Source organism: Solanum dulcamara, chromosome 1 (assembly GCF_947179165.1).
Source record: "Solanum dulcamara chromosome 1, daSolDulc1.2, whole genome shotgun sequence".
NCBI classification, from domain to species: Eukaryota; Viridiplantae; Streptophyta; class Magnoliopsida; order Solanales; family Solanaceae; genus Solanum; species Solanum dulcamara.
In genome coordinates this window covers 79,351,048-79,423,136 of record NC_077237.1, presented here as the reverse complement: position 1 = coordinate 79,423,136, position 72,089 = coordinate 79,351,048, and the positions used below count along the sequence as shown (strand labels likewise).

At 34.7% G+C, this 72,089-nt stretch overlaps 2 protein-coding genes across 2 annotated transcripts; one reads left to right on the top strand and one right to left on the bottom strand.

Annotated features, from left to right (window-relative positions):
- The first annotated feature begins 38,338 nt into the window (after positions 1-38,338).
- Positions 38,339-40,794, top strand: LOC129875215 (probable aquaporin PIP-type pTOM75). The gene is made up of 4 exons (XM_055950695.1): positions 38,339-38,841; positions 39,475-39,770; positions 40,293-40,433; positions 40,528-40,794. The coding sequence occupies exons 1-4, from the start codon at positions 38,511-38,513 to the stop codon at positions 40,624-40,626; spliced, it is 867 nt and encodes a 288-aa protein (XP_055806670.1). The 5' UTR covers positions 38,339-38,510; the 3' UTR covers positions 40,627-40,794.
- A 13,194-nt stretch (positions 40,795-53,988) lies between these two features.
- LOC129875125 (uncharacterized) lies at positions 53,989-60,756 on the bottom strand. Its single transcript, XM_055950593.1, has 9 exons — positions 60,671-60,756; positions 60,367-60,478; positions 60,246-60,267; positions 56,566-56,622; positions 56,414-56,495; positions 55,108-55,203; positions 54,896-55,020; positions 54,748-54,766; positions 53,989-54,519 (listed from the first exon to the last, which is right to left on the bottom strand). Exons 2-9 carry the CDS (start codon positions 60,464-60,466, stop codon positions 54,274-54,276), a joined length of 747 nt encoding a protein of 248 aa, XP_055806568.1. The 5' UTR covers positions 60,467-60,478; positions 60,671-60,756; the 3' UTR covers positions 53,989-54,273.
- Positions 60,757-72,089: the final 11,333 nt, after the last annotated feature.

The window sequence follows — 72,089 nt, the reverse complement described above, 5'->3', positions numbered from 1 at the left end:
ACCTTGTCATGGGTAAGGGACACAATTTAACTTATGAATCCATTTAATAGGCCTTCCCAGATCCAAGTGAGGAATCGCCCAAATCAACAGTAAGATCCTATCTACACTGAGGGTGTAGGTCATGAAGTTTGAGTTATATTAACTCGTATGAAAATTGGTTCTTAACACTACTCCCAAAACAATGCAATAATGCTCATACTAGTAATATTGTATGTGATGAGTCAATGCTCAAAAATACTTCTGTGAAGCTATACTAAACTTTACTTTAACTGAATGAACTTCTCTTCTAAAACTGATACGCTATGCTTTCTTTTAGAATTTACCATGTTCTTTTCAAAATCAAGTAATGCACTTGGAACACTCAAGTTCTCTTAAAACTCTTTTTTTACTAATAGCTTTGAAATACTTTTACTCTAACTGAAAATAATGCATACTATATAGCAATGTAAAACCTTCAACATCTCAAATAGAGTTCATGTGAAAAATAAGCATGAACAATAATCAAGAACTAGAATAATAAGTTTAATGATAGAGATTCAAATTCAATAACAAAGAATAATAGAAAATCAAAATTTAAGAAAAGGATTGGGTTAAAACCCTAGGTTAAACTTTTAATGATTGAATCTAGATGTAGGTTATGAAGACGCACTTAGTCCACCTCTATGCGTAACCTTATATACCTAGAAGAACAATGTTCTTGAAGAATACTCTTGAAACCCTAGCTTTTCTACTCTTGAAACCTCACTCTAAGTCTTGAGAGTGATTATAAGATGAAAAAGGTCGAATGACACCGATAAGGAACTTAATTATATCGCAAAACATCAAGGCTTGGACTTGAAAAAGGTTGAAAAAGATGGAATATCCTTTATTAAAAGTTGACTGGGACAGTTTATGGGTCGATCTATGAACCATAGAAACTTCTACGGGGTCGTAGAAGACCTCTCATAAAAAGTTTCTGTGACCTTGGGGTCTCTAAATATTGGGTCTACGGGACCTCCTACGGTCTGTAGATCCTTCTACGAGTCATACACCCTACTCATAAAAAAGGTACCGAGGAGGGGTTCTCTAAAGTTAGGTCTACGGGACCTTCTACAGTCTGTAGGCCCTTCTATGGATCGTATAACAGCTCAACCTGAACACTTGAAATTTTCAAGTCTTAGGACTTGATCTACGGATCAGGTCTACAGCCCGTAAAAGCTTCTAGGTCCATAACTTGGTCCGTAGATCTCAAAACCTTAGGATGGATTTTGAGGTCTTACTCTACGAGTCCATCTATGGTCCGTGGAAACTTCTACGGTCCGTAGATGGCATCCATAAAAGTCAGACTTCATCAAAAATGAATTCTTCTCTGGGCTTTCTGGACTGATCTGAGTTAGAATATTTTGGGGTGTTACAACTTTCTTGTCTTATTCTATCATTAGAGGAATAATCAGATCTTCAAGAGTAATCTCTTTTCTCTTGTGCTTCAAATAACTTTTGAAGTCTCTCCATAAGGAGGCAGTTTCTGAATAAATGATACTAGTTAAAATGCCTCATTTATGACCATACGTACAATGGATAATATAAATTCCATAATCCATTCAACAATTTTAATAATGAAACTATTGGGTTTGATGGACTTGAGACATGAAAGTCTTGTTGTCAATTATCATAAAGTCCAAAATATTTGCAGCCACAAACTTCTTCAAACCTCCATCTTCAATTTTATATTTCTTCTCAAGAGTATACCATATAGTTCTATAGAGGTTTTACAAACACTGAATATATTGTATTATTGTCATGCCCCGGGAGGGTACCCTAGACGTAACCGACACCCGAAGGCCATTTCTGACCTCCGAGCGAACCACCTGGTTCAGTCACACATTCATTCAATCACATTCTCTTAGCGGAAACTCAATTAATGAAATACTATTCACAATATGGGGGACGAAGGCCAAACGTTCATCAACTCAACAAACAAATATAATAAAACTCCTCAAAATAACCGTTCAACCTCCCCACACTCCAGTCTATGAAGCCTCTATCAAAGTCTAAGAGGTGTTAATGACAAGTCCATGGCTACCAATAATCAAAATAAAGGGAATGACAACACACTATACAAGAAAGCTCAACATCCTTTGGAAACTAGGAGGACTCACCAAACTATCTGGGAGTGTATGTGGATCTTCAACGGAGCGCCAGTTGATGATCTCTAGTACCTGTCGCTGCATCATAAGACGATGCATTCCAAATGGCGTCAGTACATAGAATGTACGAGTATGTAAAATGGCCGGAGGAAACAAACATCAAGAAAACATCAATATCAACTCAGGATCTCAACTCACATATATATGTACATAACAACTCACTCAAGGGTCCTAAGTCTAACAAGGAATGAATTAGACCGGACCGAATCTCATGCCACTCAACTCAACTGACTCGGAGTACTATCAAAACCTAAATGGGAGTTTCTCTTATCCGACAACCATCACTTATGAGCCAGTGAAAGTACAACAAACCGACGTTATTGCCGCGTCCGTTCATACTTTGTCAGGGTATGAATGAATCAACCAATCATGGATCCAATCCAACCAAGTCCTATAATGTCAGGACAAATATCTCGAGGAAACATTCGACTTTAACGGTTCAATCCCCCCTACGTTTGGCGACGTAGTTATTGGGTTCGAGTATGGACTATACTCTTGTCCGATTCGGTGCTCGATACTCCTCCCAAGACTCAATACTCATAAAACTCTATCCAATCAACTTAATCAAATCACATCGATAAGTCTCATTACAACCTTTTCAACTCATCAACTCTATCATGATCAAATCTCTTTCAATCATACTATCCGATCAATCTCAATCATATCTTTCAAAAGAAATTTAAAAGCGCATTTATAGCAACATATAGATATAACCAATCATTTACTCTATCCATTTGAGAAATCCTTGAGACTCATCAAAACTCAAGAATTTAATTCACACTTTAAAATAGGCAACACTTCTTAAGAAAATAACATCTTTTATCATAATCCACATAGTTAAGAAGGTCAATAAGACGTATTTAACAACTCATCTTCATCAACTCATACTCACATAAAGGCTCATTTTAGGAACTTCTTGGCTCAACAACATCAACACATATAGAGTCAAATAAATAGGGGACAAAGCTCATACAACATGACCATCCCAAGAAAACTCCATTTTTTTTTCATGAACATCTAACCTCAAAGCAAGAGTAGGGCACATGGGTGGACTCAACCCATGTTTTAGATAGCCTTACATACCTTAGAATATACTCTTGAAGAAATCTTGTGGTTGGGTCTTCAATGGAGGACTCAAATCTTGAAGTTCTTGGAACTCTGCTTGTTGGAAATGGAGAAGAAGAAGAAGAAGAAGAGAGAGAGAGAGATAGGTTTCTAGGGCTTTTAAAGAGAGTGAGGGATTGAAAATGATCCCAAAATGTGTTAGGGCTGATACATATATAATTTGGGGGAATTCCCAAATTACCCCTTCTCAAAAGTCCTGAAAATAGGCAAAAATGCACCTGACGCGATAGTCGCGCCATTGCAGCGCCAGGCCAATTACGCCTAAAAACCTGCACATCGGTTAGTGGCGCGTCGCGCCAAGGACCAAACTACTGAGGCACATTCTTGGCGCGATAGTGGCGCATCGCGCCCTTACGGCGCCAAGGCCAATATTTTCTGGGGTTCTGGAAATTGGCTTGAAAACCCTGCACACCTTATAGTGGCGCGTCGCGCCAGAGCCCAAACTACTGAGGCATATTTCTGGCACGATAGTGGCGCGTCGCGCCACTGCGGCGCCAAGCCTAGTTTTCCAGCAACTGAAACCCAGGCTTGGAAATCCCTATCGTGCTAGTTCATCTTAGGATCGTCATATCTTTTCACTCCGAACTCCAAAATTTACGTTCTTGGTGGCGTTGGAAAGAAGACTCGACGACCTTTAATTTGATAGATCGTGGACCACCCATATTGATGTCTTTCAAAAGATAGGGTCGTTAAAAGTCGATCCCTTATACGAACTCATCCTAAAACTTAGCCACGATGGATCTTTTCGGACTTAGCTTGGTCCTAGGGGTCCTCCATGACCCCACATCGCCTCCAACACCCTTCATTTTCTCAGGGACTCATCTTAACTCAAGCGCATACTTCGAAATAAATACGATTGACCCTACACGTGTACAAGAAAGGTCCGAATCTTAGGGAAAAATTTTGAGGGGTGTTACAATTATCCATCTTCCAATTCATTGAGCATGTATTCTTGCAAGGAAAATCAGAGTGTTTCTATGCCTCAATTACAATAAACTTTTCGTCTTTAGGAGTGCCTTCTTCTAACACAGGAACATCTTCATTTAAGAACCATTACAGATTGAGGGTGGTCAGATAGAAAAATATCTTCTGCTGCAACTGTTTGAAGTTAATATCGATGAACATTTTTGCCTTTTCGGCAGTAGCCATTGCTGTAGTAATTGGTGTTTGACTTGATGAAGCAATGTTTGTTGCATCAGAGGCAACACCATTCACAACGAAAAAATATTTTGTTGTTTTGCATCAGAAGTCATTTTTGTTTTCCTCTTAAAGAACAGAAACAACTTTTAGTAAACCGGTGAAGTTTTCATATTCTTCAAATTGAATACAAATTAAATGACTGAATTTATTCAGTGAACTTTTTATGTTCTTCAAAACGAATATAAAAAAATAAATTTACTCGATGAAGTTTTTATATTCTTCGAACCGAGTAACAGATTGAGTAGAGAGTATGAAACTTTAGTCTCAATAAAGGAGCAGAAAATCAAAAGATTTTAACCTCCAATCCAACCTAGAACACAGAAATAAAGAAATAATAATTTGAATTTTTTAAGCTTGTTATTTACTGTGTTCAGAAAAGTAAACCAACAATATTTTTAACATGGAATGAAAAATATTTGAGGTCACAGAATTCATTGTGTGTCCTTAAGGAATTTAATTCACTGGTTGTACCCGAGGTTGTGGATTATTTCCATTTAGGATATAATGGATATACCTGTTAAAGAAGATGCGGCACTTCAAACTTCATCAACTTCAGCAAACTCAAAAATCAGCAACGAAATCACACAAACACTCGACTTTATTTGTAAGAAAATGCATGTAGAAGAAGAAAATTTGATTTAGAGCAGACTCATATGTTCCGAATATGAGAAAATGTTTGTTCAGAAGGAACAAGTGCTTAAGCCTTAAGCCGTAGCCAGAGCCGAGCAACGACAGCATGAGGGAGCACTTTCTTCTTAACCCTTTAAGAGCTAAAGAAAGTGTTTCCTAATATTAAGATAAAAATTTTCTTCTATTCTACCAATGAGGAAGAAATGACATTTCATTGTCCCTTCATTGAGTTCTCCACATTTTCCAATTCACACCTTACTTAACCCAAATAACAAATAAGAAAATAAAGCGTGTAACTTACAAACACTTGGCTAGAGTAAACACTTGAAATAATGCGACAAATGGTAAAGGTCTAGAAGCTGCATACAGAATTGAAGAACATGACAGGTACAACATTGGCATCATAAATGCAGCAAGACCTGTCTGAAACCTACGTTAAGATATCTTTCATTGGTCGTTTAGTCACTTTTCATTTATACAAATCATAAGAGGTCAAGCTATTCCCCACCCCCTTAATTTCCTGTATGTTCCTTATTTTTCCTCTTTTAAGTGATTATAAATTTGTTCAAATTAGTATTTCTATGTTTCATTTTTTCCAGCCCAATCCATGTGACTGAAAAGGATGAGGTGACAAAACTAATTTGCCGAGAGTAAAATGAAATGAAGAGAAATAATGTGACAAATTCGTAAATAAAATTTCTTTTTTCTATTTCCATCTAACAAAGCATCGTATTCATCTTCAAAAATTGAGTATAGTACAATATGATCAAAATGGGTGTCTAAGACTAAGTGGTGAACATTAGAAGAAATTCAAGCATTAACGACATTAACATTACTACTTTTTGTATGACATTAATATTACTATAAAAGTGGAAACGATATATTATTATTGTATAGATTAGTTATCTAAGATATGATAGGTAAAGTGTTTATATAAGCTAAATGTCGATCAATCAGATGATATATATTTATATATATATATATATATATATATATATTGTAATTTGTTGTCTCTTAACAATATTTAGGATAAGAGAAATTGTTCTTGTACGTATCAAAGACATATAGAGAATGACATCGACCACGTACTTAAAAAGAACTTGTCTTACTGAGTTTAATGAGATGAGTTTTAAAATATACGTACACAAACAATAATTGGACTTGCAATTTTTTTTTAAAAAAAAAAAATTCAGATTAATACAACATAATCTTAGAATAAAGTAAATCCTAAACACCATGCATTTCTATAGTAAAAATCATTCTTGATGTGAAGGGCAAACTGAAGCTCGGCACATAGGACAATCATTTTTCCTCAGCAACCACTGTTTGATGCAGCCTGCGTGATATTCATGTCTGCACCGAAGTGTCCCTATGGTCTCTTCATGCTCATATTCCGCCAAACATATGGCACAAATCTCCATGGATTCTTTGTCAGCTACTTCTTCAATTTTTATGGGATTATTTACCCCGTCTTTAGGTGCAACAACATGATGAATTCTTGTTTTAACATACCTCATTATAACATTCTCCTCTTGACGACTATGTGAAGTCCTTCCTCTTGTCACCAAAAAGGGGTCGATTGTTGACTGAGAATAATCTGGCAGATATCTCCAATCTTGCGAGGATAGACCTTCTAGATTGTCTACTATATGAATTGCCCTTATGAGCAAATCTATGGAATCAAGATCACTCATGTTAGTTATAACATCATCAGAAGAATGAGTCACTCATTGTTCAATAACACTATTCTTTTGATTTCTTGTAAGGAATACAAGCAACAGAAACAATGTATAATAAGTTTGAGCGACATTGAACTATATATAAAGATGGCCTATCATTGTTCATAGTTCATTTGGAAAGATAATAAATTGCATTCCAAATTTGTTTTGGAATCAAATTTATTGACAATATGGAATATACATAGAAATGGCCTACCATATTTCCTAGTTCATTTGGAAACTTAATTAGTTGTATTCTTAATTTGTGGACGAATCAAAATTTAATAACAATATTGTATAGGCCTACCATATTTCCTAGTTCATTTGGAAATTTAATAAGTTTTATTCCTAATTTACTTTGGAATCGGATTTATTGATATGGTTGTTATTAACTTACCTAAATGAGTTTAATTCTTATAATTAAAATATTTCATTTGGGAAACTAAATGCATTAGAAAGTAAAAGGAAATATAGTAAAAGTTAAGTTACTTATATAATTTATATTTAGATCACCAGAAAATTAATCATATTCATCATAGATATGTGGTTCTTTTGTCATGAGAAAATCAAAGAAAATGATAATTAGTGAATTAGTTTATAATATAAGTTGTCAATTTAGAGCTTGTTTGACCAAATTTTTAAAAGAATCTATGGGTATGATATACTCCTAAATTTTACGATTTAGAGTTGATACATTTCTCGTTATAAAAGTTGTCCAATTCAAATAATAATAAGCCAATAGATCTATCTATAAGTGAAATATTTAAAACTCAAATTAGTCGTTAAATAAAAGAAGTCAAAAGAATCACATGTGAGAAGGATAAAATATAACCTTAAACTTTGCTAGAAAGATCATATATACCGCTACATAGATTTTTTTAAACTAAAAAATCAAAAAAAACTGATTTTTTTTTCATTTTTGTAAGATGAAAAGGGTATATGTGAGGCACTTTATAACGATAGGGTTATATGTGGGCCACCTTTGTAGGAGTATGTGTGAGCGACTTTTATAATGGATATCTCAGCTCTAAATTGCAAAGTTGAGGAGTATATCAGACCACTTTCTATGTTCTTAATGTAAGGTATTTGCCCTAATTTTCTTACCATAATTGTGTTTTCCTTTTCCCAAAAGAAAAATATAAAGTTTTCATATTTGACTAGCATTTATCTTGTAGGAAAGGTTTATGACTTTATAAATAGAAGTTTATTCCTTATAACTTGGCAGCATCCACAATATAGTCCTAAGAGGTTTAAGAGTTTTGTTTAGGGGAAATTTGTGAGACACAAATATTATGTTATCACTTGTGTGTATCTCTTTTTATTCTGAGTGAATATGTAAGATTATGTATGTCGATCTTTTGTATTCTCTTTTATATAGTGGGTTGTTTTTCTCGTGTGGATTAGGTCGATTAATCAAACCACACTAGATATTTGTGTCTCTTTTGATCTCTCTTCTTATTTAGCGTCTTTTGAGGTTTGAGTTTCTAGATAGTTTTGCATGATATTTGATTATTTCAAGCCTAACAAGTGATATCAGAGTGAGGGTAAAAATAGGTGTTTATATTGGCAGTTTTAATTCTGGCCGCAACCTATTTGACGATAACGAAAAATTGTTTGCTGAAATTTATTAGAGTGTTACTCTGTATGGAGACATAGATTTAATGGATTCCTAAGAAAATTGGGATTTACAGGCAGGATTTATGAGCCATAGAAGGAACTAAACAGTAGATGCCACCCGTAAATCAAACTTCAGAGATTGAAATTTTGGTCTGAGTTTTACGGGTTAGAATTACGGTCATGAATGCATCTATGGGTCATACTTTTGACTCGTAGATCAAAACCCTAAAACTCAAAATTTAGTCTAATTTCTTCGACCTATTTATGAGTCGTTGAATCTTTTACGGATTGTAAGTAGAGATCGTAGAATAAACTTAAGAGGATTGATTTTAAGCCAAATTTTCACGAACCCAATTATGAATTATAAATCCGTCTATGGGTTGTATTGTATGCTCGTAGATCAAACTTTAGAAACTACATTTTTTTAAAAAAATGAGTTTCACGAGAGGGATCTACAATCCATAAATCAAACTACGGCCCATAAATAGCCCTCGTGGAAACTGTCGAACAACTTTTAAGTTGGTGTTCTTTCTGGTCTTTTTCCACTATTCCTAAGACTAAGTCATGATGTTTTAGCATTCTAAAAAGGGTTTATCACGCCTAAAACTTAGTTTTCATAACTCTTTCTACATTCTTAACTCTCTCAAACTCAGAAACAACCATAAGCAAGGCAAAAGCTAAGGCTTAGACGCATCTAAACAAGTTCTTCCTTCTAGCTTCAATCTCTCACGTATGTAAGGCTTCAATGAGAGTATATGTTCACTCTCACGCCTAAATTATTGTTTCTATATGAATTTTATTAAGATTGTTAGATGCCATGTTAGGGTTTTTATGAAATTTATGATCTTTCCTCATTAACTCATGTTCTTTATTGTTCCACTTTAGTTTATAAACCCTATTAAACTAATTTAGCATTATTCCTATGGTCATTTAAACCTTTATGACTTTTAAGCATGAAATTAGCATGCTACAAATTTCACTTTAAATATAGGCTAATTGAGATATGATATTTTAGCATGGTCTCACATTTGATCCAGATAGATAATTTTCAAAATCTATGAGCATCAATGTGTATGTATGTTATTTTGGTAGAACTATTTAGCACAGAGAGGACACGAGTCTAGAAAACCCAAGTCTCATAACTACATGCCACTGTAGGACTTGAGTACACCGCTAGTCAGTCAATTCCTTTAGCCCTTTAAGTCTTAGAGAGTGGATCCACATTATATAGATAGATTCTATATCCTGGCAAGGTATAAGGCATCCCTTCCTATTAGAATTATAGGTTGGACATCATGAGCTCACATGATATATGTCGTTAAAAGAAACACCCCATTATATGCACTTTTTATGTTATGTTCTTAACATTCATGGTACATTTTCAGACATGTCATCCTATGTATATACGTTTCTCATTGACTATCAAATTAGACTTATCTTTACATATTTGAAAGTAGTTTCTCAAATGATATTTATGTACTGAATTCAGAATGCCCTTTTTGTTCTCACTATGTCTAACGACCTTCTCCCATAATTAGAGATAGGTCAATGGGAAAGAATTTTAGGCCAGAAAACTTCGGGTAGTAACTTTAAAAATTTTGAGCCTAGGTCATACTTGGACAAATTCTGAGTCAGGTGAAGTTTAAGGTGATCACGTGAATGATGGTCTGTCAAATTTATAATTTAATTGGACAAGCTGATAGCCAAGATGATACGAAAAAATTACAACTTCGCAGAATCGCATTCAGGCGAGTAAAACTTCTGGATTCAAAGTTGGCGTGAAGGGTATATTTTAATACGTCTTTGAAAGGGGTGTGTTGTGAAATGGAGGATTAGAGCACAAACTCTAAGATCAATGTTCCAACATATCCCACTAGAGAGGGGCTGCCAGAGCAGGATCTGTCCTGCCAGAGTGGGATATATCCCACCATAGCGGGAGAGTCTCAACTAAAATCGTGAAAATGGCCAAAAATGGTCTTTTATGTAAAAATCAATTTTTAAAATCCCAAAAAGTGACCTAGGGCGATTTCCATTGATTTTTCACGTATTTCCACGCTTAAGGTAAGATTTTTACTCCTTAGATTCATACTTTGATTCTTAGAAACTAGAAGTATGGGTGATAATCATTGGGGGAGGCATTTGAACTTAAAATCTATGGTGGAAAAAAGCCCTAGGGTAAGATTAGGATCATGGGTTGGCCTAAGGAATGAAATTATATTATAATTCTTGATAGTTAGGCCATTGTATTGATCCTTGATATGTATTTAATATTTTCTAGACCAAAAATGAGAAGAACGAACCCGGAAAAAAAAGGCTCTTGCATTGTAAGGTTTTGAAGCTTGAATTTGAGGAAGATGATGGTCTAGTTTTTCGTATGTGTTTCATATGCTTGTTAAATTACTTCATGATATGTATGTGTGTATATAAATAAGAAAACATGCTAGATTTTTTGTAAAATGATCACTTGTTGGCCTGTTAGTGTGATGAACTTATTCTTGTTGGTATACATGTTGTAAACATTGAATGTTCTTGTGATTGTGATATCTTGGGATCGAGTGTCACATTCCGACACGTATTTGGATCGGATATCATATTTCAACATAAATTTAATTATTTATAGGTCCCTTGAGAAGACACTTGTGTGAAATTGTAGCATGTGAAAGACATTGAGCTATGATATTGAGATGTGGTTGCTCTTTCTTTTAGTTGAGTACAGGTCATATTCATCCGATTGTGGAGAGACCTCGGTTGGACGATTAGAAGTTTGTTCAAAGTCCAAGGGTGAGTTATTCTACTATGCTGCCATAGACTTTTCCATTAATCTTGGTCCTTCTTTCGAGACTCAGATGTTCAGACAATATTTTGATTTATTTACTAGTTTCTATTTGGAGTTGTACTCCTGTTCTAGACTTGTTAGTTTAGAGTTTTGGTACGATGACTTTCCATTCCTAGGGGTGTTTGATTCCGCATATTTGAGGTTATAACTAGTTAGTTTTCAGAGTTTATGGAAGCTCAGCACTTATCTTTGATTTAAACCTGTTTTTGTACTTTTTAGATTGTGTATATATTGTGATTATTATTGTTGGACTGTTAGAATGGTTCTTCTACTGGAGTAAGTATTGTGGGTGCCAATCACGGCGGGCTGAGGTCGTGACAATATTGGTATCAAAGCCTAGGTTTGTTGATCTCATCATACTAAAATGAGTCTAGTAGAGTCTTGCAGAACGGTAAAGACGTTTGTACTTTTCTTCGAGAGGCTACAGGATTTTAGAAAAAGTTTCACTATCTTCCTTCCCTTATGTTATTACTTGATTCCAATTGGTATCTGGTGATTCAAATTGGTATTTAATCGCTTTCACTTTCTTATGCACAGATGGGTAACACATATTACAACAGTGTCAGGCCGGTAGCTCCAATTAAGATCGAAGAAAAGCCAGTCATTTGAGGGTGTGGAGAGGGAGAGGCAGGTGAGGCCTCTCTAGGTCCCCAGAATGAGTTTGGGATGGAGGTAGAAGCTAGAGAGGCAGGAGTAGGCACAACAAAAGAAGGGTACCCAAATTGAGATTATTAGTATCCCCTCTCTGGATCCAATCTTGGCCCAGCAAATCATGGCATTCCTAAGTGGGCAAGAAGGTACTAGAGCCATCCCCACCATGCCCGCAACACCAGCTCCTGTTGACCGTTCGTTTGCTATGTAGATTAGTTAATAGATGAAGTGGTAGGCACAGATGCGTTCATCAGGCCACTAATGGGTCCTTTGATGACCGGTACTGAGCATGACATGCTCACCAAATTCCTCAAACTCAAACATCCAGTTTTCCAGGGTACTGGAAATAAGGATGCCTATGAGTTTATTTTGGATTTCTATGAGAGGCTACATAATCTGGGTATAGTGTATCAGCATGGAGTGAAGTTTGTTACTTTCTAGCTGTAGAGAGAGGCCAAGCAGTGGTAGAGGGCCTATATAGAGTGTTGTTTTCCTGTGTTGCCCACACTTACTTGAGCTCAGTTCCATGCTCTATTTTTAGAGAAGTATGTGCCCTGCACCCTGAGGGACAGAAAGAAGGATGAATTTATAGCCCTTGAATAGGAAGGGTTATTAATGGTTGCTTATGATACCAAATTTCATGCACTGTCTAGGTACACTACTCAGTTGGTCACTATTGAGGAGAAGAAGATCAGGGTGTTTGTGAAGGGGTTGGACCCCGAGTTGCAGATACTTTTTGTTCACATGACTTCGTCCGGCAGGAGTTTCAACGAAGTCACAGACTTTGTTAAGAAAGTCAAAGGTATGAGAAAGGATGGACAGGCTAAGGTTTTTTCTAAAAGGCCCAAGGGAGCAGATAACTTCTAGGTATCCTATTCTAGAGGGTCAGGCAGACAGGTGATTGTTGCCCAACCAATTTAGTCAGCAATGCCCGCTTCCACTGGCAGTTTTTTAGGTATTCCATAACCGCATCAGGTCCATGAGGGCCAAGGAGCATCATTCCCAGGTAGCCGCTCGTCGTTTAATCGCAACTATTTTAATTACAAAAAGTCAAGCCATATACGTAGGGATTTCCCTCATCCCCGCATGACAGTTTCAGCACCTCAGCAGGCCCGAGCAGTGGTCTCAGTAGCTGGAAGGAATAGAGGCAGAGGATGTCCACAAAGTAGGCAATCTGAGGCAGTAGTAGTGAAGGTTAAGGAACAGTCTATCCAGACAGGGAGATGGCCCTTCAGGATGATCGGGCTCAGTTTTATGCATTCCCACGTAAGACCGAGGTAGAGGCATCTGACGAAGTTATCACAGGTACTATTTTTGTCTGTGACTGGATGGCTACTATTTTATTTGATCTGGGTTCTACTTATTCCTATGTGTCTGTAAGATATGTCTTGGGTTTTGATGCATTGTGTGATATATTAGATGCCCCTATTCATGTTTCTACCCTTGTTAGAGAGTTAGTCATAGTCACTCATGTGTATCATTCTTGTTCTATTGTGTATATGGGATACCATACTTAGATTGACTTAGTGATCCTAGACATGACAGATTTTGATGTGATCTTAGGCATGATTTGATTGTCCCCCTACTTTTTTGTACTTAATTATAATGCAAAGACTGTGGCTCTAGAGATCTTAGAGAGGGAAAGGTTTGAGTGGGAAGGGGTGTACAAGCCTAAGCCAGCTAAGGTCATATCTTTTCTTCATGCTAGAAAAATGGTGGGGCAGGGTTGTTTGGCCTTATTTGGCCCATATCAGAAATATGGAGGTATAGTCCCCTTCTATTGAGTTTATTCTAGTAGTGTGTGAATTTTTGGAGGTTTTCCCTTCAGACTTGCCTAGTATGCCCTCCTGAGCGAGACATCGACTTCTGTATTGATTTAGAGTCGATTACTCATCTAATTTTCATTCCTCCCTACCATATGTCTCCGTCGGAGTTGAGAGAGATTAAGGCTCAAATTCAGGAGCTTTTTGACAAAGGGTTCATTCTTCCTAGTGCTTCTCCTTGGGGTTCTCCGATGTTGTTTGTCAAGAAAAAGGATGATAGCATGAGAATATGCATTGAATACAAACAGTTGAATAAGGTCACTATTAGAAATAAATATCCTTTACCTTGTATTGATGACATATTTGACTAACTACAATATGCTTCAATCTTCTCAAAGATTGATCTTAGGTATGGATATCATCAGTTAAAAATTAGACTTGAGGATGTGCCCCAAAATAGCTTTTAAGACCATGCATGGGCACTATGATTTTTTAGTAATGTTATTTGGGTTGTCCAATGCACCTGCAGCTTTCATGAGTTTAATGAATGGGGAGTCCAAACCGTTCCTGAATTTGTTTATGATAGTATTTATAGATGATATATTGGTGTATTCAAAAAATGAACAGGAACATGCAGATCATCTTTGAATTGTGTTGGGAGTTTTAGGAAGACAAAAGTTATATGCGAAATTATCTAAATGTGAATTTTGGCTGCCTTCAGTTTCCTTTTTAGGCCATGTTGTTTCAAAAAAAAGGATAATAATGGAACCATAAAAGATAGAGGTAGTTAATAATTGGGCTAGGCCTAATTCTGTGACAAAGGTTGAAAGTTTTGTGGGACTGACTAGTTACTATCACCGGTTCGTGAAAGACTTTACTTCTATTGCTACTCACTTGAATAAGTTGACTAAAAAGAAAGTACCATTCGAGTGGACTGAAAAGTGTGAAGAGAGTTTCCAAAAGCTCAAAACCCTCATGACCACAGCACCAGTTTTGACCCTATCGATCAAAGGTAAAGATTTTATAATTTATTGTGATACTTCATATTCTGATTTGGGTGTTGTGTTGATGCAGGGAAAGAATGTTATACCATATATTTCGCGATAATTGAAGGTGCATGAGAGGAACTATCTGATTTATGACTTGGAGTTGGCAGCAGTAGTTTTTGCACTAAATATCTAGAGACATTATTTGTACGGTGTCAATTTAAGGTTTTTACTAATCATCGCAGCTTATAGCAAGTGTTCACCCAGAAGGACTTGAATTTGAGACAACAAAGGTGGATGGAGTTGCTTAAGGACTGTGAGGTCACAATCCAGTACCATCCAGGCAAGGCTAATGTGGTAGCAGATGCATTGAGTCAGAAGCCAATGAGCATGGGCAGCTTAGCTTGTTTGGGGGGCCCTAAGCGGCCCCTCGCTAGAGAAATTCAGGCCTTGGAGGCCAGATTCATAAGGCTAGGCATATCAGAAAAAGGTGGGATGATAGCTGGAGTTGATCTAAGGCCCACTTTCATAGAAGAGATCAAGATCAAGCAGTTTGAGGATGTATACTTAAATGAAATTAGAGGAAAGGTGTTGATGGGAAAGTCTCCAGACTCAACACTAGATACTGGAGGGGTGCTCTATTTTAAGAGGAGGATTTGTGTTCCCTGGTTAGATATACTAACTATTGCGATTATTGTTATTGGGCTTATAAAATGGTTCTCCCACTGGAGTAAGTATTGTGGGTGCCAATCATGGTGGGTTAGGGTCGTGACACTATGATACGACTTATGATACCTTATCTCATTATTTATCACTATTTTCCCTTGTTACATTTATGTTTAATGTACCTTGTATACTCAATATAATTCACATACTAACCACAGACTTTTCTCTGTGCTGATGTCTTTATGATGTAGATTCCCGCATTTGTTCTCAGACTCGTGGTTATTAAGGTTGCAGCACTTTCAGTCAATAGTTGGTGAGCCATCCTTATTTGGGGACTTCATGGATTTAGTTTGTTAGACTTTCTTTTGTTTGGTCATTAGATTTTGAGATAGATGGGAACCATCTTCTGGCAGACTTATTTCTTTTATTCTAGACAGAAAAGGCCTATTTCAGACATTAGTATTTAATTCATAGATTGTCTTTTGTTTCTCCATTCGAATTGATGTCAAACCATTATTTCATTTTCTTGTGTTTTCATCTTCCTCTTCAGTTTTCATATGATATGCTTTGATATGTTATGTCAAGGGTTAGCTTGAGATCACTCGTGGTTCTAAGTATCGTATCTCGACTAGGGTGTAGACTCAGATCGTAACAAACTTAGTATTAGAGTATTAGGTTCAAATGTTCTAGGATATCTGAAAAGCCACATCCAGTAGATTCATTTTTATAAGTGTGAAGTGTGCCACCCCTATAAAGAAGAGGATACATGATGTTTAAGAAATAATTTCCTTCTTTCGTAGTCTTATTCGTACAATAGAGTTTAACTCTATTTATGTCCTGTAATTTGTGCTTATATGTATTTCAAATCATGCCTCTAAGAAGAAATATCAGTCGTCCGATGCAAACTAGGAGTAGAGAAAATCCCATTAGGTGGAATGAAAAGCCTTAGGAGCCACCTCAAGTTTATGTTAGCAGGTCATGCAGTTCATCAGGGTGTTCCAGACACTTCTAGAATTCTTGAATTTCTTAGGACGAATCCACCTGAGTTCATAGGGATGATACTTAATGAGGATTCAGAAAGCTTCGTGGTGAGGTTCATAAAATATTTTATGTAATGTATGTTGGTGATGTGGAGAGTGTCGAGCTAGCTTCTTACCTGCTTAAGGATTTTGCAAGGATATGGTATGATCAGTGGAAGAAGACTAGGGGTGAGAATGCACCACTCCTAAGTTGAGTTGTTTTTTAAGATACTTTCATGGGGCATTTCTTTCCTCGAGAGCTAAGGGAAGCAAAGGTAAGAGAGTTCTTAAGCCTGAAGCAAAATTCTTTGAGCACTATACACATAATTAACTCATTATGCTCCGAAGATGGTAGATGATATGAGGAGCAGGATGAGCTTATTTTTATCAGGGCTCTCTTACCTATTGAGCAAAGAACGTAAAGCAGCAATGTTGATTAGGGATATGGACATAGATAAACTAATGATCCATGTACATCAGGTTGAGGAGGATAAGTTGAAGGATAGGGGAGAGTTTCAAAATAAGAAAGCTAAGACCTCAAACCATGAGTCCAGCTAGCAGAGAATCAAAAATGGGAATCGATCATCCTTTCAGCAAAGGTCAACTGGACCAGCCCCATCTTCAACTAGTGTACCCACACCGGATCTAGGAATGATCACGGGGTGGGGGGAGGAAGTTTAGCTCTCAATCTCAGGAAAACATTGCCAAAAGGTACACACCTTATCCTAGTGCAGCAAGTATGACAAAAATCATCTTGGTGAATGTCTTTATGGTAAGGATGGGTCTTATAAGTGTGGTTAAGTAAGTCACATACTTAAGTATTACCCCTCAGCAAGATAGGGAAATGGAGGTAACACAACTCAGCCTACTACATCATCATCTTCATCAGGTCAAAACTTTCAAAAAGACACTGCTTCCGATGAAAACAGTAGTCAGAACAACTTTTACGCCTTTTTTTCTCATCAGGACCAAGATGTCATGACCAACCAATCGATCCATGTGGGTACCCGCTCTAACACCTAAGCAAGAGAACCCTTAATTCCCAAATGATTAAATCATACGGCAGATTAAATAATCATAAAATAATACTGAAAAGATCATGCAATGACCAATTACTAAGTTAGAATAAAACTAAGATTTAAATTTTAGAAATAATTAAGACTCCCATGGGATCTAGTCTAAATAGGTACAAGAGCTTCTAAGGATACAGTGTATAAAATAAAGTAATGACATAACTCCAACCACAAAGAAGGGAGAGTAGAAACTGTTGGAGAATCATCTTCGTCTTTACCTATTGAACATCACTGAACCTACAATCATATTATGCCAAGTGGCACAACAGGAGTAGGATCAGTACAAATAATACATACTGATAAGCATCATCTATCAACTCGATACCCACCACATAATATAAAGAAACCAACCAGAAGAAGACATGTTAAAATAGATACCCTTAGCCAACCTTTATACACATACTCTGACCATCGTATTTTCCTAAATAACCACAGTATGTATCATGATATCAACCTTCTATTTGGTTCGCTGCCAACTCTAATACAGATCAAGGTCAAGCCCTTCTATCACACATAGAAGAATTTTTAACTACACATCACCCCCAATTCCATCTAACCCACTTACTACATGCATACAAGTTCTCACTACAATAATACGTCCCTTGACCACATAGAATATCATACCAAGGCTCACTAACCACTCTGAACTGAACTCTCTTCACAAGGCATAACCTAGTCACTTCATCACCATATCGATAATTCTGTTTCTTACTTTCACACCCCTCAAGCTTGGGATATAGGAAACATTTAACCACCACAAGATAGTAACAAATAAACACCACCACTATACAGAAATTGGTAACATTCAGGCTTACAGTTCTTTTATATCAATTATTACACACAATAGGCATGGTTAGATACAGTTGTGTCAATTATGAATACAACAGTCATCACACATGTAATTATTAATTCACAAATAGTCAATCAACAATGGTTCTCTCATAGAACCCATACCCAAACTATTAACGTGCTGGCGTGACACCTATTCCAATAATTAGTATGTCAGTGTGACACCTATTCTAATATACCAGCGTGGTATTTGATTCAATATATACCGATGTGGTACCTAATCTAATATACACTGACGTAGTATCCAATATAATATATATTAACCTAGTACCCAATCCAACAACCACAATTACAATCAATATTGAATAGTTCACGCACTTGCACAATCAAGTAATAGGTTCACTACATGCAATTGATAATGAATAGTCATCTCGTTAGGTTCATTCTATCTTTCCTTATTCGCGTACAAGCAGGTACTACTAATGATGCAGTTAACAGGCATACATAACACGTATGGAAAAATTAAATCATCACCTACATCTAAGTCTCTGGATAAGTCCATTAACATAACACACACCAACCCTTATGACAAGAACAACACTTACAACCATTCAAATTCCCTGCCAAAGGCCTAAATATGAAATATCACATCAATTTGCATTATATTAAGCGATGGAAACAAGTTTATAACTACTCAATTAAGAAAACCTAGCCTACCTGGGCAGCAAGAAGTTGTTGAAGAATAATTACTCCGCTCCTGACTTGCTGACAGTGGAAACGATGGAAGTAGGTCTAAAATTCATCGGTTGTAACCTTTCTCATGCTAGAAATATCTTTCTCCCTCCCTTCCAAGCCTAGAGCATCTTTTTTAAGGTTTTCAGAGTGACCCTCATCTATTTTAGCACTTAAGGGAAGGAGGAGAAAATAAAAATTTGTGTCTTTTAATTCTATCCCTAATGATCCCACTATGGAAGCGCTGCTGTGGTGGGATTATTTCCTCTATGGCGGGATGGCACAGACCCAATTAACTTAGATCACAAATTTTTTGCCCTGCCTAAATAACAACAGTTTGAATCATTACAATACATACCAATTTACCCTTTATTCATCATCAAATGATAAACAGAGGAGTAGGAGCAAGTAGATTGGAGTTCCTTGAAACTAACTAAATGACTCATCATTGACTAATAAATGAACACTTACCCCGAGGCTTCTCCAAACTAACACTATCACTCTCATAATGTTATCTCATTTTCACAATATTCATTTAAAATTCAAGCTTAGGGTCTAATACTAAAACCGTACATCACACACTTCTCGCATACTATACTAACTCACAACGACTAGATAAAATTAAGAAACAATGACCCACTAAGACCTCATGACAAGTAACCAATCTTTATCTCCTATTCTACCTAGTTACAGTTTATTATCAGATTCCCTTTCACAACCTAAGTACTAGTTACCCATTCACTATACATCATTGCCTAATTAGTTCCATAACCCTATGAATATCATGGGCTTTCCCTTCAAAACCATATTTGTCACGATCCAAGCCTAGGGCCTAGACATGACACGATGAATGAGAAACCCAAAGATACTTCAAACAAACCTCTTAGCATTCATTTAGCCTTTCATAGGTATTAATAATCAATAACAAGGAGAAACAAGGAAAAACTGGGACTATGGAGAGAACTCATAAATAAGTACCATACTAGTCAAGGATCATCATACATATGTCCAATAATACCTCTAGTCTTAGACTTGGCAGGGTCTAAGACATGTCTCTAGCTCATCCTCAAATAAAATGACAATGAAGTACCATAATAGATGTTTAAAGGTCTCAACATAGCATAAGCTAGATAGGAAAAAAAGGTATTGTTCTTGAAATATGGGAACTCACAAAAAATAGTCGTCAAGCAATCCCAACTATCTATGTGGAGGAGAACGAGGAGGAGCACCGTTCCCTACATGGTTATAACATGTAGGCAAAAGAGTATGCATAGTACTTTGAATGTACTAAGTATGTAGGCATGCAATACAATGGAAAGCATTTAGGACATTTATAAAGTAAAAAACATAAATAAGTGCATGCATGAGTAATCAAGTAGATAGCATTTAAATCATAAATATGTGAAAAGATTACTATAACCGATAATAAGACCATGTGAGCTATAACAAGGAATCCAACCAACCCCCTACATTGGAAAGGGGAGGCTACTTTCCAAGGTAGAATTCTATCAATATTCATTTCTTTAATATTTTATGGCCATTTGTGAATCCACTAGCCTAGGCTACAAGAGCTCTTATGTTGGCACATAGTTAATGAAATAGGAGGTTGCTACTAAGATACTCTTAGCGAACCGAACCTCAAGCCCCATTCGGTGCTAGTCAAATCCCACAGAATAGTATATCATAGTAACATAAGCATACATATAGTTTGAAACTTCAAATCATCATTCGATAGAATAGCTCCTTAAAACCTTTGGTGATTCGAATATGCAAGAATTGTCCTTTATTGCATATAGAATCCATTAGCTTAGGTGAGAAAACTTTCCACCAAAATGCCCTTACTTAAAACAGGAAATATTTGCAAAATTTTAGCCTGTTAGGGAGCAGTGGAGCGATATGGAGGCGCTCCCCCATAGGTCATTTTTGTGCGAAGTTCAATTTTTTCTTGATTTGAGCTTGACTTGATTTCTAGCAAATTTGCACTACCAGGGAACAGGGAACAGAGGCGCGACGTGCCTAGGTCGGGGAAATTCTTGAAAAAATCATTTTGTGAAATACGAGTTTGAAAAATCCTCCAAAGCCATTTTCCCCTATTTTACCTTATTATAACACATTCTAACCTTCCAAACACCCGGGACCTTACAATAAGCCTAGCGTATATTTATCACCTCATAAGTACTCTCTCCTTCTGTTCAACATCTATACTTGATCTTTACTAACTCAATAACACACCAACATAAACTCCTTTCTGGTTCAAGCATACTTTAATTCATCCTAACCAATAACTATTCCTCTATCTTCTATCATGAAATCAACCCAAAATTATTACTCCTTAGCCAACAAATAAGGGAATATCACCTCATTAATGACTTATTGGATACATAACTGCTATAACATATTTTACTCAATAACTATCCCCACTCCTTGGGTTACCACACTTCTAAATGCATACTTCTAATTTGGGCACTTCTACCACTATTGGCTTATAAAGTTACAAATCACACTATCTATCGGGTGACAATACTACCCCAGTGTTCTAAAACATACTTCCCTCTTAAAGGGTATAATATGGAAAAAAAGGTTTTAGAGATTATAATCTGAGAGCACATCTTGCTTTAGTTCAAACATATGATTCATATGAAAAAGGATGCATTATTTTGATTTAATAGACTTAAGCACACTAATCGACTCATCTCAAGCTTTGTGCAGTCTTTTTACTTTTAAAAGACTTTATATGAGAGTAACTCATCAACAACGATATGAGATTTACTATTTCAACCACCTTAAGTATAAGGGGTAGTCGAATGGATTTGAGAAGCTCACAACTCTATTGCATGATCTAGAGTATGAAGAATGTGAAAAAATCCCTTAAATATCATGTAGCCTCCTAATTATAAGTGTGGTGCATGATAAGCCCATAAGCAAGACTCTACCAGATATGACTTTATAGACACCCTAAGATACTTGAACTCTATACTTTGATATCAAATTTATTACACCCCAAGCCTATACCTTGGATGTGGATAGCACTCAAAAGCTATTGTTTGCCCCAAGCGAACCCTTGGCTTGGCTGACTACTAAATAGAAAACTAAATAATAATAATAATAATAATAATAATAATAATAATAATGTTAAAACTTCTGAATACAAAAGATTGAACTGACTCATTAATTTTGACTATCTATGAGGCATCTACTAAACTGAGATAGGTGTCGAGACAAGACCCGCGTCTACCTAACTATTATAATAACAATGACTAAAAATCAAGTAAGCTGAACTAACTAAATTAGAGCCCTCTGAAAGCAAAGAGGTCTCACCAACTGTTGATAGGAAAAGATCTTACTGAAGTGTTTGAAATCATACGTACCTAAATTTGCATCATAAAATAATGCATCGCTAAATGGTGCCAGTACATGCAATGTACAGTATGTAATAAAGTTGAATGAAAATACTGAACTGAATACTCAAGTTGAAGAGAATATTAAAAATAACTTGACTGAAATGAAGTATACAAGTGTAATGAAAACCTCAAAGCCTTATAACTAAAGTAATATAATAAATGCAATTCTTAAAATAATAACTTTTCTTTTCTTGAGGAGTTTCTTTACTGAAAACTATCACTATGAGTCTCGTGATGATACAACATCTTTCCAAGTCGCCAAAAGCCATTTTATACCTTGTCAGGATATAGGAAAAAACTTCAACTTATGGATCAATCTTATGAGCCTTCTCAAAGGTAATGAGGATATGCCCGACTTTTGGTATGATCCTAGCCTACACTGGCTATATAGTTTATGGGACTTAAGTTGTTTGAACTCTTTCCAAATTCGATGCTCAAGACTACTTCCAAAATATTTAATTGAATGCTCATACTATAACTGTGAGTAAACACTCAAAATGCTTCTTTTAGCTTTCTTTGAAACTTAAACTCATACTAGTCAAACTTCTTTCTCAAACTCATTTTCAAAATAAAAGAAATGTGAAATTCTTTAATTCAAACAATTCTAAAAAACATGTACAAAATCAGTAATGCAACTTCATGACTTAAATAATGCACTTGGAACACTTGTGTTCTCTGAAAACTTCTTCTTTTACTCTTGGCTTTGAAAATACTCTTTCTTTCAAATCTGAAAATTAATGCATAGTGACAGTAATGGAAACAACTCAATCAGGGTTCATGTGGAAATAAGCATGAACAACAACTGAAGAATTCAAATCATAAGGGTATGCACTATCTAAACAAATATACATATAACTCAATGAAGGAAATTATAACTCATTCAAAAACTCAACACAATTGAGTTAAAACTCAAGATTGAACTACTTTTGATGGAATTAAGATGTAGGGCGCGAGGATGAACTCAGTAAAACGCTATGGTTAGACTTACACACCTAGAAGAGCGAAGTTCTTGAAGAAGCTTTGAAGAAGACGCTTGAAACCCTAGCTTTTCTCCTCTTGAATCTTGCTCTAAGACTTGGGAAAGTTTTTTAGGGTAATGAGGTCGAATAGTAATTCTTAGGACCTTAATTAGGTGCAAAACCATCGGAGTTTAGGCTTAGAAAGGATGAAAAAGACCAAACTAACCTTTATTTAAACACTGTCAAAGTCATCTACGAGGCCATTTATGAAATTCGAGGTTCTGGACTTCATTATACGGGCCCAAACTATGGCCTGTAGGTGCTCCTACGAACCATAGTTGGGTCCATAGGAATTGAACCAAAAAATGACTTTCAGACCTTCAGGACTTTTTCCATGAGTGAACTATATGGGTTGTACCTCAACCTACGACTCATTAGTTAGGTCTGTAGCTACTGACCTAAAAATTCCGATCTGGCAGTCTCTAGTAAAATGGTCGTAACTTTTTACTCTAAATTTCAAATAAGGTAAACTTAGTGGTTTGGAAAGAAGATTCATAAAAGTTTAATTTGATAGGTTATAGGCCACCTAATTCATTATGTGCTGAGATATGATCGTTTGAAATTGACTCTTGTATTTTCTTATGCAAAAACTAAGGATCATTGAACTCGAGTAAGTACTAGAAGTTTTTTATGACCTTAATTCACGTCACATACATTTTAAATACTTAAGAATTGATCCTAATACATATATACAACTAAAATTATCAGCTTCGAGCTTATACTCATATGAAAAATGACTCGAGTCTTAGCTTAGAAATTTTTGGGGTGTTACAGTTCTACTTGAGGATCAAATCAACCTGCTAGAAGTGGCCATTAATATATTTCAAACTATTATATCTAGCTTTAACTAAATGACTTTAATTTAACTCATTTATCAAACATGGTGAGACGGAGATCATCTTATTCTCACATATTTATTGAGTTTTTTTTTAGTTTGAAATGATACATATTTTATGTGGAAGCTTCATGAAAATTGTTCTACATTATGAGCTCGTCATTTAGGTATAGTTTTCTTCGTGAATTATGCGGCGTAGCTCTGTGGACATTTCCGCAGCGGAGGTTTGGCTACGTATTGAGTTCATAAAAGTATTGTGTGTGTAGCAAGATAAGAACCATCTTTTATTGATTTATAGCTACCATAGTGTCACGGACTTAGACTTCCACTAAGACTTCCGTGCGGCACTTGACAACTTACTCACGAATCTTTCACGATCTTGTAAGCTCAAGTAAGCCTATAAGACTAGATCGCTAAGGGAATACTAGATTGCAAGAAAGACAAGAGAGTTTTTATGAAAAAGGCTTTCGTATTGCTTTGGAAGAATGCTTGATTGCTTGATGGTTTTCTACAAATGAATGCCCCTCTATTTATACTACTCCTAAGGGGCTCAAGTGTAAATAAAAATTGCTATACAAGTCCCTCCATATTTACAAAGAAGTCCCTCTCTAGAATTCTCTACACACTCTAGAGAATTCTAAGTCTTTCAAGACTTCTCTACAAGTTTCTATAAGGATCTAGAGTCTTCCACTAACCTCTCCAAGACTCTAGATTCTTCTACCTTCTTCAAGATCAAGTGGTGGGTCATAACACTCTCCTCCACCTAATGTGGCGACGACTGCGGCGCACTGCTGCTGCAAGAACTCCCAGATTTTGTCCATGAACTGCCACAGGTCTTCATATCTCTCCCAGGTGGCCTCCTCCGGAGATTGTCCCTTCCAATGGACTAAGAACATAGCAGTGGCCTGTTGTCCCTATTTTCGCTTGGCTTGGTAGTCCACAATAGCCTTGATGTCTCGATCATGGGAGGCGGTGATTGTGAGTGGCACCCGACTTGATTCTCCTCGGCTAGGATCATCCTTGTCCTCATGGTACGGCTTGAGGACGCTGGCATGGAAGACTGGATGAACCTTAATATGCGGTGGTAGCTCCAACCTGTAAGAGATCTTGCCAACCTTGGCAACGATCCTGAATGGGCCCTCATACTTTCGCACCAAATTTTGATGCATGCCTCGCAATGCCTTGAATTGCCTGGGGTTGAACTTGACCAAGACCATGTCTCCAACTTGGTAATCCATGGGACGATGCTTGCGGTCGGCAAACTTCTTCATCTTCTTCGCTGCCTTGTCTAAATAAGACTTGGCAGTGTCGAGCTGCTCCTCAAATCCCTTGGCCATGTGATAGGCCCCCAAACTCTTGCCCTCGAACGCGGCCGGTAGTGAATGTGGAGTTTATGGTTGTTGGCCTGTGGCTAGCTCAAATGGTGTTCGCCTTGTGGCCTCACTCCGCTGTAGGTTGTAAGAGAATTAGGCTACGTCCAGTAGTCTCGCCCAATCTCTCTGATGTGAACTCACAAAGTGCCTCATGTAGCACTCCAGTAAGGCATTGACTCGCTCCGTCTGGCCGTCTGTCTGCGGGTGGAAACTAATGGAGAAATGTAATTTCGTGCCAAGAATTTTGAACAATTCTCTCCAAAAGTTCCCGGTGAAGCGTGGGTCTCTGTCGCTGATGATATGTCTTGGCAATCCTCAATACTTCACCACATTCTTGAAGAATAGCCTGGCAGCCTCCTTAGCAGTGCAACCTGTCGTGGCGGGCATGAAGCTGGCATACTGGGAAAACCTGTCCACCACGACCATAATCGTTCCGTACCCGTCGAACTTCGGTAAGCATATGATGAAGTCCATGGTCACGCTCTCCCATGGACGCTCTGCTACAGGCAGGGGCTCCAAGAGTCCTCCTGGTTGACGCTGCTCTACTTTGTCTTGCTGGCATACAAGACAAGTCTGCACATAGCATTCAATATCGTCCCGCATATGTGGCCAGTAGTAAATCGCCTCAATCAATGCCCTCGTGCGACGCTGCCCTGGGTGTCCGGCCCACAAGGTGTCATGGCTTTCCTTCATGATCCATCGCCTGATAGTTCCGAATTTCGGCACATAGACCCTTCGTCCGGCGGTAAGAAGGAGTCCATCTTCTACCCAGAAGCGCCTCATCTTGCCTTGGGTGGATAACTCCATAAGTTGCTTTGCCTCTGGATCATGCTGCAGACCATCCTTGATTGCATCCTGGATGTCACAATATGCTATGGTGATGGCTGCTAGTTCGAACTTCCTGCTAAGAGCATCGGCCACAACATTGCCTTTGCCCGGCTTGTACTCCAGTTCGTATTCAAATTCGGCCAAGAAATCTTGCCACCTAGCTTGTTTCGGGGTGAGTTTCTTCTGCGACTGGAAGTAGCTAGTGGCCACGTTATCGGTCTTGACTAAGAATTTGGAGCCAAGTAAGTAGTGTCTCCATGTGCGTAGGCAATGGACGATGGCTGTCATCTCCTTTTCCTGTACAGTGTACCGCCGTTCTGTCTCATTCAGCTTGCAGCTCTCGAAGGCGATAGGGTGCCTCTCTTGCATCAATACTTCTCCAATGGCATAATCAGAGGCGTCCGTATGCACTTCGAATGTCTTGGAGAAGTCAAGCAATGCTAGGACCGGCTCCTCTGTCACTGCAACCTTGAGGTCTTCAAAGGACTCCTTGCACTCCTCGCTCCAAACCCACGGCTTATTCTTCTTCAATAGCTCAGTAAGTGGAGTGGCTTTAGCGGAGTAGGCGCTTATGAACCTGCGGTAATAGTTAACAAGTCCAAGAAAAGATCTAAGTTCGGTTACCTTTGTGGGCGTCTCCCACTCTTTGATGGCCCGAAATTTTGCTTTGTCCATCCGTAGCTCTCCCTGGCTGATAACATGTCCCAAGAAGTGCACCTCATGTTGGGCGAACTCGCACTTCTCCCGCTTGATGAAAAGCTCATTCTCGTGCAAGACTTGGAATACTTTCTTTAGATGCTCCACGTGCTCATCCAAGGTGTTGCTATAGATGACTATGTCATCCAAGTAGACTACCACGAACTGATCTAAGTAGGGGTGGAAGATTTTGTTCATTAATGTGCAAAAGGTAGCGGGTGCGTTGGTTAGGCCAAAGGGCATCACCAACCACTCATAAGCTCCGTACCTCGTTACACATCTGGTCTTCGGTTCATCTCCCTCTGCTATGCGTACCTGGTAGTAGCCTTTCCTTAAATCCACCTTGGTGAAGTACTTGGCTTGTCCAAGTCTATCAAACAAGTCGGCAATGAGCGAGATGGGATACTTGTTCTTCACGGTCACCTTATTGAGCGCCCGATAGTCTATGCATAGGCGCAACGAGCCATCCTTCTTCTTCTGAAACAATATCGGCGCGCCATAAGGTGCCTTGGATGGACGGATATAACCGGCCTCGAGGAGCTCCTTTAACTGCTTCCTCAGCTCCTCTAACTCGGGTGGAGCCATGCGGTATGGTGGGTATGCGGTCGGCCTTGCTCCTGGTTCCAGCTCAATCCTGTGGTCTACCTCGCGCCTTGGAGGTAGGTGTCTTGGCAACTCTTCGGGCATCATGTCTTTGTTTTCTTCAAGCACCTTCTCTATGCAAGGTGGTAATGTCTCCTTAGCACCATCGCCTTCATCCAAGCTCGCAATGGTGGCTACGAACGTCGGCTCCCCTTTCTTTAGGCCCTTCACAAGCTACATGGCCGACAGGTGGGCTTGTCCTTCCTTCTTTGGCATCTTGACTAGAGGTACCATGCAGGGTCCCTCTCGCTCCATCACCAAGAGTTGTTGGAGGTAGGGATCTATCATCGTGTGGTACCATTGGAAGAACTCCTGTCCAAGGATGATATCAAAGATATCTAAGGGGGCGACAGTGAAGCTTGTCTTACCTTGCCACTTGCCTAACGTGATGTCCACTCCATGAGCGACTCCGTACACGGGAGTCAATGGTGCGTTGACCGTTTTCAGGTGGGTGTTGCTTGGCCCATAACTTAGCCCCAACCTTGCTGCCGCCGTCTTGGTCATGATGTTGGCTTCTGCTCCAGAATCCACCATGGCACGAGCTGGTCGTCCGTTGATGGATATGTCAACATATTGGGCAGAGTAGTCTCCTGCCTTCTCAGCTTGCTTCACGATGGCTCCACATAGCCCGATCATGCCTAGCTGAGTCATGTCCGAACCCTGCCCTTGGTCCACCTCCTTGTCCTTTTGCTCCCGCAGAATGGCACCAAGGTTCTTCATCTCCGGACACCTAGCATAGCCGTGAGGACCTCCGCATATGTAGCAGCCGCTGCTCTTCGTAGTCTGCTCCTTTCTCTCGGCATAGCTTTGTCGCCCGAACCTTCTGCCGTCGGACTTGCTGGAATCATGGCTCTTGGGTAGAGGATGTTGCTCTTTGCCTTTGCCACAATCTCTCCCACCTTTGTCATGACTACTCTTTATTTCTTTGCCCTTGCTTCTGTCATGCCTGTCATGCTTAAAGTCCGTCAAGGCTTCGGCTTGGGTGATGGCCTCATCGATGGTGCTGACTTGACAGCGCTCCAACTCCGTCTTGGCCCAACTCTGCAGCCCATCCATGAAGTGGAAGAGCATATCTTTATCTGTAAGGTTGGGGATTTGAAGCGTAAGGGTAGTGAACTCCTTCACATAGGCACGTATGCTACCCGTATGCTTCAGCTCCCGAAACTTGCGTTTGGCCTCATAGATGACATTGTTGGGGAAGAAGGCCTTCTTGAACTCATCCCGGAACTGCTCCCAGGTGTTGATGGTGCATAGAACCTTCCCGATCTCGGACTCTTTGCGCTTCCACCATAACATGGCCATCTCCGAGAGGTATAGCACGGCCGTGTTGATCCTCGTCTTGTCGCTCTTCACTTTGTTACACTTGAAGTAATTCTCCAAGTGCCAAAGGAAGTTCTCAACCTCTTGTGCATCATGGGCACCTTTGAACATTGGTGGCTTGGGAGCCTCAATCTTGGCCTCCCGGTCCGCACTGGACGTCATGCATCTCCCAGCATCTATGTCTCCTTTGAGTGCTGCCATCTCGGCCTTCATGGTCTCCACCGTGCTTAGCGCGTCCATGAGCAAACACTCCAAGGAAGTGATCACCTCCTTCATCTCGTACTCGGCAGCCTTGCGCACCTCCAACTCCTTCCGGATGTTGTCATTCTCCTCAAGGGTGAACTTCTCTAGAGACTTGAACTTGTCGTCGACCTTGTTCAAGCGCTTGCCTAATATCTTCACTGCTTGCCGGGCAGCATCCACCCTTGCAATCCACTCCATGCTGGGTGTGACGTCCACGGGCTCTTCGCCTCGCTCATCGTCACTCACCTCAGTGGCCGAGGGTGAGTAGGATGTTAGGGCCTCGCTTGGTGTAGGCTCAAGCGACACCTCCTCATTTCTCTTAGAGTTTTTCTTTCCCTTGCGGTGCTTCCTTCCAACATCTTGCTTGACGTTGGTGGCGGTAGTGGCGTTGATGTCTCCCTCACTTGCCATATCCCTTAGTAGAACCTTGCTCTAATACCACGTTGTCACGGACTTAGACTTCCACTAAGACTTCCGTGCGGCACTTGACAACTTACTCACGAATTTTTCACGATCTTGTAAGCTCAAGTAAGCCTATAAGACTAGATCGCTAAGGGAATGCTAGATTGCAAGAAAGACAAGAGAGTTTTTATGAAGAAGGCTTTCGTATTGCTTTGGAAGAATGCTTGATTGCTTGATGGTTTTCTATAAATGAATGCCCCCTCTATTTATACTACTCCTAAGGGGCTCAAGTGTAAATAAAAATTGCTATACAAGTCCCTCCATATTTATAAAGAAGTCCCTCTCTAGAATTCTCTACACACTCTAGAGAATTCTAAGTCTTTCAAGACTTCTCTACAAGTTTCTATAAGGATCTAGAGTCTTCCACTAACCTCTCCAAGACTCTAGATTCTTCTACCTTCTTCAAGATCAAGTGGCGGGTCATAACATTAGGCCCGAATAGTAATTTACAATAGAAATATGTATTTATTATAGGATTGTCATAGTAATTCTTGTTCTTATTTATTAATGAGATTATGTCATGTTGTAGTGTCACAGTGTGTGGGTCGAAGTAAGATTACGGTGTGAATTCAGCGGGAAAAGGTATGTTAACACTATTCCCTTCTTTCAGTAAGTTTTCTTAAAGCTTAGAAAAAAATATGGCTAGATGTTGTACCCAAGATACTCGCAGTTTTATTCGATTGTGTTAGTTGTTGTGGTTGATATAGACATCCCTCATTGGGATTTGTACTCTATTATTAGAGATCATGTATTTAGGTAAGGCGTACGGATTATTCTTATAGATCGCTTATAGCAATATTTCTTGCCTTGGTCTATCTGATTGTTTGTTTGTTGTTGCCCTCGAGGCTATTGTGGTTTGTCTCAGGGATTTGACTTGGGCCTTTGGGGATATATGCATATTGCCTAAGGGACTATTGAGACATATATGTCTTTACTAGTTATACATATCGCCTATAGGACTACATTAATATCTAAGGGGCTATTGGAATATAGTGATTGCCTTTGGGCTAAATATAGATTGCTAAGGGCCTATTAGGATATATAGAATGCCTAATGGGCTATTAGATAATAACGATTACCTTCATGGCTATAACAGAGTATTAGGAGGGGATATTAAGATGTAATAATTGTGTATGACTAGTAATAGTGGTTAGATTAAATTGTGTTTATCGAGCTTATGAGGGTCCTAGGTTGGTATTGTTTGTTGTTTGTGCCTATCGAGCTTGTGGGGGTGGGGGGGAGGAAGTAGGTTGTTGTTTGATTAGTGTTTGTTTGCTAGATACGGGAAGTTCAGTACGCTCAGCTTATTCTTGACTCCCTTACTGGATTACTTTCACTATAATATGATACATGTTCAGTTATTCTATTGCCTTTCATACTATGTGCATTATTTCCTAACTAACTCCCCATTGCCTGGGGTACTGCATTCTTGCTTGTAGGTCCAGGTCTCTTCGATAGTGTAGCCGAATTTCAGCAAATTGGTCAGCTCCACTTCTTCCGAAGTTTCCAGATCCAGAGGTTTGTTAGTCTTATGTTATGTATAGTTGATGGATAGGTCGGGGCCCTGTCCCGACCAAGTCTATTACTTTTACAAGTCATACTTTGGATTGTATAGATGTGCGTTGTCGACTTTGCTAGCCTTGTTGTTTTGCCCTATTAGCACAGCGGCCTGTTGGCCTTGATCTACTTGAATATGTTTCTAGGTATTATGATGGCCTCGACGGCCCCCATAGCTTTACTCGATTATAGACAGCATGGTAGCCAATATCCACACAGATTTTAGTTTCTGTTCTATATAAATTGCAACATGAGATTGGTCTATATTCAGTAACTCTTAACAAGATTTGATTCATTTGAATCATAGTGATGACTGTACAGCTTATAGGCCCATACAATCTCCCAGAAGCAAAGAATTCCAAAACAACTTCAATAATATCATCTTGCATCATTGTCCAAGCCTTCACAACCAAGAGCTTTCAAGTCTCCAATATATCCTTATAAACAGAAGACAAACTTTCCTCAATAGACAATTCTCTTCCACCCCCTATGAAAATTTAAATTGTAAGAACATTTAACCTCGGGAACGAATTTGAGCTCACAGTCTATTTCCTTGTAAAAAAATGAAGTTATTCTTTATTGTGGACTTGAATTGCTACTAGTGTAAAAATTTCATTCTTAGGCTAAAACTAAAAGATTTCTTTTTCTTTTGCATAAGCATTAGGTATTCGAATTTCATGTGGCATAAGGCTTATTAAAGGGATCAATTTCTCTATTTTCAGGTTTCGAACCCCAAACTTCCGATGAAGACCATTTGGTGGTTAAAATTGAGCTAAGTGGGATTTGGCCATGTTTCATTGTGAAATTTGAAACAAAAATGGTTTTTTGTTTTTAAAGCGAAAAAAAAAAGATATTTAAAAATTAAAATTTTGTTTTTCCATTAATATAAAGTGGAGTTGTTTTTGACTTTTTGTGAGTAATTTGGAGAGAAAAATATATTAAAAAAATTGTTTGTTTTTCAAATTCTTGAAAAATCTATTTAATTTCAGATTTTTTTGGTCAAATGTACGTTCCGGAGTTCAACTCCGGAAAAAAAAAGTAAAATAATTTCGTGATCAAACTCCTCCTAACTTATATATACCTTTATGCAGGGAACTTTAATTTTATGTTGTGTGGACAAAGGGAGAAATCATTGTGTCCACATGTTCACTAAGAGGCATACTTAGATAATGTCCTAATCTGGCTAATATATGTGATTAATCATCAATATTCTGGTATCACCCAACTATATTATGCTTTGCAAAATTTTCAAATATTGCACATATATAGAGGATATATATATATGCCAGTTTTTTAGCCATCTAGTATTCAGAAATAAAAAATTTAGCTACTTATAATACAATTAATTTAATTTCATACTGAATAAACTTATTAATTAAAGAGATTAAAACGCTTTCTTTCAAAAAATTCTTCATTTTTAATCTCGAAGTTATATATGATGTTGAGGATAGAACTGGTACAATGAGGTGTTGTTTTTCCTTTTACGATATAGTCGGTGGATATATCATTTGTTTAGTTTTGATGGCTTAGCAATCAAATAGAGCCAAATATTATTGAAGTAATTATAAGAGGATATATATAAGTACCTGTCATGAGTCATGATGAGAATGTAACAAAATTATTAGCACCTATATATTTTTATCAATTTTGACAAAACTTGAAGTCACAAACATGTATTTTATTTAGTGATTAAGACGTGTAATGTTATTTATTAATCACTTACCCTAAGTTGGCCCTTTAATAATATGCGTATATGTAATAGATGCTCCTAATCCCTTATCTTCAACAATAATTAATAACATCTTCTAAATAAAATTTAGATTGGTGTGTTTTTGCTTCCTTCTTTTAATGTTAATTATTATTTGAAAAATGGTTGTGGTATTCTCCCTCCATCACTCAATTGAAAAAAATAAACTAACACTAATTTTATTTGTGCAACATTAACAAATGGGTCGATTTGTTAAGGCGGCTCAGCTGACCATTAGCCTATACTAACAAAGCATAGGCCATGATTTTAATTTGTGACATTAGCCTATACTAACAAAATGGATAAGATTTGGACGGCTAAGTAATACCAACTATTATTCCCTGCTGTTCTTTTTTACTTATCATGTTTAACTTGGAAAATTTTTAAAATATACAATTATTTAATTTATATTACAAAAATATAACTCAATACCTATATTATCTTTAGTCCAAAACAAAATTTGGTATGCAATATTATATATCAATATACAACAATATATAAAACTTTCATATATTTTTTTTTATAAAAATATTTAAAAACATTATATACAATATTATACACCTAATATAAAATATTATATAAAATTATAAGAGATATTTATACACCATTTAGTTTGCCTTCATTTTACTAAATGTCAATAGTACTTTATAATACGTAGCTCCAATAATAAAGATAAAACAATGACTTAATATGTAAATTTCTCCAAAATCAGGGGTCATTACTAATCACTCACTTATATATACATACGTATGAAACCATTTAATTTTTGCATACTTCTTAAAAGTTTTATCTCAATTTATTACGATTATTGTTTTCACCAAATGAGAATCAAACTTACATAAATACAAGATGATAATGAACTACTACTCAATTCTCTTTTCATATATATCCTAATCTCTTAAACAAATCGATAAATTTAACAGTATATCACAACCTTAAATGAATTACACTGGATATTACAATTTGCAGTAAATAACAATTAACAAATTAATAAGAAAATGATTGAAGATTTTATATTATTATTTACCTATGTATTGAGAATTTGAGACTACATTTTTTATAATAGGGAGATCATTTCTTTCACTTGTTCCAATTTTCTTTTTGTCTTTTTTGTTTGATATAATTTCTTAGTCAGGGTTAAACAAGAAAAATTAAAGCCGAAAGTTTTACAATAAAACAACATTTGAAGGTTACGTTATGAGTGGGGCTTGGAGATACACAATATAGCATGTGAGTAGGGCTAAAAGCCAATCAATCATGTCACGAGTATGAGTTGTATAGACCATGATTGGATATTCCTCTTTTTCTTTCTAATACTATTCAAGCTCTTTGCTGGAAATTCTAAATAAAGCTAGCAAACAAAGACAAATTTGTACAATTTGGTCCACATTAATTGTCACAAATGTTAGGCTAGTGGAACATGATCTTTTTCCTTTTGTTCTTTGTGTGGAGTTCTCTTGAAAATTCATTAGACTTTAGATATGGTAATTAGTCATAATATAGGATAATGATAGAGCAATATTTTTTTTTAAACCGCTCCAAAGGAGTTCCCGTCATTTTTCTCCTTTCATAAATCGAACTCACAACCTTAGCTTTTTGATAAGAGGCTACATAAATGGATGAAAATTTCGAATAGAATTGATTTGAAGTCAGAAGTCCTATTCTTCACAATTAAATAAGCATTTTTGCAAAGTTCACCTTTCCGTGGTCAAAACAAGACTTACGGATAACAATCAGACTTTATCAGGGACAAGGACAAGACTATAGAGCCTAATTTAAAAAATCGAGCTTGCTTTCTTCCTTCTTGTGTATGTGTTATAGCTCATAGCTCTAAGCCCCAATTCCTTGGTGAAAAGATCGTGTTGTCGCCTTTAAATCATCGAAAAAAGAAAAAAAAAAGAACCACTCGAAAGAGATCATACAATAATGGCTCATAACCAAAAAACATAACAACAATATCTCCTAACTACAAAAAAATAGCTCCCATTAAAGTAAGTGGCCAACTGAACAATTCCTACGTCTTATCTAGAGCAATATGTTTTTTTTGTGTGTGGGAATGATAGGAATTAGTAATTTTGTAGTATAACCACTTGTGCAAAATGAATAAAACACACCTTAAAGAATTTCTCACCAGGAATAACTGTTTAATTAGTAAATGACCCACATTTTATTTTCTTGTAATTTTTGAACTTCTTAGATCATGGTTTAATTAAAAGATTTTTTTTGAGCAAATTGAAAATCTTATAAAAAAAATATTAGATGACAATCAAAAATTTGTGAATTATTGCTAATGTTAGACGATAATTTCATGTTTCAATTATAAAACTGAATAGCATATGAACAAACATTAAATTCGAATATAATATTATCTTTATAGAATAATTTTTCAAGAACTATACTTGTACAACTTATAAAAATAAGAACAATATCTAAACGGTAGCATGAAAAGAGTTATTTGTGTAAATCATCTCAGACAGGTGATGTGTAAGTTCTCCAAACGAGTTAACATGTGGGATTCTAGCTAAGCCAATTTTTCCTCATTTATTTGCACTTGCTAAAGCTTCTAATTTTAATTATTAAATTCGTTTGTTTTTAAGTTTGAATTTAAATTATTAAATACACTTATTTTTTTATATTACAATCACTTACTGAATAATTATTCAAAAAAATTATGTTATTAGGATATTTATTCAAAAAATTATATAAAAATGATAGTTCGACGAATTGCATTCATTCATCACTATAGTCATCATTCAGTGTCACGTAAAATGAGAAGAAAGGAGTATTCTTATAGTCTATTTGGATTGACTTATTTTTAAGCAGTTTATAAGTTGAAAAGTGCTTATAAGTTAAAAAAAAAGTAGGTGCAGACCAACTATAAGTTCATCCAAATAAACTCAACTATTTATTGAAACTTATTTTAAGCACAAAATAACTTTAAGTTGATCAATTAAATACTAAAAAAAAAATTAAAAATAGCTTATAAATTAATTCAACCGATTTCTTAATTTTCTCGGCGACATGTACAATGGCTTAACTGCTCCAAAAGGTTGGGCCCCAAAGTTGAATCATGATGAGCTCTATGCTAAATCTAGCCATAGAGTGTTGGCCATGTAATGTTGTCAAATAAAAAAAAAGTATCACTTTTCTCAACGGTCACATGAAAGAAACGGCTATTTTTTTCTCCAGCCACTTGGGTGATTGTGTGCTAGGGCTGTGGCTGTGATTTCCCCACTTATTAGAGAAAAAATTATAAAATAAAATAGAAGGTTAGGGGCTTAATTAAGTACTATGAGCTTTATTTAGCTTTGCTTAGATAAGCCCACCGCCCATAATCCCCACCCACTATAATAAGATTCTTTTTTGATGTTTTTGTTTTGTAGTGGTTTGTCTAAATATTATTAGTGGCTAGAAATGCTTTATTCCTGTGTTGATAAGATGTTAATAATTAGCATTTGATAAAATAGTGAAGTTATGCTCAAACCAATATGTACCTCATTTCATGTTGTTTGCAAATTTGCAAAAAAATATTAGCTACCAAAATTAAATTGGCAAAACTAATTTCTTAATTTTGCTATGATTATTAATAATTGTGGTGATAATTATTTAATATATCTACAAAACTATTGTTACGATAGAATTTCGTAGCTAATCATAAACTATGGCCACGTGATAAAAGTTATCATAACAATATTACCCTTTTAGCCGGAATAGATTATTTAAAACAACATTTTATAGCTACAGAGAAGTAAATCATTTATGTTTAATAGTTCCGTTCTTTTAATTAACGGAATAAGAAATTTTTAAAATGTTTATATTATAATTATAGTACTATTTTTATACTAAAACTCTATAGTGTATAACAATTCGAGAAAATATGTAATAAAAAGGAATATACAATGTATAACCAAACCCATTATATCAAAATATTTATCAGCAAAGATACAAATAAATATATCATGATCTAGGTTCATGGCATGTATTGTCGTCTACGTTAGGCCTATGCCCGTATGGGTTATCTTTACATCGAGCTCCAAAAGTGTATGTACCATGTGAACTTGAGTTATGCCTTATAAAACTCTTTACTTTTCTCTTTCATTTCGATATGGAATTTGCTAAGATATTATGTGCACCCCATATTCAAAAGTTTGTCAACCTAAAAGTTGGTCATTCATGCTTGATTCACCCTCATCAGACCATCTTCATCAGATTGCCCTCTGTCAAGAGCGTCACATACGCTCCTTTTTAGAATTCAGCATCCTCACTGAGGCTTGCCCCACTAGCGATACACATTCTTTCAAATCATATTTCTTACGACCTAAGTCCATGACACATATTGTCTGCTTTGGACCTAGATCCATACTGATTTACCTCTCATCTAGGCCCATCGAGCCTAATAAGTGTGTATATCATTATTACTTGAGTTATGCCTTATAGAACTCACTTTCCTTTTCATCTTATCTTTAAAAATCTACCAGCTTAAAAACTTGTCAATCCTGCTTAATATGCCCTCTATTAAGGACGTCAAAAAATAATTTCATCATTATTTAATCTCTTTATTGAGATTCATACATTATAACTTTGATTTTAGTATAACTTGTTACAAATCAAACACCCCTTATGATTTTTTAATTAGTGTTGGAATAGTTTTTACTTTGCCTATACACCCTCTTAGAAAATATTGTAATAAAAAGAAATCATTTTATTATGGCAATACAAATTTCAAAGTTTTGCTTAGCTGCCCTTTGTTGCAACTATTTGAAGATTAGGTGAATAAGTTGGCCCCGACCAGCAAATCAAATGGAGGAGTATCTGCTTTTCAAGAAATAAAGTATGTGACACTCTGTAGAAGATAAGGACAACTAATTAAACCATAGAAAAATCTAACATCCCTAACCTCCATTATTATTACTTATTTTGTATAATCATGGTGTTCGAATTAATTTTTACATATCTCCATTAATTTCATCAAAGATCTATCAACTCTTATTAACATGTAGTTAAATAATTTTGTCCATTAAAATTATGACAAATAAAAAAAAAATCATTTAACCTTTTTATCTTTATAAAAATTTAAATCAAAAATCTTATATTTTCAACTCATTTTATCAACCATTCCATAATCACAGCCTTCTTTTCTTTCTTTACCAAAGACAATACTTCCATTCTGTAGACTTCATAATTTGCCATTAACAAATTAATTAACCCAATAATTTATACAACTAAGTGAAAGAAAAAAGAACTTTGTAGCATATTTTATAGTTGTAAATGATGACTTCGCCACTATAAAGTAAGACAAACCCTATCCTTGTCCAGCACCTAACTTCCTTTTTTGGATTCCATTAAGCACTCAATAATACAGAGAGAGAGAGAGAAAAAAGTGAGTGAGGAAAAAAATGGCAGAGAACAAAGAAGAAGATGTTAATCTTGGAGCAAACAAGTACAGAGAGACTCAGCCATTAGGCACAGCTGCTCAAACAGACAAGGATTACAAGGAGCCACCACCAGCTCCTCTGTTTGAACCAGGGGAATTGTCATCATGGTCCTTTTACAGGGCTGGAATTGCAGAGTTCATGGCAACTTTCTTGTTCTTGTACATAACAATCTTAACTGTTATGGGTCTTAAAAGGTCTGATAGTTTGTGTTCTTCTGTGGGTATTCAAGGAATTGCTTGGGCTTTTGGTGGTATGATCTTTGCTTTGGTTTACTGTACTGCTGGTATCTCAGGTTTGTTACAACTACTACTAAGTTTTTTTCTCAAATCTTTTTTTTTTGCTAATAATACTATAAAGTTGTAATCTTTTTTTGTTTATTGCCACTAATTTTCATTGTTAGCTTATTTGGTAACTATTTTTATGGATCTACTACAATACCCACAAAATCATTTGTGTTAATTTGTTTGTCCTGTTGTTTGACTACAACAACAACAAACTCGGTGTAATCCCATGGAGTCTGAAGATGTTAAGATGCATGCAGTTACCCTTACCTCATAGAGGTTGTTTTCGATTGATCCTCGACTACCCTTTTCCTTATCCGGGCTTGAGGCTGTCCATATGAGCAAGCTCACACAGGCAGAGTTAAATTTTGAAATTTAAAGAAAAGTTTTGAATCATGTGGTGTTAAACTAAAGACTTGTGTAACTGTTGATGAGTCTCTCTAGTAACTTTAATTTATTAAGGTACCCAAATGCCTATGAATCTTAAGGTAAAAGTTTCTAAATACGGAAAGTGACATTCTTTTATAAAAAGATTGAAACAATGAGTATGATTTTTTAACATGTATTCTTGTTCTTGAAATTTTGTATGTGCAACCTTTGGTTATTTTTCTTTAAAACTGAGTCCCTATTTTGTACTGAAACAGGAGGACACATTAACCCAGCTGTGACATTTGGTCTGTTCTTGGCAAGGAAGTTGTCCTTAACAAGGGCAGTGTTCTATATAGTGATGCAGTGCCTTGGTGCCATCTGTGGTGCTGGTGTTGTGAAGGGTTTCATGGTTGGACCATATCAGAGACTTGGTGGTGGTGCTAATGTTGTTAATCCTGGTTACACCAAAGGTGATGGACTTGGTGCTGAGATTATTGGCACTTTTGTCCTTGTCTACACTGTTTTCTCTGCCACTGATGCCAAAAGAAGTGCTAGAGATTCACATGTTCCTGTAAGTCTCTTGTCCTAACATTAACTTTAGCTCAATAGCAGTACTTTTTTGGGTCAAAGTTTTGATTTTTAGTGATGATAAATTGTTTATTTGGGAATTTAAGTCATTCAAATAGGTTTAGTATTTGTTTGAAGTAGTAGCCTAAGAAGGTTGGCTTTTAGTCGGAAATAGAGAATTTGGATGTAAATTTTGATAGTCTCATTTTGATTTAATTTTTGGGGGTTCATTTCTAATAGTTATACTTATATCAAAAAGTCATCTTTCTTCTTGATTACACAACAATTAGTCTTGTCTAAATAACTTGTGACAAGATTGAGTCGTGGGCACTGCCTTCTGTGTACTGGATTCAAGATTACCACTTAGTTCATGGCCTTCTGTGTACTGGATTCAAGATTACCACTTAGTTCATGGCCTTGAGTATTTCTTAGTTGAATGTGGTGTATACTATAAAGTTTCAAGTTAATGTATGAGGAATGATATGCAAGTAGAGTTTTTTATATAATCACAATTTTGTTATGACAGATTTTGGCACCTCTTCCAATTGGATTCGCGGTGTTCTTGGTTCATTTGGCCACCATCCCAATCACCGGAACTGGTATCAACCCCGCCAGGAGTCTTGGAGCTGCTATCATCTTCAACGAAGACCAAGCATGGGATGACCACGTAAGTCTTTAACTTTAACTTAGAAACTCGTCGAGATGACAAATTTTCAGACATTTCTTAACAAAAGGTGTTGTTTTTTCCTGATAATTTTCAGTGGATCTTCTGGGTTGGACCATTCATTGGAGCTGCTCTTGCTGCAGTTTACCACCAGATTATCATCAGAGCTATTCCATTCAAGAGCGGCAGGTCTTGAGTTTCTTGAAGAGTTTGAAGACCTGTATCTTTTGCTTCTCCCTGTTTGGTGCTGTTGTCTGTTATGATTTTCTACTTTTCAGATGTCAATTATGTGTGTAAATTATCAGGTTAATGCTTGTATCTAAAGCTTTCATTTCTCCAAATCAAATGAAAGATTCTTATTCTATCTCCTTTTCATCTTTCATTACCTTGAGTCGTTTAATGATAAATGTTTTTGAGAACTACTTTTCGTAGGAAGTCACTCAACTAATAGAGATAATAACTCATAAATGTTTTTGAGAACTACTTTTCGTAGGAAGTCACTCAACTAATAGAGATAATAACTATTAGTTGACGACTGAAATCAACTCAGTTTCCCATTTCCTTTCAAAGGTCTAGTTTTGTTTCCACCAAATCTTTTGAAATTCTTTTTAAAAACGGGTATAATCTAATGCAATGATCTTCAATCATTTGAAACACTTACTCGTATAATCTAAATTTTGAGAATTACAAGTACCCCATATGAAAATTTTGAGCAGCAAAAACAAACAAAAATCTAGTGTAATTTTATGGGTGACGTTTGGGAAGGGTAACTTGTATCTAGATCTTAATTTACATTAAGAAGGTAGCTATGGTTGTCTCTAATAAATAAATGACTCAAATAACGATAAAAAGAGCTTTAGCCACAAGGAATGACATGTAATACTAGAAACCTATAAATAATGAAAAACAAGAATAATATGAATACATACAGAAAGAAAAGGAAATATACTCGATTATCTACTAATTCGCTATTTTAATTTTCAACCTTCATACTCAGGTCATGTCCTCGGTGAGCTAAAGTTGGGTCATATTTTACCTAATCACATTACCTTACCTCAATATTTTTTGATCTTTCTCTAGCCCTTCTCAAGCCCATACGACCAATCTCTCACCTCTTAGCACATCGATCTCCTCTTGAGATAAATTTTTTAGCATCTATCTAAAGCTTAATTCAGACATTTACAACATTGTACACCCTTGGTGTTTTTGCCATCAAACATGGTTTCAGCACATGGTTGTGTGTTGAGTGGTGATTAAGGAATATCGACATTATTTGTTATCTTTTGATTTTTTTAAATTAGACAAATAAAAGTAGATATTTATTTTTAATATAGTAGACAAATAAAAATTAACCGAGTAAATACAAAACATGACCTTATGAGCCTTATTAACATGATAGACCTTAATTGCAAATTATAATTTCTAAGTTTGATTCCTAGACCTTTTGTAGCACTTCAAAGGGGTGACATTATCCATGGTAGTTCACCTTTCATCCCTCACCAACAACCAATTGCACAATCAACTTTATTTAAAAATCATTCACAGCAAATGAAGAAAGCAAAAGGCATTAAACAATAAAACACTAATTGGGGGTAAAATTAATTATTATTGATTTGAATGAGTGTTGCAAACGATTGTAAATATTCTTCAAATTTTATATATCAATTTAAAAATATGATTTTATTACTGCACAAATATGATATATTTGAGATCTCAAGCTTAACAATTATTATTCTTTTCTACATTGTAATGACCCGTTAGGTCATTTTGAGAACGAGTCTTTTTTTCTTCATAAAAGACTCATTCCATACATTTAAATTGTAAATTTTAGACTATTCGATAACTTCATTTAATTAATTGATGGGTGATTTTAAATAATTAATTTAATTGATGGGCTAAAGTGTTAATTTATCTAATACTTATACCACTTTTCTTATATTTATAAAAATAGGCTAGTAGGGTTTGTAAATTTTAAAACATAATTAGTTTGGAAAAGGAAAAAAATAATAATAATAAAAGAAAAGATTTTTTTTTATATATATATACAATCTGATGGCATTACCATCAGATATAACGAAAACAAAGAAAAGAGAGAACAGCGGCGGCGCAGCGGAAAAAAAATAAAAATTGGGAGAAAAAAAATACGGAGGAAGAAAGAAAAGAAAGGGAGAAAGAAAAATAAAGGAGAAGAGAAAAATAGGGATTTTCATTTCAAAGCGTCAAGGTAATTATTCTCATCCTTTCCATTAAATTTTCATGTGATTATGAATATATTTTAGGGTATATTGGTGGAGAAACAATGTTGAAATAAGAGAATATGACCCTAGGGTTCTTCATATAAAATCTTGATTTGGGGGTCGAATAACGATCCGTTTTAGCTGAAATTTGACATGTGAGTTTATTTTATCATGAGTGAACATAATCGGAAAGAAAATTTCAGATTTGACTTCAATGACATAGAATGAGTTAGTTCCTGAATTTTGATATATTAAAATAGATAATTAAATATTAGGTATATTATATATTATGAATTACATTAAATTTATAATATTGGGGAAATTAGAACCTAACCCTAGGCTTAAAAATTTGGAAATATGAGAGTTGACATGTTATTTGACGTCAACATTAAGAACTTGATTATAGATTTGGGTAGGTTTTGGGTCTAGGCTAGATATATAATAATATGAGTGTTATTAGTTTCAAAATCTTATTGTGGTTATTTATTTGACTAGATTACATTGATTTGGAGACCCAACGAAAAGAGAAGGCTCAAGTACCCGTGTAATTGCTTGATTAATTAAGGCAAGTGAATTTCTAAACCTCAGTTTAAGCTTATAGATGCTTGTATTTCTGTGTTATGTGTATTAGGAAGTAATAAGAATTAGACTGGATGATTGACTATATGATTGACCTTAAAAAAATGGAGATGAGGGGTAGAAAATGGTGATCTAATGACATGTATTGGTGGAATTGATATGTTATGATTGTGGATTTATTTTGGACATGTGAAATGACTATGTTGATGTGAGATAGGAAAAATTATGGTTGTTGTCATATTATTATCGTGAATTATATGAACATGAATTGATTGCATTGGTTCTGACATATTGTGTTGAGATTGAAAATGATATGAAACAAAAGGGGTCGGGCCACACGCTCCGTGGCAGGTATTATGAAACAAAGGGGTCGGGCCACACGCTCTGTGGCAGGTATTATGAAATAAAGGGGTCGGGCCACACGCTCCGTGGCAGGATATATGTATTGAGGGGACGGGCCACACGCTCCGTGGCAGGTTACATGGACAGAAATGTCCCCCATGAGTTCCGGACTGTGATTCAGCGGATGTGTACCAATAGGACAAACATGCATCATTTCATTGCACTGCATTACACCTTTCTGATATTTGTGACTTTGTGTTTACTCCCATATTGCTCTGTATGCTGAACTTGACTTGGTATGATTCACTGACGAGACTATTGATGAGTATTTGTGGACTGTATTACTGTTGTTATTGTACAAGTGTAGAGTTGGGCTGATTTTATGCAGGTTGTAGTTAAGGAGGTTCGGTTGGGAGGACAGGAGTACTTGTATCTATTAAGCTTTGCTTAGTTTTAGCTATCCACTTGCTGAGTACCGTGTTGTTTGGTACTCACCCCTTGCTTCCACACTTGTGTAGGTTGTGAGCCCGGACCTGCTTGATCTCCTAGTGTTTCCACCACATCTGAGGCTATCATTTCGAGTGTTGAGGTAGCTGTTGCATCCATCTAGCGGACACCTCTTACTCTTTTATTATGTTTTAGTCCTACTCTAGTGACAAAGACATTGTGACTGTATTTTCTTTCGTACTTCAGTAATTTATTAGTGGCTTGTATACGTGACAACCAATCTTGGGGGATTTTGGAGATTATTTATTTATTTTTGACTAATTTAAACCTTATTTTATCTCAATTACTTCCGCATTTATTTTTCGTTGAGTTTTAGGCTGACTTGTCTCGGTGGGTTGAGATGAGTGCCATCACACCCGAATTTGGGTCGTGAAAAAGATGGTATCAGAGCCCCAGGTTCATAGGTCTCACGTGTATACAAGCCGAGTCTAAGTAGAGTCTTGAGGATCGGTACGGAGACGTCTGTACTTATCTTTGAGAGGCTATGAAGACTATTAGGAAATATCATTACTTTTTGGTTCTCTATCGTGCGTTCTTGATCCGGTCTATTTTCTATCGCCTCACTCCATTCTCTCACATATAGTGGTGACTCTTGCCTGATTCTATGTGCGTGTAGTTGAAATACCATCACGTGGTCTAGATCTAATTTGGAAGTGGAAGTAATAAACTTATGAAAAGGGTGTATGGTGAAACTTGTAATGCACGGTGATTTTAAAAGAGTAAGTAAGGTTATGGTTCAATAATATAATTTGAGGATATGGTATAGGAAGAGGAACAATAGTATGGAGGATTATATGAGTCTTAAATTTCTGGATAGTGGTTAAGAATTGAGAATGATGCTTGTTTGGCCTACCTGATATTTGAAGTGGTTCTACAATTGAGAATGGTATAATTAGGGAAATGACTATGTTGTGAGCATTGCCCTCAGAGACTACAGACCGTGAAGTTCGTCGTGAAAGAATGAGTTACATAGTGAGTGATAAGAATGATTTTGCGCTAATCGAGATCAGAATTTCTACAGCGATTTGATAGGATGGATGTATATCAGGAAATGGTTATTATAAGTCTACTACCTCGGTACTTGTGATTATTTGGTTAGGGTTACAGGTTGTGTTGCTTCTGCTATTGATCTTATCTATTAAAGGGTGATATCGATTTTGACTAGAGACTGAAATGTGTTGGTAATGTATGACAGTTACGTAATGGATAGAAATATGTAGACTATCTAGGTATGATCTTTACAGTGGGTATGATGTATTCTAGTGGTGGATCTATCAAGCTTTCACGGTGTGACACTATTGGTGTACAAAAACCAATACATCGATTATCAAGTGTGATTACTAACTACTTAAGGAGTTATTAATTGTATCATCTTCTCATATGATGAGATTTGATGTTGCATTCACATTTGAAAATCCAACTAGTGTGTTACTACAGACGCTAGGGTAAGCATTGTTTATAAGAATGATCTTAGTGGTGGATTTTGGTATGATTAATGCGTTTAGGTTGTGAAGTGTATCCCTAAAATTCTAAGTGAGGACTTGTAATTTAACCGTAAACTCCAAAGGAGTGGATCGATAACAGAATGATAAGCTTATGGATAAAGAAAGTAGCAGTGAGTATACTTGTGTGAAGGCAATTAAATTTTTTAGTGAGAGTGTGTATAAATTGGGTTATTACATTAGATTTGGTTGGTATAACTGGGTTTAAGGTGTCTTGTCAATTGAAAAGGTTGACTTCGAGATGATGACAATGGTTATTGAGCATAACGGTAATAAGATTTTGTGATGGATTATGATACGGACACAATCATACTTTAAGGATTTTTGGTTAAATAGATTCGATATGATAATAATGACTTGCATGTATCTAAATTATGGTTTTTTTACTATTTGGTGAGTGGCGTGGTGGTATGGAAAATCGTAGAATGTGTTGAGACACCGCTCGGATAGAACTGAAAGAATCTAGATTCATAAATAAAATAATTAGTGAAATGTAGTTTAGCCATCGAAACAAGGCGAGAACAATTATATTTACTCTAGTTGTAAGGGCCGAATGTATCTTCAGAGAGAGTGGAAAATTAAATTTAGTAACACGTAGTTCTATTTATTTTGCTCTATTTATGGTGGCAGTGTTATGTGTTGTTCATATGGGTTAACGATTATTGGATAAGATTTGAGAAATAACTCTATAGGCATTTGACTCAAGTGTGGTAATAAGTTCTTTTGTGGTTTCGAGTTTGATAACTGGTATAATTAAATTTTAATGAAGGATACAATAAGATTAATGGAGAGGTGATCAATGATAGCTAAGATGCGTGAATTTATAAAGATCTTCAATGTATGAGCTAATATTGATAGATAATGGGATTGGGTTACATGGATGAAATTCGAAATTCAAGTTGTTCATTTTAAGTCTACATTATGGCGGTAGGTTTCGTTAAAGTATAGATCGACAAGATAAAAATTGATCGATTACACGGGATACTGAGCAGTTGAAAGAACTTGTGCAGGGTTTGAATTGTAGAGTTTATTGCTTTTGATCATTAAAAGGCCTAAGAAAGGGCTTCACTTAAAGTTTTGATTCAAAAGAATAAGATTGGTAAATGAGTTAGCAAAAGGAATAAGAGTCTGGTATATTAAATAGTTCAAGGTATTTAAAATTTGCTTCATAGAAAACATCTAAGAAATGATAAAAAATAAGACACCATGTGTAGATCCTTAGTTCAAAGTTGAAGATTGTACGAATTTCCGCCCTTGTGTTCAGATATGACTATACAATGTCGATTGGTTCGACACAGACTTATGAGGGAGGTTACAACGACTTTTCTGGTGGTTTGGTTTTAGTTTGAATAACAATTAGTGAGGTGTCGAAGATTATGTGTTTTATGTAAGGTTAGACTCTCAAATTATGGTAGGTGACTTATAGATGCACTACAAGATGGGATATAGTTCTTCATGGTTATTAAGGATATCGAATTGGGTTGATACTACTCTGTTGATAGATTATACGAACCATTGTGATGTGTTACATTGGCACTAGAGGGTAAATAGAGGCTATGTGCTCATAGTATATAGAATTATTCAGGTGACCACAAATTTCTCTAAGTTTTGGTATGGGGAACAGACTGGTTGATTGTGGGTAGCAAAAAAATCAAAATGATGGAGTCAGATGAATGAAAATATTTGATATAAGCACTATAGAAGAAGTATCTTGTGTTATTCGATCTTGATTTCGTACATTCTTATATAACTACCTATTTTGTTTCGGACATGATTTGAAGTATGATTCGCTCCTTATGCCCACAAGTGTTTCTACTTCGGTGGATGTATCTCTAGTGGTTGATCGGTGTACCGATTCTGCGAATTCTTTTGATAGGGTAGGATGCTTTTGCAAACTTGGCTATTTCAGTTATGATAGATTTGGTGTTGTAAGGGATTGTTGAATTATAATAGTGATTTTTCATGCATAATTCTTTTTATAAGAATTTGTAGAAGAGCTACCATGAATACTTATAGTTGTCCGACAGTCTTAAGGTTCAACTCTCGTCGGGGTCTCGTTCTGGCTATGTATGGTAGAATATGGGCGGCCAATGAGTCTAGTGTTACCGCTCTTAAGGATTGTTTACAATCACAACTACTGATCTACCATATTCGATAGTGTTATTAGAAATTTTGTATGCTTGGGTGTATCGATCGCTAAGAGGGTATTCAATCATTTCATTCTTTGGGTTAGATAAATCATATTCTCCAGTAATGAGTACCTAATATCTAAAGATCAGATTTGTATAGCTTAAGATCGTGGGAAGCTTTGATAGTGAGAATGGAATCTTGACAAAACCTGTGATGGGTTGCACATTATGAGTATATGGTGGTTGTTCAAGTTCACTTCTGGTTGTAGCCGATATTAATTTAGAACTTCATCGTAAGTATGTGAGAAAAGACTCGCCTTGGTGGTTGTGCTATGATTCAATAGGTTTCGATTCAAATGGAATTCATGGGTTAGTTTGTGGCTTGGTAATCACTCCTGATTAGTAAATCTACCAAGGTTTGATTCAAAAATTCAGTTCTTAGTAGTTGATCTTGATGGAATGGTCTTAAGGAGGATCTCACTTGGAGGGATGAACACCGACTCTAGAATATAATAACTCAAGCTTTAGGTAACGTCGGATATTCTTCCTTTTCCTTCTTTATGTTCGAGGACGAACATGATTTTTAGTGGTGGATAATGTAATGACCCGTTAGGTCATTTTGAGAACTAGTCTTCTTTTCTTCATAAAAGACTCATTCCATACATTTAAATTGTAAATTTTAGACTATTCGATAACTTCATTTAATTAATTGATGGGTGATTTTAAATAATTAATTTAATTGATGGGCTAAAGTGTTAATTTATCTAATACTTATACCACTTTTCTTATATTTATTAAAATAGGCTAGTAGGGTTTGTAAATTTTAAAACATAATTAGTTTGGAAAAGGAAAAAAATAATAATAATAAAAGAAAAGATTTTTTTTTATATATATATACAATCTGATGGCATTACCATCAGATATAACGAAAACAAAGAAAAGAGAGAACAGCGGCGGCGCAGCGGAAAAAAAATAAAAACTGGGAGAAAAAAAATACGGAGGAAGAAAGAAAAGAAAGGGAGAAAGAAAAATAAAGGAGAAGAGAAAAATAGGGATTTTCATTTCAAAGCGTCAAGGTAATTATTCTCATCCTTTCCATTAAATTTTCATGTGATTATGAATATATTTTAGGGTATATTGGTGGAGAAACAATGTTGAAATAAGAGAATATGACCCTAGGGTTCTTCATATAAAATCTTGATTTGGGGGTCGAATAACGATCCGTTTTAGCTGAAATTTGACATGTGAGTTTATTTTATCATGAGTGAACATAATCGGAAAGAAAATTTCAGATTTGACTTCAATGACATAGAATGAGTTAGTTCCTGAATTTTGATATATTAAAATAGATAATTAAATATTAGGTATATTATATATTATGAATTACATTAAATTTATAATATTGGGGAAATTAGAACCTAACCCTAGGCTTAAAAATTTGGAAATATGAGAGTTGACATGTTATTTGACGTCAACATTAAGAACTTGATTATAGATTTGGGTAGGTTTTGGGTCTAGGCTAGATATATAATAATATGAGTGTTATTAGTTTCAAAATCTTATTGTGGTTATTTATTTGACTAGATTACATTGATTTGGAGACCCAACGAAAAGAGAAGGCTCAAGTACCCGTGTAATTGCTTGATTAATTAAGGCAAGTGAATTTCTAAACCTCAGTTTAAGCTTATAGATGCTTGTATTTCTGTGTTATGTGTATTAGGAAGTAATAAGAATTAGACTGGATGATTGACTATATGATTGACCTTAAAAAAATGGAGATGAGGGGTAGAAAATGGTGATCTAATGACATGTATTGGTGGAATTGATATGTTATGATTGTGGATTTATTTTGGACATGTGAAATGACTATGTTGATGTGAGATAGGAAAAATTATGGTTGTTGTCATATTATTATCGTGAATTATATGAACATGAATTGATTGCATTGGTTCTGACATATTGTGTTGAGATTGAAAATGATATGAAACAAAAGGGGTCGGGCCACACGCTCCGTGGCAGGTATTATGAAACAAAGGGGTCGGGCCACACGCTCTGTGGCAGGTATTATGAAATAAAGGGGTCGGGCCACACGCTCCGTGGCAGGATATATGTATTGAGGGGACGGGCCACACGCTCCGTGGCAGGTTACATGGACAGAAATGTCCCCCATGAGTTCCGGACTGTGATTCAGCGGATGTGTACCAATAGGACAAACATGCATCATTTCATTGCACTGCATTACACCTTTCTGATATTTGTGACTTTGTGTTTACTCCCATATTGCTCTGTATGCTGAACTTGACTTGGTATGATTCACTGACGAGACTATTGATGAGTATTTGTGGACTGTATTACTGTTGTTATTGTACAAGTGTAGAGTTGGGCTGATTTTATGCAGGTTGTAGTTAAGGAGGTTCGGTTGGGAGGACAGGAGTACTTGTATCTATTAAGCTTTGCTTAGTTTTAGCTATCCACTTGCTGAGTACCGTGTTGTTTGGTACTCACCCCTTGCTTCCACACTTGTGTAGGTTGTGAGCCCGGACCTGCTTGATCTCCTAGTGTTTCCACCACATCTGAGGCTATCATTTCGAGTGTTGAGGTAGCTGTTGCATCCATCTAGCGGACACCTCTTACTCTTTTATTATGTTTTAGTCCTACTCTAGTGACAAAGACATTGTGACTGTATTTTCTTTCGTACTTCAGTAATTTATTAGTGGCTTGTATACGTGACAACCAATCTTGGGGGATTTTGGAGATTATTTATTTATTTTTGACTAATTTAAACCTTATTTTATCTCAATTACTTCCGCATTTATTTTTCGTTGAGTTTTAGGCTGACTTGTCTCGGTGGGTTGAGATGAGTGCCATCACACCCGAATTTGGGTCGTGACATACATATTCATAGTGTATCAAAAAGTTTACATAAGATAAAATAGGAAGATATTTTCATTTGAACCATTTTTTGTTTAAAAGAATAATAGTTTTAATTATTATTTCTTTCTATCTATTTTACTTATAATGTTTTTCTTCTATATGTTTCTTAAGAAGACATTAACTAAAAGAGTAATTTGACTAAATTATTTTCATTTATTTTAATTTTAATTTAATACTATTCTTTTTTTTACCACATTAATCTTCCCCATATTTATTGAATAAAATAAAAATTAATAATTAATTAGAGTATCTTAATTTTATAAAATAAAATTTCATATCATGATTTGAAACTATGATTTCAAATCGAAGTTTGGACATGCGATTTGAAATCAAAACTTCATATTCTCCATAAAACATGATTTGAGATTTCAAATCATGATTTCAATTTTTCTTAAAATGTTTTATAAAAAATATCATCATTTTAAAATTTGCAAGGAAAATCTCATGTTCAGTATGAAGAGATTGTTCATACAATGTGACATGATTATATCAAAGAATAACTATTTGACTGGTGAATTATATAAAATTATGTGTATTTGTAAGTTTGTAATTATAAATATTTAATTATAAAAGAAACATGGAGACATGTAATTTATCAATGCGCTGTCTTAAAATATTATGATATATTGTTTATGAACTGTTGTTTGCTCGTATGGTTAGATTGTATAAAAATTAAGAAAATTTTGATAGTTTCCTCATTTTATAGATTTTTTATGAGAAAAAGTACAACTTTAAAAAAATTCAAAATAGATATTCAAACAAAATGTTAACTTCTGATTTCATATAACATGTGCAAGGGATCGTAACTAAAATAGATAGGAGAGCGTACAATAGTATTCTCTTCGTTCACATTTTCTTTTAGTGGTATTTGTCCCTTCAATTTAATCAACCGACAGCACTCTTGGACCCTATTAGAAAAGAATTATAATATAAATTATGTACAATTCTAAATTATCAAACCCCACATGGTGGGATTATACTGAATTTGTTGTTGTACAATTCTAAATTATTGAGTTAAATTGTGCTCCTCATTGGAATCTTTGAAAATGAGCTATTTCTCCGATCCTAACATTAAATTTTACATCAAATTTAGTGTAAATCAACTTCAACCTACTGCACTAAATTTTACACCAAAAAAATTCTCTCTCTTCATTATTATATTATTATTTTTTATTTTATTTTTATTTTTTTATTTCATAAAACAAAATTCTTTCTAAAAAACATTCACTATATATAATTTTCATATTGTTTCAAATTATAGTCGTTTAATATAAAATTATTTTATATCATAATTTTTTTAAATAATATAAATTGCTAGTAAATATTACATATTATACATAATAATGGATAACACAAATAAATGTGAAATCATTAACGAAATATAATTAAATAAACATTACATAATTGAAAATTTTATTTTAAGTTCTACATGAATATTCAACTTTCAAGATAACTACGGTGCTTCCATAAATGCTCTATTAATGCATTACATAGTTCAAAATGAGCTTCTTTGTTCTTAATTTTTTTATGTCGAGCAAGTTTGTTGCTAGTTTGTTGAATGTTTATTATTTTCAATAATTTTAAAGTACATTGTATTATTTATCCACCAATTTATATTTTTGCATATTTAATTTTTGTCAAGATTGATTGTACTTATATCCAATTCAAATTTATAGTAAAATTAACATAAATTTAATTTTAAAATATTCAAATAAAGGAAAATAATTTATAAAAATAATTTTTTAATCTAAAATTAATATTATAAATATATTACGTAAAAATAATAAAATATTTTAATTAAAACATACAATTTATATAGTATTTAATTAAAAGTATTATATAATAAAACATTAAAAAAGTGCAGTTGGTGTGATGTATAGTGTAACACCAAACTATTCACACACCAAATTTGATGTAAAATTTGGAGTGGGTTAGAGTAATTTTGCACCAAATTTTATACCAAATATAGCATTTGATGTAAAATTTAAAATGGGTCGGAGATGACTTTGGACAAAATTTTAGACATGAACATAATAATCTTTTCTCGAGAACTATTATGTCAAATAATCAAGAAATAGAATTAAAACAAAAGCGTCAAGTGAAGTTTTTTTTTCCCCTTTTAATAAAAATATTTCATTTACTTAGACTTTCACCTTCTGTGATAGTAGGACATTTAATATTGACCCCTACCATCCAAGTAGGGGTGCTCACGGTTCGGTTTGGATCGATTTTTATTTAAAAAATAACCAAATCAATTGAGTCGGTTATTCAAATTGTCAAACCAAACCAAACCAAACTATATCGGTTTTTACTATTCGGTTTTTGTCGGTTTTTATCGGTTTTTTCGGTTTTTGTCGGTTTTTAAATCACCTTGTAGACACTAGTCACTATTTGAATTTAAACTTATTTGAAATAGTATTGCCAAGAATAGTCACTCCTAAAACTAAACTCAGGAGCATAATTATTCTTAGCAATGATGATATGAAGTCCACATTTTGTTTACTTTTACTTTGGGTCCAACCATGCAAGATGGACTCATTTCATTAGAAGTCCATCAAAATATTTTACCCAATCTAGTATAATTCAAAAGCATGGCCAAGATCAAGAATATAAAAATTCAATATAAATTGTGTTTTTTTCATAAAAAAATTAAAATACACACACATATATATACAAATTTAATTTTTAAAATATGTATATATAAAGTCGGTTTGGTTCGGTTTTTTCGGTTTTTTTTAGACTTGAAACCAAAACCAAACCAAATAAATGTCGGGTTTTTTTTCCGATTTGGTTTGGTTATTGGTTTGGTTCGGTTTTTCGATTTTTCGTGATGTAGCCATGCTTAAGTCAAACAAATAAGCATTAGAAATATAACAAATCAATGTTGTAGTGCCTGGCTGCCTCGCCTTGCATAGGCTCTAACTTGCACCACCCTCACTGTTCTGTTGTCATTCGTATAGAGAGAAGAGTCGCATTCATCGTATTAACACAAATTAATAGCTAAGACAGTGTATACGTCAAAACTATTGATCCCTGTGATGACCTCCTATTCATCTTTTCGAGTTGCAGAAAAGAATATGAACTGAGGAAATTCGAAAAAGAAAAGAAAGCCTCTCTTTCTACTATCATCTCAAGCGTCCTTAAAAAATTTCAGACGGAGAATACAACTATTCTCGAAGAGATTCTTGCCAACACCATTAAGAAGATGAGGGAAAGGGGAAAAGAAGTCAAATTCCCTATTTCCGAAACAAGTTCTGCAAATAACAGCAATCCAATTATATACGAATGGATTTGTGAAATTTAACACATATAACGACACAACTATAAATTCAAACGCCAAATAAACACGGTGAACTTGACATATCACAATAGTAATTCAAATACAAACACCAATTAAACTTGGCTGCAGCATGCAAAGGGATATTATTTCATCGTCTAAGAGGACAAAGAATTTTCTTTGAGACGAAAATCTATAGAAATGCACACAAGTTCAATTACGGTTTCCATTCACCAATGAATCTATACAAATACACACTCCATTCATGCTAGGGTAGATAAACTCATTTCCAGTTTTCTTTTAATTCCAGAAAGATGCACCAAATCCATTAAAAGATCACTTCTGATAGCCAGGAGGTGGATAACCAGAGGCAGGATATCCTGCAGGGGGATAGCCAGCAGGCGGATAGCCCGGAGCTGGATAAGCTTGTTGAGGAGGTGGTTGACCATAAGCTGGAGGAGGATATCCAACAGTTGGCGGGTAAGGCTGATCTAGTCGGGACATATGCTGCACAGGTGGCACTGCCATTGGTTGAGGACCAAACATGCCATCTCTCTTGTCCATTTCAACCTTGTGTTGTGTCTGCAACGCTCATCAAACATAGTAACCTCAGATGTAAATTATTAACTAGGAAACCGTGGAAAGCTTACAAGCTCAGGCTGCTTGTAAGTTCCTCGATCTTTTGATGAGAAACTTTTTAACTTCATTTTATCATGAATAATCTTTTCTACATAAACCATCGTCAAATTTTGTTATATATCTGAGAAGCATTTCATGTTTTGATAAAGTTCAATTGAGTTTGCTGCTTACCTGCATACAGGCACAAACCCTGCAATCAAGAAGATACATCATATTTAGGAAAGAATTTTGAGCTACTATTCATAAAGATAAAAAGAGTTATCAGAAAACTATATACAAAGATAATGTTCATGAATAGAGCGAATACAGAGAAGCTTACGAGCAGTAGACCATGTCAGACAAACATGACAGCAACTGAGAAGCTTCCTGGATCTCCTCACTTCCAACAATCATAGCAACAATTGAAAATATGCAAGCAAGTTGTTGGAGGCAGAACATGAAACCCTGCAAAGCAGGAAGAAACGTGTGTTATCAAATGCCTTACGGATTTACTAAAAATCCAGTAAAAAGGAACTTGGAGAGAGTGTTTACAATAATGCAATTATCACATTGCGTTGTTTGTATGTTGAACTCATCTTGCAACATGAAGCGGGTTGAAGCCACGGAATTTCCAAAGCAGAGAAAAACCTGGTAATTTTAAAGATAGATAACATATCACTGGAAATGCAACACGAGACATGGGAAATGCAACACGAGAACTGCAATCCAAAGGTAACCTTACTAATATCCTAAGGGAGGTTGAAGCTCAAAATGGAACATACAGAGTCTCAAAATATAGCCCACCAAACACTATAGGTAAATACTACAGTTAGGGTAAGATGATGTTTGATGTCCTATGCTGCGTACATTCAAGATGAGAACTTAAAACTTATTGGCAGCCATGAGAAAATTCTCCAATTCTCTAACTCAAGAGCATTCTATGATATAATATAGAAAATTTTACAATATTTTCCTATTTAAAAACAATGAATTGACACAACATTAAGTCATTAACCTATAATTGCATAAACCTTTTTGAATTCTAGCACCTCCCTCTAACTCAAATGGCAAAGCCCAACTTGAACTTGCTTTCTGAGACAGAACGTTGTTTCCTAAGTGAGGCCAGGGAACTACTGGAAAGTTGCCTATTGCAACTAGAATGGTCGTCTAAAAAAAAGAGAAGATGCTAGTTGACTGACGAAGAGAGGAGCACAATTCACCTGCAGAAGAAAGGAAAGGTGCCAATCGCCCGAGAAAAAAAGGCATCAGTCGCCTAAGAGATATGCTCAAGAAAAGAGTAATAACTCCAAATACCGAAGAAGAGAGGAGCAGTGCCAAACACCCAAAGAAGAGTGGAGGGTGCCGGTCACTGGAAAGAGGACAATTGCTAGTCATCAGAAAGAGTGGGGCTGGTCTCCAGAAAGAGGAGTGGCACTGGTGGCCAGAGAAAGAGCAGCGGCACTGGTGGCCAGAGAAAGAGCAGCGGCACTGTTGAAAGGGTAGTAGTACAGACCATCACAAGGTGGAGCTGCACCAATCTTTGGAGGAGAGGAGAGCATTGGCAACTACAGCACAAAGCATATAGCATATGACTGTCCGCTGGTTATGGAAGTTATGCAAGTCTCTACCAAGATGTAGCAACTCTGAAACCGTGCGAAGAAATTAAAGAAAAAAGCATGGACGCATGGTGCTCCTTATATAAAGTCTTAATCTGGTAAAGTAAAGAAAACAAATATTCTTGTAATTTAGGATATTCTTCAATTCAAATAGAATTAACAAGACAATTTTAAACTATAACATTAATTTTATTTATATTCTAGCAGTAAACAAAAAACAAAGTAACCAACTTTGTGCTCACCTCAGTTGCTAAACAAAATTCAGGACAGCGACTTTCTCCACACCTACCACTGCAGGGCATATAACCCGCACAGCATGTATACCTGTGAGACAGAAAATATCGTTATACCAAAGCTAGCACCACCAGAGATTGATGAAAGATAAATGTCATACCTTGTCATATCACCATAGAGAGCTCGTTTTCGAAGCAGATATGATGCACATGGTGCACTGCAGAATTGAAAATTTAGCAAGGGAAATATATAACTTACTAAAAGGAGCTATCTCTTGAAGTAAAAAGAAGAAAACAATAGTTACATAATACCAAAAAAGTATAGGAAGAATCCAGTTAAAGGATACAACAACAACAGACCCAGTATAGTCCCACAAGTGGGGTCTGGGGAGGGTGGGGTGTACGCAGACCTTATAAGGACCTTTGTGGGGTAGAGAGCTTGTTTGCAACAAATACTCGGCTCACGAAAATCGTTTCTAACAAGAAGTTTCAGAGAAATGCAAGAAACAAAAGCTACAATGAAAATAATGAAGAATGAAATGTAGTGACAGTAATAATAGTAAATATAACCAAAGTAAAAAACAACAGTAGTAATACAATTGAAGAAAGGGATATGCTAGCATAATAGTACTAAAACTGGTAAGGGAACAAAAGGGTGCTCCAGACTAGACCCTGCTCTGCTCTACCTCTGGGAAAAGAGAAAACGCCCGACTATCTACTAACCATCTACCCTAATCCTTAACCTCCATGCTAAGGAATGTTAGCATCTAAACACAAATAACACATGTATTGCAGGACATCTGATGAAATTGATCATGAATCTAAAGATATATTATTTCTTTTATTAGAACCTCTAGAGTACATGAATGTAAGTGTATCCTACAGCTAAATAAGAGTCACTAGACAAAATTGGAAAGCACGGGCAAACTGGGATTAAAACCAAATACACTAAAATCAGAGGAAAACATCCTGCACTATTTCTTGCTGTTTAGTACATTTAAAATTAGAAGTGTTCTGAAGCAATCACTGGTATTCCCTAAGAACCAAGATATTTCCAGTAAGCAATTCCCCTTTTCGACTACAACAGCAACCCCTACCCCATTTCCCTACCCAAAATCCAATTTGGACTAGTGCTTCAAAATTGCACCATGTTTTACAGTATCTCGCTTTAACTTTCTGCTTGATTTAACAGGACAAGCATTCGTGACTGCACATGTAGCCAGGTTGTAGGCAGAGAGATAATTCAGCTACCAGTCAAGTCAAGAAAATAAACATCCTTCCATTTCTTTCTCCTGGTGCAATTGGTAAATATTTGAATCAATTGGTGGATCACTTTGCTTATAAGTTAAACTTATTTTAAAAGTTGGGTTTACTAAATAAATGTACATAACACGACACCAAAAAATGGATAATCCAGATATAGGAAACCACAAGCAGTCGAATGTTATGCTCTTCCATATCTTCTGACATACTAGGTTAAACTTTTTGATTTGTATCACAATGCAACAGCTCTCAATCGAACATCCAATTAAGCTTAAAATTAGAAGTGTCCTGCACTGGAACATTTGTTGTGTCTATTTTCTCTCTCTTCACTTGGCTCCCATACGATGGTGTTTGTTTGGGCTCTTTTTATACAGTGGTGGTAATTTGGAGCATTGGATCTGTCGTATCTATTTTCACTCTCTTGCAGTAGTATTTAACATTATTCTTGTAGCTTCTATTCTTGGATTTTCTGTTACCCTTGGTGTTTCTTGTGCTTTGATTATCGCATTATTTTGATATTGTTATTGTTCCTTTTTTCCTGAATGCTAGCAAATTTTGACCCTTGTATGGGGTCAAGCCAAAGTTACATCGTCCTAATTGCCTATGCACTTAAACCCCAAATTACATCTAATTTCATTTCATTCAACAAATAACAACTACCCCTAAGTCCCAAATAAGTTGGGGTCGCTAAATGAATCCTCATTTCATCATTTAAGCACATATCATAATAATAATAAATAAATAAATAGTGAAAATACATTAAAATATAATAATAATAATAATAATAATAATAATAATAATAATAGTGATAATAATAATAATAATAATAGTGGTAATAATAATAATAATAATAATAATGATAAAAGTTTCATATGAGTCTAAAAGTTATCCTCAGTTAGCAACTATCACCTATATGGATCTTTTTCTTTCATTGTGCCCTATCTTTTAGCTAAATTAAAAAATATTGGATACATAGATACATATAATGTGTGTAGACGCTCCTGCACATTGACTTTAAAAAGGCCAGTAAGGATGGCAGCCCTAGAGATTGTGAATTGTGATGTGCCTAAGAGATCAAGAAACTGACATTAGAAAGAATACAACTAACACAACTTTGATGGGGCACTCAGTTTCAAATCCCAGACAGAACTCAATTTTCATCATCTCTTGTAGTACATTAAGCCATAGACAATGTCCTTTACTTGTATTTATAAAGCTTGTTCCCCATCTATCACCACATAACAAGCTAACAATTGATTGCAGTTTATACTATTACAATTTCCATCAACCAAATTCTGCCTATTTGATTCTTAGGAGTCGTATTGTTTTTTGAGAAGGAAAAAAAAAAACAATACGACTCCTAAGGTATTAGGAAAGATAATCAACATATAAAATCTTGCATAGTATTATCCCTTGTTTGCTTATTATGTTTTCTTATCTTATATGAGTGGTGTCTGCCAGCTAAAGTGCACCTCTGGACTAATTCATCGAATACCGGATCGCTTTGCCCACCAAAGCTAGGCCTATTGCTTGTTATTCTCATATCTTCTCTAGATAATTATGTATAACTTATACAGGAATCTCTGTATTGTTTTATAGCAAATACAAGCAGGGAAACTACCCCTGTATTAGCTACACTTGGATAAAGACCAAAAACATACTTGTTATACCAGTTCTTCTCAAGCCCTTCAAGAATGTTAGGAGCATAATTTCATACAAAATCTCATTCAATTTAAAAGCAACCACATATTTTACATTGCATACCCTATATATCCAATTTTTTTCAAACAATAAACCAATATACAACAAAAAGATGCATATGCACTAACTAATCCAATTAATGTTAATCATTTTATTAGAATCTTAGTAATATAATCCTTGCATAACTTGACTGTGAACCAAACCACCCTGTATGATTTATTTCTCTAACTCAAACTAAAGGGATCTAACAAAACAGGTACTAGAGTAAATCCAGCTTAACTAATAAGATGGACATAAACATCTAAGTAGAACACTTCAGCTACAACTTTTTTTTTTTTGAGATAAGGGTAGCTTTACTTCAGCTACAACTTTTTTAAGCATTAAACTGACTCAAGTCCAAGGAGAACGCATAAACTAAGTCAAATCACCCTGAATCCTCTCAGACAGGGCGGATCTAGAAGGTAGCGAAGGGATTCACCGGCAAAAAGTTTCACGGTATAAATAAGGTATTTTAAATCATTTCTTTTAACCTCCTGAACATAAGATTAGAGGTTGGCCTACTAGTTGAGGGCTCAAAGTTCATCTTGAGGTTTCAAGTTCAAATCTCAAGTACTATATTTTTATTTTTCGAACCTCTTGGTAAAAATCCTGGATTCGTCACTGCTGTGAGCAAAACACTCTTCCCTTCCAAATCAACAATCAAAACATAAAGTTCTCCTGCTTAACAATAAACTACCAATTTTATTTATTTATTTATTGAGTTTCACACGAATTGCAGCAAATATTTATACAATAAGCGTACATTCAATAGATCAAAAATCAAAAACATTAGATATATTATTTTTTTAAAAAAAAACAACAACAAGAACATACATACCACCACAACGCAAAGCAGCAATCTGCAAACAAAACAAAACAAAACAAAAACGTATAAGTAAAAGACGTGATAATCTTCAGTGGAATTACATATAGACAATTCGAAGGAGGTATAGATTTACAAGGAGTGTCAGCTTGCATTGTGCGCATAAGATCAGTATGCCAAAGGTTACGATAATTCTGTCGGACCTGCATCTTATTCAAATACTCTTGCGACGCCATATCTGATCTTTGCTGAAGATTTTGAGAGAATAGCAAATCAGAAACCCTAGATAATCTCTTCTCCTTTTTTTTCTTCAGTCAATGAAATGGGAAAAAAGAGCTTATGCTAAGTCAATGTTAGTCGATAAAAACAAACGTGAGAGGTATATAACTGTTTGACAAAGCAAAGATAGTTTAGAAAACGCTTGGGAAGTTTCCACTTACAGTTTACGAAGACGTTCAAATTGGGTTTGAAATTGAAACCGTGGAGACGACCTTCTCTTTCTTTCACCCTTTTTTGTTTGCTTTTTTAGACAAAGAAAAGTAGGAAACCCAAGAAAAAATTAGTTTTTAATCGTACACTATTTTAAAAATAAAATTTAATGTTAATTATTTAATTTTCAAATCATTTTAAAGATTTAATACTAATAATTAATAAAAATAATATAGTAAAATAGTAATGTCAATTATTTTAAATTTTAAAAATTGTTAAGAAATAAAATATTAAAACTAAAGAAAGAAAGAGGAGAACTAACTGAAGAAAGAAGTAGAGGTGTAATATTTGTTATCAAGTATTTCTTCCTTGCAGTATTTTGCCCCTTTTATAGGAAAAAATTCACAACATATATTAGTGGTGGGTACCTAATTACCCTATGGACATTCAGTTACTTATTCACAAAACTCCTCCTTGGATATTCATGTACGAAAAAAGAAAGAAAAATATGTACATAATTATTTGTAATACGTATTGATTGTTGCCTCATTAAAAATCTTATCACGAAAATTCAATGGGATAAAACCTTGGTTAAAGAAAAAAGAGTGCAGCGCGTATTTTACTCCCCTGATGAAGACATCATTTAATATCTCGAAGATGACGCATTACAATCTTGTATCTCAATTTCTTAAAGGTTAAAGTTAGCAATGTCTTGGTGAACATATCTGCTAAATTATCACTTGAACGAACTTGTTGAATATCTATTTCACCTTTCTTTTGAAGATCATTGATAAAAAAGAATTTTTGTGAAATATGTTTTGTTCTGTCTCCTTTGATGTATTCTTCTTTCAGATGAGCTATACATATTGTTAGAATGTCTCTTTTCAAAGAAAAGCCACATGTTTCTTGAATGTGTTGAGTTATTGATCTTAACCAAACGCATTCTCGATTTGCTTCATGAATGGCTATTATCTCTATATGATTTGAAGAAGTGGCAACCATAGTTTGTTTTGTTGAACGTCATTATATAGTTGTACCACCACATGTAAATAAGTAGCCTGTCTGTGATCGATCTTTATGGGGATCAGACAAATATTTTGCATCTGCATAACCAATCAATTCTGACGTAGATTCATTTGAGTAAAATAATATCATATCGGTGGTCCCTTGGAGGTATCTGAATGTAGCAATCCTCCAGGGAGGATGCTACTATTTTAAAAAATGTATATAAAACTCGTGGCATTTAAAAAAAATAATTTGTAAGGCATATTATATAATCTAGTAGTGAAATTTGGCCCATTTAAAAATAGTTAAAGGTGTAAGTTTTTAGCTAGTTTAAAATTTTTTGATCTCAATTAAATCAAATAAAAGTTTCAATTTAGGACGGGGCAACTTTTCAAAATAATTTAAGAAACTAACTTACGAGACATCCATGTATTATTCCTTATCACTACAATTCATGCTATAAACTATTACCAACTTATACTAATTCATGCTTCATCCAAATATTCCAACTCCAAAGATAAATTTAGTACATCATAAGACTTGAAAATTTACATGCCCCAAAATAACAAAACAAGCAACCAACATTAAGTTACAACCCATGGTGTTATGAATAGATCAACCCTCACAAATAAATACATATACACAAGCACCCCATAGACCATATACATGTCCCAAAATACTATAAAATATAGATGCCTCTATGCAAATGTGATCTTCCTTAAAGCTCCCAAAAACTTTCTCTCAAATGGCCAACCTCAAGCATCTTCTCGGACATTTTCTACGATAGAAACAACTATCGCTAAGCATAAAGCTTAGTGGTGCAAAACTACAAGTTTGAAACCTTTAGGTTCTCCAATTTAGTTTCTCAAGTCATGAGCAGCACAAATGTACACATAATAAATAAATCAAGTCAATAAATATATCACGAGTATCAAGTTCTATATGTAAAAGTTTAAGTGTCAATAATTCATAAAAGCACATTTACAAGATTTAGCATTAAGTTTCGCCCAATATGTACGTCATGTCGTCACACCAAACATGATCAAGTATCAAGAAGGACCGGAGCCCTGTATCAAGAATGGTAAAGACCTAATAATCAAGAGAACCAAGAACCGTATTAAAAATGATTTTCTAATTCGTACTTAAAATGGACAACTTTCATACTTAAGATGAACTAAATATCCATAATCAAGATGGCAAAGAGTCCGAAACAAGAGTCATGCCAATAGTGACAAAGTCACGTCCATAAGAAGAAAAAAGTCCACAAGAATGTCAAGTGATCGAGCAATTCGTACAAGTGGGTGAGTTAAACAACTGTCTTGCAAATTTCCAAATATACCAAAATGACAATACAAATTTCAAGAAATAACAAACATACCAAGATAGGCTTTCAAATATACTAGAAGGTAACAAGAGTTTATACATAAACCTCAGCTTTTTAGCATACAACAATCCAACATGACTACAAGAGTTCAAACCGTAGACCAACCAATGTCTCAAGTTTCTCAACTTGTACACGATATAAACAACCTTGAAAATACCATTAAATGTCCTTTTTAATTTCTAGAATATCCATAATATTGACATAAAATAAGATTTATCAGTAAAAGTAAGTCTAAAATATTTCAACCGAATTATGTTATCAAAACAGTAACTTCGACAAGCCAAGTACCTCAGGTTGTAACTAAAATTTGAAAATGAAAATGGTAAATCTGGACCTTATGTTCTACATAAAACTTTTAGATCTATGTCTTAAGTTTTCAATGCAAAATAAATCAACGCAAAATACATTTTGTACAAAAAGATATCATCAAAACACTAACAGTTATACATGAGGGATGTTTAACTCAAGAATCTTGACAGAACTTGTCCGGTTGTATCTAAATTTGGAAAATGAAATTGGCAAAATTGGATTTTATTTCCGTAATGACACTTTTATATCTATGTCTTAAGTTTGTAATCCAAAAGAAATCACCACAAAACTCATTGTGTACAAAAAGATATCATCAAAACACTAACAGTTATACATGAGGAATTTTTAAATCAAGAATCTGGACAGAACTTGTCTTATGTTTCGCCCACCTTTATTACCATTATTAGAAGGATATGCTTATATATATAAAATTTCATGGACATTTACTAAACTACCCTAAGACAATCCGTCATAATATTGTCATGATTTAATGAAATAAAGTTTTTTTTATCACGTAACAAAATTCGAGTAAGTAGTAGTTGATCATATCATCAAGAAATATCCACTTTAATATGAAAATTAGCTTAAATAATTAGAAGTGTTGCACTGAATATATGCTTAATTTTATTCCAGTGTCTTCGTGTTAGAGAAGAACTAAATCTTGCTAACAAGTTTACAGAGAAAGTTACATTTGGTCTAGAAATGTTGGGAAGATATATTAATGCACCAATTGCACTAAGATATCGTATTTCTGCACCAACAAGCTCTTCATCATTTTTCATGAGGTCGAAATGGATCTTTTTTAATATAAAGAGATCTTACAATCATTGGGGTACTTAGTGGATGTGCTTTATCAATGTAAAATCTCTTTAAAATATTTTCAGTATATATTGATTAATAAACAAATATTTTATTTGCAAAATATTCAATTTGTAGACCAAGATAAAATTTTGTCGTTTCGAGGTATTTCATTTCAAATTCTTTTTTCAGACATTTTATTGCCTTTGAAAGTTTTTCAGGAGTTTCAATAATATTCAAATCATCAACATAAATAGCTATTATGACAAATTCAGATCCAGACCTTTTTCATAAAGACACAATGGCAAATTGGATCATTTTTGAATCCTTCCTTTAGTAAATATTCGCTAAGACGATTGTACCATATTCGCCCCGATTGTTTCAACCCATATAAAGACTTTTGAAGTTTTATTGAACAAGTTTTCCAGAAATTTTTATATATTTTAGGCATTTTAAATCCTTCAGAGATTTTCATAAAAATATCATTGTCTAGAGAGCTATATAAATAGGCTGTAACGACATTTATCAGATGCATGCCAAGTTTTTTATGAACTACTAGATTTATAAGATACCTGAAAGTTATTGCATCTACCACATGAGAATATGTTTTCATATAATTAATGTCAGGTCTTTGTGAAAATTCTTATGCCACAAGTCGTGCTTTATATTTTACGACTTCATTTTTCTCATTTTATTTTCGCACGAAGACCCATCTGTACCCCCACTGAATTTATACCTTCAGGTGTTCGGACTATCGGTCCGAAAACTTTGCGTTTTTCAAGTGAAGTTAATTCAACTTGAATTGTATCATTGCATTTTGGCCAATCATTCCTCTGTCTACATTCCTCGACAGATTTTGATTCAAGATCCTCATTTTGTTGCATTATTTCAATAGCAACATTATAAGCAAAAAGATTATCGATAATTATATTATTTGGGTTCCATATTTTTTCCGATGAGGCATAATTTATTGAAATCTCTTCATTATTTTCAGGCGCTTCAACCTCTTCCAAGGCTCCATCATTTTTTATATCTTCTTGCTCTCCTTGAGTAGGTTCTTTCATATCATAACCATCTTGATTGTTTGCTCCTTTTCATTTGCGAGAATTTTTATCTTTGAAATCGATTGGCCTACCATATTTTAAGTGTGGTTTAGACTCATTTATATTAATTAATTATTCTATTAGGACATCAACTCTAATTGGAGCATTAGCAGCTGAAATATGAGATTTAGTAACTCTTGATAGGTCAATGAATGCATCTGGCAGTTGATTTGCAATATTTTATAAATGAATTATCTTTTAAACTTCCATTTCACATTTATTTGTACGAGGATCTAGATGAGATAGTGATAATGTATTCCAATCTATTTCCTTTTTCAGTTGCTTATTTTCTTTCCCTAATGCTAGGTATACTGATTCATCAAAATGACAATCAACAAATCTTGCAATAAATAAATCTTCAGTCATAGGTTTCAAATATTTTATGATAGAGGGAGATTCATACATGGGGACCCATCTTTGTACGTTGTGGTAGAGCAATTGGAACATATACCGCACATCCAAATATTCTAAGATAAAAAATTTTTGGCTCCTCACCAAAAGCCAATTGTAATGAGGAGAATTTATGATAACTTGTGGGTCTGATCCACACAAGACTTGTTGCATGCAAAATAGCATGACCTCATAATGAAATCGGAAGTTTTGTTCTCATAAGCATTGGTCTAGCAATTAATTGGAGACGTTTAATAAATGATTCCGCTAGACCATTTTGAGTATAAACATGAGCAATCGGATGATCAATTATTATCCTAGTGGACAAACAATAATCATTAAATGCCTGAGATGTGAACTCACCAGCATTATCAAGACGAATTGTCTTTATTGCATAATCTAGAAATTGTTCTTTTAACTTAATTATTTGAGCAAGTAATCTCGTAAATGTCATATTACGAGTTGATAATAAGAACACATATGACCATCTTGTAGATGCATCTATTAAAATCATATATTATTTAAATGATCCACATGATGGGTGAATGAGCACACATATATCACCCTGTATACGTTTCAGAAATGTTGAGGATTCAATTTCCACTTTGATTACTGATAGTCTAGTAATCAATTTGCCTTGAGAACATGAAACACAAGAGAATTGTTTAAATTGAAGAATATTTTGATTCTTCAAAGAGTATTCATGTGAACTGTCAATTATTTTGCGCATCATATTAGAACTGAGATGGCCCAACCAGTCATGACAAATAATAAAATCGTTTGAGTTAGTAAACCAAAAGGTTTACTATGGCATGTGTTTTAGTCATGCTAATACTTGTGAAGTATAATCCGGATGAAAAAGTGGGTAACTTTCAAGTATAAACTTCTCGCCCGACACTATTATAGTAATGTAAAGATATTCATTCTTTTCATCATTTGTAGTCTCAATATGATAACCATTTTGACGAATGTCTTTGAAACTTAATAAGTTTCTTTGAGACATACTACAATATAATGCTTCATTAATTGTTAAATTTGTTCCTCCGATAAGTACAACTTTAGCTTTTCTGGATCCTTCAATTAATTTTGTACTATCAGATATTGTATTAAAATTAGCTTCTTTCATAATCAAATAAGACAAATATTTCTTATCTCTTAAACTAGTGTGTGTTGTGGCGCTATCAATAAGACACATACCATCATAATTGATTTTGGATCTAACTGATGATTGGGGAATTTTCATATCTTCATAAACAAAAAGATCCATTATAAGAACATGAAAAATTAACAATATAAGAAACTTTAAGAACTTGCACTGCCTTAAGAAATATTTTTACTAAGGACAACATAATATCAAACATAATAGGAAAACAATAACTATTTTTATAATATTTATCCCAGTTAGATGATCAATTTTTCAGTCAATATTCATAAAGTCTTCAGCTTCCAAATGAGTAATATTTGATAGACCTTTAAAATCATCATCTTTATAAGCAAGATTTGCCTCAATATCTTTATATTTATTTGAGGGAGTTGCTTCATTATCATTATTCCGAAAATTCAAGTGCGCCTCCACATTATTATCTCTTCTTTTGAGAGAGGCTTGATAAAATTTCACAAAATAATCGGGTGTACGATATTCACGTGCTCAATGACCCTTCAAACCACACCGATGACAAATATTGAATTTACGTCTGAAAGAATTATTTTGAGAAACTTTATTGTTCTCATGTTTATTTCCATCATGATGACGATAATTGTTTCGATCTTTACTACGTTCTCGCCCACGTCCACGACCACGGTCGAGGCCACGATTATTATTTTATCTTGATTCAGCCTGATTATGTGCTGCTACAATATTCACTTCAGGGAATGGAGCAGACCCAGTGGGACAGATTTCATAATTTTTCATCAACAAAGTATTATTTCTCTCGGCCACAAGTAGGCATGTAATTAATTCATAATATTTCTTACCCTTTTTCACGATATTGTTGTTGTAGCAACACATTTGAAGTGTGAAAAGTGAAAAATATTTTCTCAAGAAAGTCATCATCAGTGATAGTATTTCCACATAATTTTAATATGGAACTTATCTTGTGAATATCAGAATTATACTTTGTCACAGTTTTAAAATCTTGAAATCGAAGGTGTATCCAGCAATATCGAGCTTTTGGTAACACCGTAAGTTTTAGGTGATGATATCGATCCTTCAAATTAGTTCATAATTCAAGAGGGTCTTTCACAGTTAAATATTTAGTTTTTAATCCTTCATTAATATGATGACAGAGAAAAATCATGGCCTTCGCTTTATCTTGGCTTGATGCTTTATTTTCTTGTGAATTCCAGCATCAAGAATCCATGACAGATAAAATTTTTCGGTAATGTCAAGTGCCACGAACTCAAGCTTTGATAAATTTGACATGACAAAAATTGAGATAGAAATTAATTTAGAAATAACAAAAATAACTAAAATTAAATTTCCTCAGTAGATATACCTGATATAAAAGTTAATTTATCTAAAGAAAATTAAAATTTCGTGCTGATAACGTGTTAAAAATAAAATATTAAAACTAAAGAAAGAAAGAATGAGGAGAACTGACAAAAGAAAGAAGTAGAGGAACAATATTTGTTATCAATAGTATGTCTTCTTACGTTACAGTATTTTGCCCCTTTTATCGGAAAGAATTCACAACATATATTAGTGATGGGTCCTAATCTCTATGGCAATCCACTTACTTATTCACAACAAAAATAACTCATAAAGTGATTTTTGTAGAATTATTTTTTGTTATTTAAATTGTAAATGATTATTGCTCATTCATTTCATTTCCTCGTATGTCTAAACCTACGGATACATGTTGCTTTTTTATTTGAGTTATCCTAGTAAGCCTAATTTTAAGATTTAAAAGCTATAATGACTACAAAAAATCAAACTCCAAGTTCATATATCCGAGTTCAATCATTCAGAATAAAACTACGTCAACATGAATTGTGACATGTTGGTGTAATATATCATAAATGTAAAAATTGCAGTTGAAAATAAAATGACAAAAATGAATAAAAAAATATTCAGACTGAAGCGCGGATATTTCGCTTTATTTAAGGAGATTCAAGCTCACTGTGGCATAATCTACACTGATTCAGCTGTATATCTCTTGACTTGTCTCCTCCAGGATACAACAACCCAACAATGTTGTTCAATTCAAATAATTCTGGATTAGTTGAAGAGTCCAAAATTCTACCAAAAGAACACCTTCAACATATAATTACTTCCTTTTTGTATAGTTGAAGACTTAAAATATGATTATTTGTCTCAACTCTCTCTTTTACTACACTAACCTTAATATAATTACAATATAGACTTAATTTTTCTTACATTGTTTCTCTTGTACATTATTTTTTCAAATAAATTAAGACCATCACTATTTATAAGCGATGAATTTTTTCTTGCAATGAATAAAAAGAATATGAATAATAAATTGGATAAATGAATGACCCAAAAATTACATTAGTTACAAAACAAATAAGGTAGAATAGTAAATGAAGTAATGTGTTAGAGGTTACAAGGTTTTAAAGGAAATTATAGCCATTCACTAGAGTAAATAGGCACATTATAATGTCACTCACGTCAACGGAATAAGGCAGCAAATAAGCTTCTTTAATATGAGCCACATCAATATAATATTTATGATATTAAAATGCTCAATATATCCTCATATATCCCAACATGGTGTGATTGTTTAGATTCTTTTAACCCTTAATTAGATGTATCAAAATTTCTGCTTCTGAAAAATTTAAAAAATATGTTAAAAGCAATGCTCTGAAAAATAAGTTTTGCAATATATAAATTTAAATTTAATCAAATTTGAATACGAATATTGAACATTGAACATTAGTGGAAACAAAGAAAAGAGAACAAAAAGACACAAAAAAGGGATGCAAATTGCTTGTCAAAAGTCCCAGAGATTCCTTATCATAAATAATGAACCATAACTAGCTACTATCTACGAATCGATTTTAATTGAGTGTAGTCTATTTTTTTTATATATATTATTAGAAAACTAGGCAATATTTGTTAATCTTTTCACTCTAATTATTTATGAAATAGGATATCTTTATGCATACTTTTCTCTCTGAAATCACGTCTGTGTTTGGTATGAAGGAAGTTGCTTTCCATTAAAAATATTTTTTTGATAAATACTTTTTAAGAAAATAAGTTAATTATTTATTTATTTATTTATGTTAAGTGTGTACTAAAAGAATTTCTAAAAATATTTGCGCATAGTCTAGACAAATAATATGGGAGGTTGGGGTGGCAATGGTGATGGCAATAGGATATGGGGTGAAGAAAAGGTGTGTCGGAGAGTGAGTAATATACAATATCTTTCCTAATGAAAATATTTTTCAAAAAATTTGTTCAACCGAAATAAGAAAATTGAAAAATATTTTCCTTCTTACCGAACACAGCCACACACTCTTTGTGACGAGAAGGGTAAAATGAAAACTGATATCCCCTTCATTTCAATTTGTTTGTCATGTTTTAATTTGACACAAAATTTTAAAAAATAAATATATATATATTTTTTTAATTTCATCTTCAATGTATCATGTGAAAAGTTAAAATTAAAATTGAAAAATTTTCAAAAAAAAGGACGAGATTTTCTTTTAATGAACTAAAAAGAAGAATAAAAAAAATAAATTGAAATGGACAAGTATGCTTTAGAACTTGCACATATAGAGAAATAATAAGGTGGAAGACAAGATCCACTTTATCCGACAAAGGTCCCTTCGAAATCAAAAGGCTATGCAAAGCCTATGGACTTAAGTGTTTTTCTCTACAAACACAATATATTGACATACAAACAATATATTAGTCACTTGTTTTATCGTTCTTATACATTGACATACACATAAAATAAAATGACATATATTGACACACAATATATTTTGAGGAAATGATCTCTTATGTCCACCTATAAATTGAATAGGAAAAGAAATAACTTTTTTAGATTTCTTATGTGTAAAAATGAAAATCTCTCGTAAAATGACATAAAAATAAAAACAAAATTGTAAAAAAACTACGAAATCAAAATTCCCCATATATTTCATTTATAAGTCATGTGTATGTCGTATATAATCACGGTGCATAGTGATACACGTGACATATACACTCGATATACCTTGTCAATCTGTATCCCATTCTCCAGGTATTGTAAATCATGTATCTCGTGTGTATGTCATTGTATATATGGTGATACACATGACATATAATGGGTTACACTCAGCATACATCCGACGTACAATATTTCCACGACTTGACTACGATATATAATGATGATATGACATATAATGGGTTACACTCAGCATACATCCGACATAAAATATTTCCACGACTTGACTACGATATATAATAATGATCATGCTTTAATTATGATCATCAAAGAAACTCGAAGAATCAATAAACAAGATTATTGTATCTATAGTTTTTAGGATTATTGTATCCTTTAACAAACAAGATTCATTCCAATAATATATAGGCTTATTATAGTTGTCTTCATATTAGGATGTATTCAATCCAAATGTATGCCAATTATATTTGGAATTTTCTTTAAGAATTTTTTCCATATGTATTCACTTGTTCCTTTTTAGTCAGTTATAGTCATTTGATCTCTTTCAGATCTGTATTTTGTTAATGGAACATGATTGAAGCTTGTTAATGGAGGAAGAGAGAAAAGAGAGGATTGAAGTCCCCTGTTTTGCTCTCCTAATATGTAACGTAACTAATTGAATATTTTCAGATAAACATTACCATATTTTAAAGAAGAGCTCATGATTTTCTCCAATTTGTTATTTATGAATTGCATTTTATTAAGTTTTTTTAAAAAATGATTACATAATCAGGCGAATAGCAACTCAAAATATTGTTATTTTCAATAAATATTGAAAGTGTAGCTAAGGAGTCCTAATGCTAAAATGTTGTTGTTTTGAAAAATTTTCCATTTTTTTTTTACCTTTTCAGATTTTTTATGTGTAAAAATAAAGATCTCTTGTAAAAATAACTATTTGACTTCCTATATAAGAAGAGTACGACATATACATTATAGTCATACCTCTATATACAAATCATTTTATGTAAAAATAATTTACTATAAAAATTAATTGTTTCACAAAATTGTTTTTTTATGTTATATTTTATTTTTATAACAATATCTTATCTATAACAACGATATTCATTTTTATAGCAATATCTAGTTATAAAATTATCCCCTTATAACAGTCACTCTTATAAAAATGGAATCTCTCATATTATCAATAATAGAACTAGAAATTTTGAAACTTCCCACTTAATAGCAAAGAACACTACGTGAGCGCACATGCTTTGATAATTAAAGATTTCATATATTCCATGGAAAGATCTACATGTATATTTCTATTTCAGTT

What these genes read in the sequence shown, in the direction of transcription:
- LOC129875125 (XM_055950593.1), bottom strand. Translation starts at nt 60,466, where the DNA reads ATGGCGTCGCAAGAGTATTTGAATAAGATGCAGGTCCGACAGAATTAT. An exon ending in AATGCAAGCTGACACTCCTT is followed by an intron (nt 60,268 to 60,366) that starts GTAAATCTATAC and finishes TTTTGTTTGCAG; the next exon opens with ATTGCTGCTTTGCGTTGTGG. An exon ending in AATTTTGTTTAGCAACTGAG is followed by an intron (nt 55,204 to 56,413) that starts GTGAGCACAAAG and finishes TAAAATTACCAG; the next exon opens with GTTTTTCTCTGCTTTGGAAA.
- LOC129875215 (XM_055950695.1), top strand. Translation starts at nt 38,511, where the DNA reads ATGGCAGAGAACAAAGAAGAAGATGTTAATCTTGGAGCAAACAAGTAC. An exon ending in CTGTACTGCTGGTATCTCAG is followed by an intron (nt 38,842 to 39,474) that starts GTTTGTTACAAC and finishes GTACTGAAACAG; the next exon opens with GAGGACACATTAACCCAGCT. An exon ending in ACCAAGCATGGGATGACCAC is followed by an intron (nt 40,434 to 40,527) that starts GTAAGTCTTTAA and finishes GATAATTTTCAG; the next exon opens with TGGATCTTCTGGGTTGGACC.